Source organism: Emydura macquarii, unplaced genomic scaffold (assembly GCF_026122565.2).
Source record: "Emydura macquarii macquarii isolate MOO-44397 ecotype Brisbane River unplaced genomic scaffold, CSIRO-AGI_Emac_v2 contig_3348, whole genome shotgun sequence".
In the NCBI taxonomy this organism is placed as follows: Eukaryota; Metazoa; Chordata; order Testudines; family Chelidae; genus Emydura; species Emydura macquarii.
In genome coordinates this window covers 1,159,437-1,229,923 of record NW_027133485.1, presented here as the reverse complement: position 1 = coordinate 1,229,923, position 70,487 = coordinate 1,159,437, and the positions used below count along the sequence as shown (strand labels likewise).

The window sequence follows — 70,487 nt, the reverse complement described above, 5'->3', positions numbered from 1 at the left end:
CTTTCCACGAGACTCTAAGACCCAGCATCCATCCCAGGTCCCGAGTGCCCTTTGATGCTCATTTAAAATATACATTTATGCAAAATAAGCTAGTGCTAGTTCTTGGATTCCCAAGTGTCTTTCTAACCTCCAGGGGACTGAGCACGGCCAGGAAATGATCTCACGGAAACCACAGATGGGATTAATCTTAATCTGCTTGCACTGACCTTAAATTCTCTTGAAATGCTGTAGCCTTAAACACAAAACAGTGTATGACTCTGTAGCATGTACCTGACTAGAATTGCTTCCTTCCGCAAGGGCTTATAAGACAGCCCAGTGAAAGCGGGGAGGGTAGATGGCCCTGGAGCCTTCGGGTCTTACTGCTGCTGCTTCACGTGTGCAGGGAGGAGTTGCACTGACCACCCATGTTTCCGCTGGTGCAGAAGCACCAGAGCAGCCAGGTTATCTGTGCGGGGAGGAGTGAGGGCCTGCTCCCATGCTGACTCTGCCCTGGCAAGGATCAGTAACTATCTTGGGCCGGTTTCTTCCACCTTGAAGTTCTTCAGGGAGCCTTGCTGGAGCTTCCAGCCCCGGAGTGTCTCTCAGCGGGCTCCTGCCCCCCCACCCCCAACTGCTTGTGTTTGATTTAGCTGACATGAGAAATGTAACCAAAGTGAGTCAATCTGTTTAAAAGCCCCATTCACTGTAAATATTTGAACTGCTTTATCAGGAGAGATTGATTTTGTCCTCAGAAAAGATGCCCCCATGCCGTTTCTCTGCATGCCGGTCTCTGTTTTGCTGTGGCGCCCATCAGTGCTGCATGCCAGCACCTCTGTCGTATTTGTGCTTCCGCTTTGCAGCTCTGTCCCAGGCAATTGACACGGAAGCTGCCCCTCTGTCTGGAGGCAAAAACCAACAAATTCTTGTTTGTCAGGCAGTTGGGAAAGCGACGACTTTCATGGGCACTGCAGCCTCACTGACTCGCTCAGGAGAGCAGGGATTAATGTTCACCAGGACAATTCTTCAGAGAGCTACGTGGGACACTGCTGAGTCCATAAAATCTGCCATCTTTATCTGCTGACCATACAGGGATGTACTCTGAAAAAATGCTATGAGCCTATAAAAACATGGTCCATCTGCCAATTTATCCTGCGATTTTTCAGCAGCTGCAGGTGTCTCCACACCCACTCCCCAGATTCCATGGAGACAAAGCAGTGCTCCAAGCAGTGGGCAGAAGAAGCTGGTTTATCCATCAGCTGGGCTTATCACTTCTTGACTCAGGTTGGCTCAGGGCTCCTACAGAGTATCTCAGACCTGCTGAAGCCTCTGTTCTTGGGATAAGTTCATTACCCAGGCAACTGAGCAGGAAAACCCACATAGCACATGAAGGTTACTTGGTAGGTCCCAGAAACAAGAGGCTGGAGGAGACTGACTTGGTAAAGCCTCCCTGCCTGTGTGTAATGCGCAGGTAGAAGGGACTAAGAACTGTGTCCTCCTAGTGATGGTGAAACAGCCAAAGGTGCTGTTGTCTCCTGGGAGGATTCTACAATATCCTGAATGCCGCCATTCAACCGCCGGTGAAAGGCTGCGCTGATGGTCACCACATGGCTGGGGAGAAGCCGAGAAGGAGAGAAGCAATGGGGGCGTGGTTGCTCTTGAGACCTCAGTGCAGATACGAGATCATTCCAACTGCTTGCATAGAATTAGGACCCCATTCAGCAAGTCCGTGTACAATCTGGGCATGTTTCGGGTAGAGAAGAGAAGGCCGGGGGAGGCCAGGATAGCAGTCCTCAAATACGTTGTTATAAAGAGGATAGTGATCCATTCTTCTCTCGGTCCGCAGAGGATAGAACATGAAGTAACCAGTTTTCTTTGCAGCAAGGGAGATTTAGGCTGGACATTAGGAAAAAGTAACTCTCAGGATAGGTTGAGCTGGTTGATCTCAACATGAACTGGTTGCCTAGGGAGGTTGTGGAATCCCTGTCACTGGAGGTTTCTAGGAACAGTTTAGACAAACACCTGTCAGGGGAGGTCTAGGTTTCCTTGGTCCTGCCTCAGCGCAAAGGGAGGCACTAGATGACCTCTGAGCCCTCTTCCAGCCCCACATTTCTGATTCTCACTTTAATCACGAGAGAAATCCCATTGATTTGGAAGGAACAATTCCTCCTGACTGTTTGTGGTATAGTATAAAGCCTAATAACGCACAGTTGAACTAGACTGAGCATAGATTTTAGAAAGATAATATTTTAGTGCAAACATGGTCATGACAATGGGACCAATATTGAATATGCAGGAGAATGCAAAAGCACTGCAAGTTTGTGCCTTTCACTTTTCCTGGCTCGTTTTGCAGCCCTGCCTCCACAAAACACTCTTTTCTGGAATTGCAAAGCAGAGTGGCATTTCTCAGCCACATGCGGACCTCTCCACGGCTCCCCTAGAAAAACCTAGTCACGTTGGGCTGGTGTAAAGCAGCGTAACTCCCCGGAGAACAGCAGAGGATCTGGCTCAGAGTTCAGAGTTCTGCAGCTAGAAGAAATGTGGCAATGCTAGACAGGAGACCAGAGGAAAAGAAATAAGGGAAGCAAATGGGAAGCAGACTCATCCTCAGACCCATTCGGAGTCCAAGGGCCCTATTCTTTTTAAGGTCTAATGCCCTTACGCTCCAGCCTGCAGCTGCACGCAGACTCTTCAGGACAGAATTCTGTTCTGCTTTGGTGGAAACAGCGTGATCTGCAAAAGGATAATGAAAAATGTTTTTCATTAACACATCTGACACTCCCATAAAGGCATTATCGGTTGTACTCAAGTGTTAATGAGATTTCACTCTTTCACCATGGGAGATGAGACAGTAATTGGGGCATGTTTCATATTCACTGCTGGAGCTGTTGAATTAATTGACTGAGATTAACCCTTCTGTGTGGAGAAAGTGAATATTTTATTCCTGCTTATGTGGTGGTTTGAAGGAGAACTCAGTTCAGTTTTTGATGATTATCAGATGGCTTGAACGCAGGTGAAAATGAGCAATTCATTTCATGAACAGCACACAGTATTAATTAGACCTCACCGATGTCAACCCATCCCTGGAGCTCTCAGAAAAGGCACAGAGGGTTGAGAGGAACAGAGCTGTAAAGATACCTTCAAACATACCAGCCTTGTTCATTAATACTTAAAATTGCCATAGGAAATGTTAAAGAGTGATTTTTAGTGTGCACAATGTGCACATTAACCACTGAATGTAGGGTTGAGCTGGAATGAGCTTCCATAATACTCTAGAATCTCATGTTGGGTGAAATCCGCCCACTGCCAAAGTCTGTGCACCACCCAAACCCTACTTAATCTCTGCGGAAAGGCCATAAATAGTGTTTAGGTCTCTGCACATGTATGAATTTCACTCCTTTAGTGCAAGAATTCTCATTTGTCTGTCCTTCCAGCTGGAATCCCAAGATAAGGGATGTGTGGATGCTATGAAGTAATCCCACTGGAGGGAATGAAATTCATGTCCCTGGGCTTCAACTTTTGCTGAGAAATCACACCTTCCCATATGGCAAATCACAGCTCAGTAGCCGTGTTAACTGGTGTTCAGGAATAAGCTGACGAGCTTCCGAGGTGGAATGCAATTATGGGAAGAACTATTTCCTATGTAACAAGTGAGGAAGGGAAAAATAAGGTAAGCAAATGTTTTATTTTCATAAGATGATTTAATTGGTGACATCTGAGATAAAAGCACAGCTCTTTCCAAAGTGAAGTTTATTTTCTACCTCAGGATGAAGCAGTGATGTGGGGGTACGCTCTTTGGAGAAGTCCCTTTGAGTCCTTTCCAAGGAGGCTTGTGAATGAAATGTGGAGCAGATTAAACATGTAAATGAGGTACTGATTTATCTCTTTCTTGCATGAGATCTTCTGTGGATGCCCTGAAATTGCTGTATTATTTATAAGCCTTAAACCTTTAAAATTAGATGTGTGGCTTTTCAAACTAAACATCAAAACCTTAATGCTAACCACATTGTTTCAATAAGGAATTATATTGAAAAAAGCAAATGCAAAATGTTTCTGCACTGGCTGGAACCCACATCTCATGTGGTTCACATCCATGCTGGATCCATTTTGCAAGACCGGGTCCTCCTCGTGATGACTTGCAACAATGAACTCAAAATAAACAGACCTGGTTTCATTAAAAAATATTGCCTTGCTATTGAAAAACATCAGTTCCACACACACACCCCTGAGTTTTCTTGGGGAAATAGTGGAGACTTACCCCTTCTGAGCCTTCAGGGAATTTCTGATCAGGGGAAGGGGAGAAGTTGGCTCGTTAAAGGCCAAAAATGCAAAATATGCTATATCAGCATTTGCATGTGGAGTGCTGCTGGAGTCTGTGCTTTCCAGGTGCTATTTACCTATCACAGAGCACCACAGAGCATGTGCAGGGGCAGGGTGGGGAGAGAGAGACACTGTACAATTAAAAACAGTCTTCTGTAAATTCCAACGGGTCCCTTAGACATTGCTCTGGCTCCCCGGTGCTCACTGCTGGATAAAGTACCAAACCGCACAGAAGGCCAGATGACAGGCGCTCGGCTTGGCCAGCTCACTCATTGCCTTTCACAGCTGTCGCTGGTCTCCCAGCAAGCTGAAACGCGCCGGGACTCTGGACGTTGCTGTGTGAATGGCAGTGTATTTCTCAGGCTGGCTGGCCCTTGCTCTCTGGGTCATTGGATAAGGGATTGAGAGGAATCTGCAAACTGGGGCTTCATGTCATTTCCATTTCATTCGAACGAGGAGGAACTGGCCAGAGCAACACAGCCACATCGTTACCTCAAAGGGACATGGTGAGGTCAAAAGTCAGGGGCCACAGGCCGCTCTCCCCTGCAGGGTGAGGAGAGGAGACAGGAGGGTCTGTGCTAACATGCAGGAAGGCGAAGGCCAATGGATGAGGGCACAGATGCTCCTGTCCTCTGTGGGTGTCCTCAGCTCCGTGTGGATCTTGGGCCCTCTGTGGGTGTAGGGCTCCACCAAACGCCTTCCCTGTTGCATACAGTGGGGGGCAACCCGTCCTCATGGGATATCCACAGGGACAGCCCATGGCCCATAGGGACCGTGAACCTACCGTCAACAACCGCTCTGGGGACTCACAAAACAAGCAGTGCTGCGGGGTGGCAAAGGAGAAGCAGAGTGGGACTCAGTCTGCGGAGGCAGGGCCTCCGATCACAGTGAGTGCCGGTCCCTGCCTCTGAGAGCAGACAGACAAAGGGCTGGAGGGGAAAGACGGTGCGGGGGGAGGGGAGGAGGTTAAGGAGTGACTTGGCCAAGGTCCCACAGCAGGAGCATGGCAGAAATGAGGTTAGAGCCCAGCTATTCTGACTGCCAGGCCAGTATTTTCCAGCACACTGTGCTTCCCTTTCCTTGGTCACTGAGGACAGCGGAGATTGTTCACATTCACTCAGATTTTAGCAGCCGGGGGTCGTGTTTATTTTTCATCTCAGTTGGCTCTGAGCAGTTGCTACCACTTAGCAAATAACAACTAATAATAATCTTGTTGACCTTTAACATGGTTTGCGTATTTTGCCTTGGACAATTCATACAGGCCAGTCCGTTTCACATTTACTCCCAGTCTCTTTCCGCCTTGAGTTCTCATGCACTTGCATGACCTGGCAGAGTCTGGGATGCAAGCACTGCCAGTGGAGGAGGAAATCCAAACCAAGCCTGTTTTCACTGAATTAAAATCAAATCACTATATCATTTCTATTAAGTGTTTTAAAATGTTTCCTTTCTCCAACACCTAAACTCCAAGCCAAACCTTCCTGACACTGAAAAGTTCCAGAGGGGCGGCCGTGTTAGTCTGTACACAGCAAAACCAATGAGAGTCCTGTAACCCCTTAAAGACTAACACATTTCTGCAGGTACAAGCTTTTGTGGGTTGCATCTGATGAAGTGGGTGGCAGCCCATGCAGAAATTTTTTAGTCTTAAGGGGCTACAGGACTCTCGTTCTTCCTGACACTGTACGTTCATTAGCAATGTTGGAGTAGCATTACGTGTCTTTTCCGCTTCTCCTGGAGGTCAGAGAGGAGAGCAGTTGTCTAATCATTCTTTTGACACACGCTGTACATCCCTTCAGAGTGGCCTCCACTGATCATTTTTCCACCTGTTTTCTCTGGTTCCTACATCATCCCTCTGGATGATGGCCATCTGGCTCCAACTGGACAGATGTTTTGTGCATTCAGGCCACCTGTGTTCAGATTCAATGTCCAATCGCTCTCCCCCTCTCCGTATAACTTAGAGGAAAACATCAACTGCAACTTCGCAATTCTAATCAAAATTCCGGATGGGAGCAAAGGCAGCCCCGGCAGGAGGAGGGGACAGCCCCTGACTGCCAGCTGCTGGACTGCTCAGTGGCTCAGGGCAGTGGCATTTGGGAAGATCACGTCTATTTATACGTTTCGTCCGTACAAGCAGATCCCTGACAACCTTGTCTGAGCTGATTCCCGCGGGACAGACCCTAACCACCAGCTGCAAGGGCACTGCAGATCCCTTCCTGTGCCTGCTGCCACGGATCCTGCAGAAGCTGTGAGAACCGATGTTTGCTGGAGCCAGGGCAGAGCCCCGTAGTGCCAAAACCTGTGACCAGCTGAGGCTGTGACTGGCCCCTCCACCTCCCGTCCTCTCTGCCCCCACGCTAGCTGCTCCAAGGAGGGCCCGACCGGCACCCCACGGCCAGCACCCGGGTGCATGACCCCCTCGGTATGCCACTGCCGCTGCCCGCGCCGTCCCCACAGCGGGAAATGGGCCTGCAGACCCCCCCCCCACTCCCCGAGGGGCGCTGCTGCTGATGGGGGGCATGGACGGAAATACATGCATTGGCCCCCGGGTGCCGGAGAGTCACGGTACGCCACTGAGAGTACACCAACGATGGAGCTGGGCCCCCAAGATCCATACCCAGCGGGGTTCTCACCACCCCCAGGCCTAGGACCAAGCGAGTGTCGTGCTTCTGTAGCACCTCCCCTTCTGCTCTAATCCCCCCCCCCCCCAGGGCTCCCTGTAGGGGTCCAGGACTCGGCATGCCAGGAGGGAGCAGTGGGGAAGGTCTGGGACAAGCCAAGTGGGAGGAGGAACATGGACCATCCTCCGGCATCCGGCAGCCTCAAGCTGATTTCCTTTCTCACAGCCCAGCTGCCTCCATTCTGGAAGGCACCAAGGGCAGCCGCTGGCTGGAAAAGCCCTGGAAGACTACTAGGGAGCTTGGGTAAGATGGCAGGGAGCTGAACCGGGTTCAGCAGCCCAGGTCTTGGCCTCCAGCAGATCCCCATGATCCAGGTTGGAGCGCCAGGACCCAGCAGAACCGGGGAGAAGCCTGCAGAGCCCCCCTGCCCTGGGGCACGCCCTGGTGGAAAACAGTGACAGCACCAGATGAAGAGCAAGGCAGCAGCCTTGCCCCAGGAGGGAGCCCAGGAAGCTGCACTGCCCAGCGGGGCCCCGGGCTGCCCTCGCATAGCCAGGCCTCCGAAGCAGATTCTATGACCCCTGCAGCTGGTTCTCCAGTGCAAGGGGCCTCGCTGCCCCTCACATCCCCACTTCACCAACAGCGATTCCTAGGAGCCCTGAAGTACCCAGTCCCTGTGTCAGTCTGAGGGGGTCAGGGGCCCTACAGAATGGGGCTGGGTAAACAGGGCCAGGCGCAGGCAGGAGCAGCAGCAGCTTGCCCTGAGTAGCCACGTCTCCCCTCCTGTCCAGACCCAATCCTCCTGCCTTTCTCAGCCCAGATGCCAAAGGATGCTCGTGTGTTTTAAGCCATCCCGTCCGTGTTGTGTGAGTGGTGGTAATTAGAGAACATGGCTGATGTCTGCTGTGCGCACTACATCCTCTGGTCTGTTTGCTTAATTTCAAGGAATTGGCAATTCTTGCCAGCTTTCCCCAAAGCCAGACTGAAGCTGTGCCCCTGGGGATGTGAAAACAACTCCCTTCTGCTCAGAGGTCCTTTGTGTCTTGCGTGCTGCACATTCTGTGTTTGTGAAGCTCCATAACAGCATCCGAAAGAGGAACGGGAATCTCTGAGCCAGCTGTACCAGGATATTCAGCTTCTGGCTCTCTGTGCGACTTGTGTGTTCCTCAAGCTGGGAAAGTAACTGCTTTCTTGTTCACCTGCATGGCCAATGTCCCAGCATCATCATGCCATAAACACGTCTGCAGTGAAATGCAAACCAAACTTCAGAAGGAAAATGCTCCCAGTAGCACTTGGCAGAGTCACATTAGCCAAAGCTCCTGTTCTTTGAATATGCTATTTGTGCTTCCGACAGCAAGAAAATTAGGAAAGAAAATGGAGATGAGAGAGATGCTTGTAAGACAGAGAGACAGGACAAAATGTATCTTTCTTCTGGACTTGTGTGTTCTGAGCACAGCTGATGTCTGCTCTTAGACCTGAGCTGCTAACATCCATCTCCGGAAATTGCTTGAGGTCTAGCTGGAATTTATTAAAAATAAACTGGAGAGAAAAAGAGAAATCTATTGGTGACATGAATGTTCAGTTAAGAAAATCCATTTGTGAGCTCAGAATGTATCGCCTGTCTCCATAGAGCCGTCCGAAGCCCGGCCAGCAAAGTTCTGCTCTAGATACTGATGGTAAAAGAATTTTCGTTCTGTGAGATGGAAATTGCTTTACATTTGGTCGGCTGTGCTGCTCGTCAGCTCAGCACTTCATAACTTACCCGTAAAATAGCTCCGAATAAAAGAAATGAGAAGGGCTGATCCCTTCTCCAGGCCTTTCTCCTGGGCTGTAAACACCTCTCGCCAAGATGTCCAAGCCCTCCTCTCCCAGTGCCCTGCCCAAATCACTAACACATGGATAGCCGGGGATTTGTTTTACCTGGACTGTCCACTGCTGCGGTAATGCAGCTTGGAGCCTGGGCAAAGTGATCGCATGGCTCAGAGAGCTGGGCTCCGACATACTTTCTTCTTAGTTACTTACTGGTTTTGGGCAACACCCCCAGTTTAATCAAATCCCATTATTATATCCCCGGGGCCCTTATTTATCCGCTACATAAACATCACTTCAGACGTCTCTGAATTTCTCAGCTAGTTATTTTCAAATCCAAACCATCCAGCCATGGAATTGGGAAGAGGTGCACTTGGTTCACCCTGGCGAAAAACCAGAGCCCATATAAGGACAAGAAGTACAATAATCTTGTAACTCCGAGGTAACGTTGAAGTGACTATCAGGCACCCAACTCACTTTCATTGCAGAAGAAACCTTCCACCTATTGTGAATTTACTAGAGTGTTAAAAAACCTCCCTGGATTCTAACCACTCGGCTCAGAATGGTGAGAATCCAGTTCAGCTTTTGCTGGGTAGAGAAAACTGTAAGTCCTTGTGCAATACTCTATTTTCTAAATAAACAAATACAGCCAGCTCATTACATTTTTCAAGATCCCTGTTTTCCCAGATATCCCCAAAGCAGTCTTCACTATAAGGACTTGCAAAATCTGCATGTGCAGAGTCACTTCTGAGACACAGTACAATGAAAAACCGTCAGGAATATACAAAAATATTAACAGTAGTCATTTCCCTTTTGTTGTAAATATGTTTTTATACACAGGAGCAGATCATTGGTGTAAATTGGAACCATTCCACTGGCCCCAGTGCCCACTGGAGTTATGCTATTCACGTCAGCTGAGTGCTCGCCCCGTGCTGTGTTCTTTGTCAGTAAATGTCTCCATCATGAAAAGAGCTAGATTGACAGTCCTGGGCACTAGAATCCTTAATGTGTAATCTACAGAGCATATATAGCAGCTGGGGGGGGGGGGAGACATCCCCCCTCTGTCCTGTGAATATGGTGGTTAATGTGGTTAACCAGGTGGGGGACTGTAGGCTAGTCTCTGCGAAGACTCTGCCGAGGCTGTGCACAAGAGGCAATTCCTGTCGGTTGTGATGTGAACCCCCATCCAATGATAAGAGGCCTCAGACAACCCAACTATTTCCCACAGCTGGAAAAAGACATCAGCCTGAGTTTACAAGGGTGAAGAACACTCCGTCCTTTCCGCCAGAGACCTCCGAGCACTGCGTATCACGATCCCTGTCTTAACGGATGGGGTACAGAGCCGTTGAATGACATGCGCAAGGTCCCGCAGTGAATCAGGCACTGAGCTGTGGTCCCCCATTAAATCCAAGAGCCCCCTGCCCTACTCAAGCACCGCACGGCCTCCTGCTGCTCACTTGTGTCTGCAGCTCTCCAGCGTTGAGTAAATGGAATTCAGGTCAACAGCCCTTCCCAACGGCTCCTGGGGACTCTGTTTGACAGCCCTGGAGGGAAACAGCAAAATGAATGCGAGCTGCTTCGGTTCCGGAGCCATTCAGGATGTAGCCTGGACATGCCTATAGAACCATGCTGGAACCCATCACACTCCCCGCAGAGAAGCCTGGTTACATACCGTGATACCCCGACTCTGCATTTTTATAGGGCGTTTCTTTGTCTCTCCCCCCCACCCCGCTGTTATTTATAGTCATGATTTTAATTATCTGCTCTGTGAAGTGGTTTTGGGCTGCAGCTTATATGAAAGACCCTGTAAAAAGTAAAGCTGCATGGTACTAACTAACAAAGGACCCGTCCACATGTGACAGCTGCTAGTCATGGTGCTGAGGGCCGCGTTTGAAGGCCATCATGCACCCCAGGACGTGTGTGCAGCATTCTAACCTGAATAGGAGATGGCAGTGTAGAGGGCTCAGGAACGAAGACAGCGTTAAAACTGAGCAGTTGTTTTGGTTATAAAATCACAAACTAGTCTGAAGGATTCGGCAAGCCATGCACAAGCACACACGCGTATCTGTTTGCTCACCAAAGTCCTGAGCCAGCAAAGCACGTAGGTGTGTATTTAACTTGAAGCATGTGCTTACATCCCCCATGGTTATCAAAGCACGGAGCCCCAAATATGTCCTTATATGCCTTTACTGGCTCCGGGTCCAAGCTTTTAAGCCCCTGGGAAGGTGGAGATTTCTAGGTTTTCAGGCAGGTTTGTCTGTTTTCATCACCTAGCCACAAAGATCAGAGCGGAGTCAGAAAGTGGCTCAAACCAACTCTCACGCCACGGTTTTGCACTGGGAAGAGATATGGGCAGGCGAGTTCTCCTGGGACCTGCCGTCTCAGTGCAGAAGGTGACACAGTGAGTGATGTAGTGTGTCTATATCCTCCTGAGCCCATTTGGTGTTCACCCACTCACAGGGGTTTCGGACCCGCCGGGGCTCCAGAGGAGATGACAATTTCTTTTGGATCCTTTAAAATTGTGGTTTGTTGTTGTCCCTTCTCATCAGTGTGGGAACTCGGCTCATGCAGGAACAAAGGCCCCGGTCAATCCTCTGTCTGAGGACAGAGCAGGAGGCACTGTTTTGATCTGCTCCTTCACTGCCCAGAAGATTTGCATAGTGTCTGATCCACCCCAGATATCTAGTCTGAAGTTAGGCAGCTGCCAGTCACACAGCAGCTCCAGCGCTGGCTTTCTTCATTCTGGGAGCATCCTGCCGCTTCCACAACACAAGCGAGAGTTGAGAGGGGACTTCAGAAAGTGACAGTCTCTTCCCTGGACAACGGAGCTCAATTCTAGCACCACAGTCCCTTCCGCTTTTTGCCTGCCACCCCGGGGTCTCTCTCTTTCTCCACATTCCCATCATTACGTATTTCAATCAGCAGTGTTGAGAAATCAGCAGATCCTGCCCTCACAGACACTCCCTACGTCACTTTTCTTCTAACCAGGCTGCAATTACTCTGGAGTTTCCTGGAGGGTGTCTCTGGGTCCCAGATAAACAGTGTTTTCAAGTGCAAATGCCCAACATTACTGATATTTTAAAGAATAACAAATGTTGGCAACTTTTTAATCTCTCTCTGGATTTTTTGAGCCTTCAGGGTCATGTTTTAAGGCTTTTTTCAACAACAAGGAAGGCTAGAAACATACTTTTTTTTAAAAAAAAAAAAGCTGAGATTTTCACCTGACTCCAGGAGCTGGTACTTCAAGGAAAGAGTTTGCAATGCTGTAATATCAAAAGCTGTATCTCTGTTTTTAAAAGACAGCATGAAATCATACCTTTCCCAATAGCAAAGGTGCACCTTCAGACACCCTTACTCAGGTTAAGTAGGCCCTTACCTTGTAAGTAGGCCCATTGAAGTCAATAAATGTTTTCATGGAGTAAGCATTCGCACCAAGAGTATGGGCACCAGACTCTGACCCAAGCATTTTAACATGTGTGTAGTGAGGAATGTGACACTAATTCCAGATGTTAATTTGTGTGTGTGTCATTTCTCTGCATTATTTGGCTCAGAAAATGTTCCTAAATTGTCCAAAATTCAGATAGTGTCCTTGGGAGCATTTCAATTTCTTCTTTTAGTTTGGTTTGGGTTTTCTGCAGGTCTACAAATGTGTTTGTTTTAATAATGTAGCTTCAGGACAGGTTTAGAAAAGCCAAGTCTCACCAGAGTTTAATATCTCTAATCCAGCAGTACCACAAGCCTGCCGCGTGTTTACTGAGTGTGTCACATCCTTTTCTTATTAAGCGAAAGGTTTGAAGTGATTATAGTTTATTTACAATGAAATTGGACTTAAATGAGAGTTAATTCCTCCCCCTCCTCCCCCATCGGGCCTTTGGCCAATTACCATGTGTCTGCTAAGCTCACACTTCAAGAGCACCATGAGGAGCCGAAGAGCAGATGTTTTTAACAGGGCTTTCCAGAAATAGCTTCTCCGCCTATTGACACATGGGTGCCCATGTCTCCCTGGGGTGGCAGGAGATCAGCTGGGGCTGCTTCGTCCTCTGGAGGAGAACAGCCTGCTCTCCCAGCGGAAGAAGGCTCTACCATCCGTCCTGTTCTTAGTGCAGGATAAGCCTTTCTGTTCTCCTGGTGCCCGTTCCCAGCACGCTGCCCTGGAAAACTTCTCACCCTCCCCACAGAATTTCTGAATTAAGTATCTTGATTAAACAGCTGAGCAATGGGAAAGGCAGCCTGAGTTTAGGCCCCTTAGCAGGCAAAGACAGCTCCTCTGATCCCGGGCTTTCATCTTTGCCCCAGCCTCGCTCATCCAAGCTCCAACGGAACAAAGAGCAGGTTCCCTGGGAGGTGTTGAAGGCTGTTGGAACATTGTCCTGAGCTGCAGGTACAATTCCCCCAGGCTGAGCTCAGTCTTACTTTGCTTCCTGTAGCTCGAGGGAGGGACACGGGCGGGTTTTTAATACATTTTATTTCTGTTCTTTGTTCAGTGTCGTTTACAAATCAGAGCGGAGGCTCCTTTGGGCACTGGGAGCAGAACCCCACCTTTGATGGCCTCCGGAATGGCCCCCATAGATTTATGTACCCAGCATAAAAGCCACACAAGGAAGGGTCAGTCGTTTGCAGCCACTAACCACGTAATGCCAGGGGAGAGCAAGGGAAAGGGGGGAGTGTGACACAAGGAGAGGGAAGAGGGAGCCCGTCCCATGGCGAGCATGGAGCAGCGCATTCCACCGGCTGTCATTTCTAGCCAGTGAACAAGGCTGACAACGACAACAGAAAAGTCTTCTGCCGTTGGACCTCGCCCCTCTAAATACTCGCCCTGCCCAGCCCCTGACGCCTGCCACTCAAGAGCTCATGACACTGGCTCGTCCCCTCACCCAGCCTGCTGTTGACTTTGGCTGTCTCTGTGCCTGGAACCAGAATTGTTACGCCATTGGGGATGGCAAATTGGCAATTGTTGCTTTCTCCATCCTTTATCCTACTGGCCCTGGGGAGCCCCGGTTTCAGGCTTTCATAGAGAGATGTCATTGCCAGACTGGTGGCCACACGGTGTACGGACAGACGGACAGCCTGTCTGCAGCCCCCAAAGGGTGAACTCCCCCTTAGCTGTACGTCATTTTCAGTTGATAAAAATGAAAGGAACCCCACACACTAAGGTGCTAAAGCTCCCCTTAGCATGATTCTGCACCTGAAGGGCTGTGATCCCCCCAGCCAATGCTTTAATCCTGCAGAATTTCATAATTCCCAGCAGCAAAGGCAGCTGAATGGTACAACAGATCCATGCCGGGACCCCAAGTGGGGACGCCCTCTGATGCTGCCTGAATTACTGCCGTAGCAATCAGTGGGGGCCTGGGCTCTCCCCAGCAGGGCAGGAGAGGAAGAAAGACACACAAGCCGTGGGAAGTGAGTAGACTCAGTAAGGTCGAATGAGGGTGGGGGTCGGGCACATGTGTGCTCTTGGAGTACTAATGAAGAGTGCCTCCTTTGCTGTGCTGGAGAGAAGGCCTGCTGAGTGCCGGCGGTGCCCTTTGAAAAGCTCCACAACGGAGTTCCTCGCCAAATGTCAGCGCCTCGGAGCTGGGGGCTCTCCATCTCCAGCCCAGTGGGAGAATTCCCTGGTTTTCATTCCCAACAGTTTGGCTCATGTCGGAGTCAGGCTTTGATGTGCTCTGCGGAGCCCTGTGTGCCGCACACTTTCGCAGCCATGCTGCTCCCACTTTAATTAATGAACGCTTTATTAATTTCCTCCTGTGCTTGTGTTTTACCCTCCTTTTCTCCTGGGCCCCACCACCACGTCTTTCTTGCACTCGCCTGGCAGGGATCCTCCGCGAGAGTCTATATCCTTCTGAAATATATTTAAAGAGGGATTAAAGGAAAATGTCATTCTCAGAAAGTCTGGAAGGTTCCACGAGATTCTACAAAGGTCCGGAACGTTCTAGGAGGCTGGTGACAAATGAATCCACACGTGCGATACCTGACACACTTTACGTCACAGGTTCTTTTGTCGCTAACCACAAAAACGGCCTCCCCGAGCCCGGCGCCCCCCAAGTCACCTGCCCTGACCGCCACTAGCCCCGCCCCGCCACAGGGCGACTGTACATGCGTGTGCGTGTGTATTCATGTGTGTGTGTGCCTGTAACTGTGACCTGGTCGGGATCCGGAGGGTGACGCATGCTGCATTCCTGGGACGTGTGAGGGTTAACAGCAAGCAGAGGGACCAGAGCTAATCCAGCCATTTCTGGTGCTAGCTCTTCGAGCTGATATCCAGGAGACCTGCTGGTGAAAGGCCAGCCTCTTCCCTCCTGCCCCATCTCATCTCCTCCTTCCTCCCACCGGTCCCTGCTGCTGGTGACTGTGTCACCGAAGGCCATAGATTGCTGCCGACCCACTTTTTCCACACTGGCACCGAGCCCCTTCCCTGTTTTCTATTATCGTCTGTGTTTGGCACAGAGGGGATTTTCTCCCCACATCCCTTTGGCACAGACAGGCTCTGAAACCAACAAAGCTATTGTTTGTACTTGCAGGGCAGGGATCATGGTGGAAAGAACAGCATGTTTTCGAACCCAGGAGCCAGGAAGCATCAGGGATGGCTGGCAGCGTGCGGGGGCTGTTCTACTCACTGCAGAACTGTCCCTGGAGTCTGCCCTGACGCACACGAGGGCAGCTGTGAATACTGACCGCGAGCGCCATCAGGGGATCTGCTCTTGCGGGCGTCAGCAGGGCCCAGAAGAAACGGAGCACCCTACTTCTGGGTGAGATGCACCCAGCAGAGCGTGGCAGCCTTTACAGAACCGTGGGCCCTGTGCGTGCTAGTCGCTGCCGGAGAGCCCCCAGAGCCACTTCCAGGCAGGCCAGGAGGTTGTGGTCCTACAAAAGATCCGACATTCAAGAGGGTCACCATTGCCCTTGATGAGCAGACATCCAGGAGGGCCATCCCTGGTCTGCGTAGAGCTCTGGTTCCTGCCACTGCCGTGGCTGTGTTGTTTGAAACCCATTTGTGCCTGGCCTGTCTCGCTGGCAAACGCTGGCGCCCCGTGTGCACTAACCCTGCCTGCTCAGCCTCTTCCACAGTGTACACAGCCCGGGGGTGGGCAGACTGGCTTCTGACACCACTGAGCTCCCCTCATGCCCGCTGACTTCAGGGCAGCGGTAGGAGCTCAGCCAACTCCGGAACAAGTCCTTGGCCTTCAGTGCTCCTGTGCTTTGTAACCAGGAGAGAGGTTCAGAGGCGCTTGCTCCTTCTGCGTCTCCTTTGGGAAAGCTTGTGCCCTCGGCCGCCCTTTCCTTCTATTCCGAGCGGAATGGCGTTGGCGGGACCGCACAGCTCAGCTCCCCCATGACTATAGAAACTGGGCCGAGCAGAATCCTGCCAAAATCCCCTCACTGTGAATCCCCTAAAATGTGCTGAATTATGTAATGCCCTGCAACATGGCTCTGGACAGAAAAGCTGGCTAATAATTGGGGCCTGATGAACAAGATTCAGAGGCTCTTTCCACAATGGGGGTAGAAGTGGAATGGGTGCAACTCAATTGCAAGCCGCGGATGACAGAGGCAGGGGTATTTGTGGGGGAGACACACCGGTAATGGATAGCGATGGCCTCGGGAAACTTAAAACTTACCCGGTTCATAAACAGAAAACAAGGAAAATAAACTTGGGCAGGTGGGAGGAAACCAAGACTCAGGCTGTGGATTTCTGCATGAGTGGAAAATCTGGCTCCCTGCCCCAGATGGTGAGGCCTCAGCTGGACCAGCTGCTGGGGGGCTGTTCTCCTCCCTGGCTGCACTGGGCTGGGCATGATGCTGGAGAGACTCCGACGTCAAACAAGTCACTGTGGCAGAATTTGCAAAGGCCCAAGGTGGGAGCCGGAGTGCAACCTGTCAGGGAAGCAGTGGGCAGAGAGCCCAGGACACTGCTGCTGTCACTGGGCCCCAATGACTCACTCTGATGCCCAGTTAACAGAAGTGCCATTGCCAGCCAGGGTAGGCACTGCCCTGTATCTCCCAGAGCACAGAGGGGCTGTAAACTAGGCTCTCATTGAAACGGACTCAGAGAACCTCTCTTTAACCCTGGGAGCGGCTGCACAGGGCTCACCGTCTCCTGGCCGTGAGGTCAGCTTGAGCAACTGAGTCTCCTCTCCCCAGCACACGGGGGGCTTCTGTAAGAGCCAGGAAAGCTTTGTCTACACTGCAGCCTGTTCCACCAGGGATCAGTGCCTCCGCAGCGCTCACAAACTGGGGCAGGCTGGCCAGGCAGAAGAAGCAGCAGGGAAGGAAGGAAAGCCCCTGCTCGCCATTCCTTAGATGTGACACTTCTCCCTTTCCACAGCTGACCTTGGGCTGGGTGGCTGATTTAGTCTGAACAGCAGCTAACAGGTTTGTAATTTGATTATGGGACTTAATCTGTTTACAAGCAAGGAATCCTGCTCCAGCATCTCCCACTTGGTTTCATTCACAATTCTTCCTGGCCGGTCTCGGCTGAATGGATTGTGTTCAGATTGCTTTGGGAGCGACAATTCTTGATCACACAAGGAGATACTTACAGCACCACTCAGCTACTGAGAGAGGCTTTCATTCATACGCACAACATATTTAGGAAAGAACTAAAAGCCCAGGAAACTTATAGGTAGAAGAATATTAATAATGTTTGAGAAAACTGTTCAGTCTGAAGGGAAATTCAGGGCTACCACATCCTGATGTGTGCATTCTGGCAGCCCCATGTTCATAACATATATAGTGAAGCTAAAATAAATAATATACAGATGCACGAATAAATAGCTGGGTCCTTTCTTTTAACATAATCGGCAACCCAGAGCAATACAAATGTAAGCCTGTTTGTGCAGAACAGGGCCCTGAGGTACCACCCCTCTCTCCCTTCCCCCCCACCGAAAAAACCAAACAAAACTCCACAGACCCACTTCTCCCCCAGGGAGAGGATGAGAGAGAATGAAGCACATGTGGCAGATATTAGTCATGTACTTCATGCACAGCTAGAAGCACGCAGATACTAGATGATGAAAGCAGTGTAAGAACTTATGTAGAATCCAATCGAATCCCTCTGCCAGTCTCCTCTGCCTTCATTATATTTATTCTGCTCCATGTTTGGTAGAAATGAGTTCAGATTGCTAGGTAATCTCTTATGATAGGCATCTATGTGTTATCTCATAACTTTTCTATGGAATAGTCCCTTTTTGCTACATGGATTAATTAATATGTGAGCCCAGATGTTTCATTTGTGCAGTTTCAGCTAACATTTGTAAGAGTTGGTCCCGTTCGAGTTGTAGAAGAATGGGCCGGAGCGCCATCGTGAATCGGCGATAAGACGGGAATCGAAAGCCTTTCCCAGATAGAGCATATGCACTGAAGGATTATCTGTACCATAATTCTCACTCCATGAGGTCAACCCGCTTTCATTACTGTAGCTACTTCCTACAAACCATGCTTAAACGTAACTTCTGTATGAACAACGTAGCCTCTTACCTGACTGCTTGGATTTTAAACCATCAAACCTATTACCCTCCATCTGGGATACCGCAGATTATGCTTTTCTTGTACTCACCAACTTCCAACCAAACTCTGTACCTGCTGATAATCTGTACATTATGCCCAGATGTCCAGAAACTCTCTTGTTTAAACTCTGTACCTGAGCATTTCTTTAAACATTATCTTTAATAAAAAATGTTAAATGTATTCTGTAATGTGTTGTGAGCCAGAAGACGAGTTCCCTCCAGTCTGTATTAGACAGAGATGCTACAGCTCAGTATCAGGCACACACATGGGAGGAGACAGTACTGGAGCAGAGGTGGGTGGTGGAAGGTTAAGACAAAGAAGTGAGTTTTGAGGAAGCATTTTAAGAAGGAACAGAAATGACATGACCCTCCCCCCTGCCCTCCCAAACTCCCACTTCCACTGCCAACAGATGCAGCCTCATTCAAAACTATCAGCTAGCTAACTGTTCCTTGTCAGCCGCAGACAAGGGAAGTTGGAATTAGACTGTTTATGAGCCATAGTGGATCGACTGAAGATATGAAATGGATGCAATGAATTTTCTGGTTACCACAAGCCTGCATTTGCAGTTACAGATGCATGAAACTCAGCAGCTTGTCTACGCTTCAGCATCGCCTCTAAATAGGTTGCACATGTCCCCCTTCCTCCCCTAAACTGCAGCGCTAGGTCTGCAGACAGGAAGCAGGCTCTCGGCACCCTGGCTGTGACAATGGGGACAAAAGAAATGAATGGAAATTGGGAAGTCAGCATCTTGTAAACGTGTACCATGTGTGTCACCCGCAGCAAATGGCCATGGAAGCAGCTTGCGTGTAGGGCACGCCTGTGGTATTTGTGCTGCGACAATTCTTCATTCCTCTGGCACATAAAGAGCAACAACCTCCTCCCTACGGATTAGGCAATTACTGTCGTTCGTTTCAAGTAAAAATCACTGGCTCATAAAAAAAAGGCGTCTGAGAATTGAAAAACACTTCTAAGCAGCCTCAGGAGAGTTGGCTTGGTTTAGGCTGTCCTGGTAGCGCTGGGGCTGGGCAGGGAGCCACTGGTTTGGGGCTTCGTCTCCACGAAATGTACACAGTGAAACTGGATATTTCCCCAGTCCTGCTCCTGAAGAAGGCAGCTGGTAAGCAGCGACAGGCACAGAGACAGAGGCTTTGCCACGCGACCCAGGTGTCAGGCGTCCGATCGACAAAGCCCTCACTATTGGCCAGGATTTTCAAAGCTGAGCTGCTCATCCTCTGTGACCCCTAAACCCCTCGCAGAGTCACTGCTTTCCAGGATACAGTCCCCCATTCTGTAGGTGTGGTTGCCAAGGCTATGTCTACACTGACGGTGGCGGATTTGCCGCTGTCAGATCGATTTATCCGGATCGATTGAGCGGAAGTGGAGACCCTGCTCGATCGACGCTACTAATCCACCTCCGCCAGGTGGAGTAACGCTGCGCTGGTGGGAGCACGTTGCCCATCGGTGCCGTGAACTGAAGACAACCAGAGATAGGCACTCTACTCTGTGTCGCTTGTGTATCTCCTGTTGACTGCTGCCAAATCTGGCAGCAAGTGTAGACATAGTCTAAATGTGTCCCTTTCCATTTGGCTGCATTAAAACACAGTTTGTCTGAATTGGCCCAGATCACCAAGTGACTCAGAGGGCGTACGTGGTATGACTGCCCTGTCCTCATCCGTGCTCTCCATCACCCCCAACCTTTGTGTCGTCTGCAAATTTTAGCAGCAGTGATTTTATATTTACTCCCAGATCATTGATGAAAATGTGAAATAGCATCAGGCCGAGCACTGATCCCTGCAGAACCCCCAGGGATGCCCTTCCCTTTGATGGTGACTCCCCCTTGAGGATTACTGTCTGTGATCTGTCAGTCAGCCAGTTCTTAATCTGTTTAATGTGTGCTTTATTGATACTGTGTAATGTTAATGTTAAACCCAGACTGTCATGCGGTACTAAGTCAAATGCCTTACAAAAGTCTGAGAGACAAGTGGGTATTGGACCAACTTCTGTCAGTGAGAGAGACAAGATTCCAAACTATGCAGAGTGCTGCTTCTTGGATGTGAAGAAGAGCTTGTCTTTTGTCTCTCTGACCAACAGAAGTTGGTCCAATAAAGGATATTCCCTCACCGCTCTTGACATGCTCGGTTTAAGTTTAAACTACATTTGTCTTCTGAGCATTTTTTCCTGGCGTTGTTAGTTTAATGCCCTCTTGGCTGCTCCAGCTGAGGAGTTTAGCTCCCTCCCTGTGAGATGCAGCCCCTGTTCCACTGGAACGTGGCCCAGTGTCCCACAAAACCAAAATCTTCAGCTTCATACCAGTCGTGCAGCCTGTGGTTTCTCTCCAGTATTTCCTGCCCTCTCCCTAGCCAGTGACTCATGTTCCGCCTTCACCTGCTGGATTAAAGGACCCCCCGATGTCAGAGCTCATTGCCCTGTGTGGGTTCTGAGTTGCCCAAGGGTACCTGAGGTACTTCCACTGTGACCAATCACTATCCGGTACCTATACCGGGTGGGTTGTCTCTTTAAGGGCCCTGGGAAGAGGTGGAGGTTCAATGAATAGAACTAGCTGGGTATGGAAGAACTGATTCTCCTGTACAAAGCAGCAGGAAGCTGCAGAGAGGGGGGAATGCTCAGGAAGAGAAAGAGAGACCGGGAGCCAGGAGACTGCAGCAGGGAAAGGCTTGAGGCAGGGACGGGCTGGGAGACGCCCAGCAGGATGACAGGAGCATGGATTCAATGGGTATTGGAGAGCTTTTATTTTCAATAGTTTGTTCTGGGGATAAATCCACCCGGGGAAGAGCTGATGTTGAACTTGAGGAGAGGTTTGTTGGAATTTGATTGAGAGAGCCCTGAAAAGTGGGGAAACCAAGGCAGCGCGGAGGCAGAGCAACCTCAGACCACAAGGGGTGCTCAGAAGGCATCCAGCCTGGTAGGCATTCTTGTTATCCTTACGCAGACACTCAACTCTAGGATGAGATGCAAACCTGAAATGACATTTTAGAAGAGTCTATAGACACCCGCTAAACTTCACGGCTTCAGCTTAAGAACTTCATGAGGTTCTTGGCATTGGCGGAAAGAAAGAGGATAATTGAACCAGAGAGATCTGTGGTGTGGGATGGAGCATCCCATAGTCAGCTAGCTCCACTTGTCTTGTTTCAGCTCTCCCTCGCCTTCCCAGCCTCAGAGTTTCACTTCCTGCTTGGCCAGATTCTTGCTTCTGTAAGCTACATTTTGTCCTGCTCTACCACACATCTCAGGCTGAACTCATCTTCCTACAGCAACAAGGCAAATGGAGAAGTTATTAGGGTGGACTTTATTTTCAACATTACCTGGGTTTTTTTACTTTCCATTGTTTCTTTCTAGGCCTTGGTCTGGAGTCAGAGGGTACAGTATAATGCTGGAAGCATTTATTCCTGAACTCATGTGAGCAGTGGGAGCCTCTGCTGCGCAGCACCTCTGAAAATCAGGCTGTTTTTATTTGGGTTACCCCAATGTGGATTTAGCAACCTCAATATCAGGTCTCCAAGCTTGAAAATCTTAGCCTCTGCCTGTATAAGAAGTTGAAATAATAACACTGACTAAATTCTGAATAACTTGCCCTTGCTACGTTATTTGGTTACTTGCATAAAATATAAACACCCCTGAGAAATCAGTAATAATCTAATGGGACTGTTGAGTGGGGAAACACCTGGGGCCTGATCCTACTTTCTTTGCTTGGGAAAACTACCACTGGCTTCAAGTCAGGTGTGCAGGTGCTTGGCGTCTGCAGGCTACTCTGCGACACCTGTGTCTGCTGGGTCCCCTGCACTGCAAACGGGTGCACTTCTGTTAGGACCAGCCCAAGGCCCATGCATAAAGGCCAGCCAAAGCCCTCAGAAGGGGGATTGCATGGTCATTGTGCTTGTCCTCTGCACCAGGGGAAATTTCACCCAGTCTGAACTGATTTTATTATTTATTTTTCTGTGATAAAAGAGAAGTAAAAGCTGAGGGGACAATGCAGGGAGCCCCCGGATCCAAACAAATTGCTACTATACTTTGGATTATATAAATAATTCACTGACTGAAACCACATGTGAGTGTGCTCTGCTCCTCACCCGGCCATGCTTTGCTGACAATACAGAGGCTTTTGCAACACTTGTTTACTACGGAGTCTGTATAGAGAGTGAAAATAATTTGCTAGGCCTTATGTTTCCACTTTAATTCTTGGTGTATAAAAACCTGTGAATTTGCTAATGAGTGATGAAAATGTACTTTTAAAGCTAGGGTAGCAGGGGTGGGTGAGTTGTTACAAAGGATTACGGAAGGAATGAGGTTTGCTGAAAAATTATTCTGCTGAGAAAAATCCAGAACAGCTGAAAGGCCAGGGCTTTTTTCCGTCCAAGAAAATAAACAAACTGCTGAATCCAAGATCAAATCTATTTCACCTACGAAGCAAGCGCATTTATTCCTCGCTATTGATGTATTTGCTGTGGGTTTTAGTGCCTTACTTAATGTGTTCAAGGTCCCACCATACAGGGAGCAAAGCCTTACAACACACTTTTGGATGGCGCGATCAGCTATGCTGAGCTTACGACCAGATGGCCACTGCACAGCTCCTTGAGTGGTTATATAGTGCAGTACAGAGTTGAGCTTGCATAAAAATTGTTTTTAGCATTTACAGTAAACTGTAGGCCAGGGAAGCCTTCTGGAGTGGGAGGGTTTGCGAATGTTCCTTTTTTGGGGGGTCACAAGTCGTTTTATTCCACCATTTAAGCCCCTGGTTCTTTTTTTCCTCGAAAAGAGAATTCAGGTTTTTAAACACCAGTCATTTCTGGCTGAGGGCAGCCTGTGCAATGCAAGGACCGAGGAACGCAGTGTGAGTGACTCCTCATAATACTAACACCTAATCATGAATTCAGCGCTGCCTAGGCCCTGTGCTGGCCCACTGCATAGGAGCGAGTTTTCCCCCAAATGCTCTGCGACATTCCCTAATCCCAGCATGTGTGGCAGGGAGGCATTGCACAGTGCGCACGCCTGTGTCCGTGGATGGCAGATTCACTGTCGCAGGCTCTGCTGGCAAAGGCAGCACTCACACGTCCCGCCCTGGGGGAAAAGTTTGACTAATCTTTATGGGGGCTCACCCGTCGGTGTCCAGGCCCCTCTATTTCTGCCTTTTGTAGTGAGCGCCCCTCTCCGGGATATCGCACCTACTGGCGGTGACCCAGCAGCATCTTCCAGCTGCAGCACCTAGCAGAATGTGGCCTAAACTGGAGATGAAAATAGATGGCTCAGCTGGCATTGCTGATTTACACCCATGGAGGATCTGGCCCTGTGTCTTTGTGTCAGTCTCAGGCTGTCCCGCTGGGAGCCCCGAGAACGCCCAGCCAGTAACCAAGGAGTGATTCCGCTTTGTTATTGGGACATGCACCACCCGATGTCCGCAGGGAGATCACGCCCCTCCAGAGCAAGGCCGCCTGTGAAAGACCCCTGCGCTGCCTGGTGCCTCCGAACCTGGCGACTGGCAGGGGCTGGGATCAGCAGGGAGACTGCCCACCTCCCCCGCACAGTGCTGGCTGCAGGGCCAGGCTGGCGTTGGCTCGCACTCCGCGGCCGTGTGCAGGGGAGCCCTCAGACAGGCCAAGCCCTGCTTTGCCCAGTGCAGCAGGGGAAGTGCGCTGTTCACAGGACTGCTGCTGCAAGCACACGGCCCCGGTGAGGCTCAGTGTAGACCTGGAGGGATTCTCAGCCACGTTGCTGGGCCCTGGGAATGTTTGTTCCCCTTGTCACTTTCTATCCAGGGGATTTGTAGCTTTTTTCTCCCCACTGTGTGGTGTGACTGAGACGAATATAGGGGCCTTCTTGCTGGGGCATCCTAAGCTCTGACCGGCTTTTAAAGAGCCCAGCAGCAGGGAACCCATCGGAAGAGGTTGGAATAATCTTGCAGCTGATTCTATTGGATGACGCGAAGGGGTGACGGCTAAGTGACAACAGCTGGTTCAGTGACTTCTCAGCTTGCTATAAAGCAGCGCTTCCCGCAGGTTTCACATCGTCTCTGTTTGGGCACCACTGAACTGTGAAAGGAGAAACCTTGTTGTGGTTTCCAAAGGAGCCAGTGTGAATCTGGAGGGGCGTCATGGCAACGCTCTGCATTTTAAACCTGGATCTGTCATTGGCTGCCTGGCCAGCGGGTCCTGGGATAATAGTTGGGCATCTCAGAGAGCAGCACCAACAATGGCCTGGAAGGCGTCTCTGCACACGCTGCCCTCCTAGGCCGAGGGCGAGGGCAAGGGAGCACAATTGCAACCAACAGGCTGGGTGCAGAGATCTAGAGCAGCAGCAGCACTGCAATCAAATGAAAGCCCTGAGAGAAAATGCTGCACCCCCAGCCCTGCTCTCCACTGACCGACAGAAAACAGAAAGTCTGAAATAAGCTGGTCACAAAATTCGGAGCTTTCATACAGTCCAGAAGGGAGCATTCTGAAAGCTCAGCATAGCACAAGCCAGAGAACCTCACCCGGAGATTCCTGCACTGCTGCCCAGAGAGATATGAGTCTCTGTGTGCTCAGAACCAAGCTGGTTTGGATGGGTTATTTTCTAAAGCTAGAGAGACCCTGCACCAGAAAGGAGCCTCCAAAACCGTTCTACCCCAAACTTGCCAGAAGCATGTGGGACTCTAAATGTGTCTGGTCCGATTCTCCCAGCAGAGCCCTCAGGGTCACGAACCCGTGGCTAGGTGGGGGGTGGGCTGAATGGATTTAGGGAGCCCAGCATTCTCACAGCTGGGACTCACTTTCGGTCCTAGTGCCGGCACACCTAGCACAGCTTCCATCACAGCCACACGGGTCGGAGACGGGTTAGGTAAGAATTTGCTTTTTAATAGGATGATACTTTCAATGGGCTCCTTTCCAGCCACACAGAGCAGACACAGAACTACGCCCAGGCTCAGGATTCACCATGTGCATCTCTCGTACGCACTTCCCCACATGGAGCAAGGCAGAGTGTTCATTCAGATGTTGTTTGAGTTTGCATGTTGCCTCAAAGGTAGCAATGTGACAGTGCCCGCCTGAGCCATGCCTGTTAGCTGTCTCGTGACCTGGCCAGCACCACCTGGAGCAGCTCAAAAATCAGAATACAGCCCGCTGCCCCTGCTCTGTTGGAAAGTTGTCAGCAGTGCAGCCTGTAATACATCAAGCACACCTTGTTTACCAGAGACAGGTGTGTTTAAGAGATCCTGGATTATCTTAAGTCTTGCACTTATACAGAAAAGAAAGGTCCGCACATTTGCTGAAAGTTACCAGGGACCTTTGGCTGCCGCCACCCCGGTGGACAATTAAAACCTGATGGGGGAGAGGTGATGAGCTCAGCTGTAAACAGGTATAGACGAAATGGAGTCAGCTGGAACTCAGGTAGAGAGCTGCAGCCTCCACCTCAGAGCGGAGCCTCCCATCAGCGCTTGGCTGGCGAGGACATACTCACATGCACTGGTGCTGAAACGGAGCATGGAACAATTATCGTAAACAGTAAAAGCCGTTTCTCAATGGGATGAGCAGATAGTTTATTCCATGGAATTAGCCAGTGTTTGCTGGGAGGATTTCACTCCTTTACTCCTTTGTCAGGGTGGATTAACTGGTCCCAGACACGTTCCTCACACTTTATGAGCATCATTTACAATGTAGGGTTCAAGCACTGACCTTCCATCAGCCTGTCTGAGACGACTGTGCGCCCAGAGGAATGCATCTCCATCACGCTCTTGCTCTCCAGTCTGGATGCAGCATTCATGATGATGAAGCAGCTGGAAGTTCCAGTGTCAGAGACAATTCCTTCCATCTCTCCCCTGCAGATGTGCTGCAGGGAGCCATAATTCAATCTTTGGTGCCTGATTCCCATCTGCACTTGTCCTTGCAAATCCCTACAGATGCCAGGGCTCAACCCTCTTGTGTCCTACCCAAGTGCCAGGCAGACATTGGGTGCGCAGTATCAGGTTGGTCCTGCAGTTCTCAGGAGCCACTAACCCCATCCCAACTTTAACTGAGAGACAAAGAAGGACAAAATCCCCGCAGTGGGGAAGAAAACTGGCCTTCAGAGCAGCAGCTCCCATGCTGTCCATGCCGCATGCACTGTCCTCTTAGGGCTTCCGCCTCCCTCCTTCTTCTCTTCTAATAAGAGCATCCCTAGCAGTCCCCTGGGACTGCCTGAATGATTTCCACCTCCCGATACTCAGAACAGGCTTCCTTTGCTTGCCAAACTCCCAATGGTTCTGTCTGCAGCCAGAGGCAAATCCCTCGCCCCAGCAACTCTCACACCTACTCCTATAAAATCTATATCTGGTCATTTAGTTTTCCAGCTGCTGTCAGGATCCAACCAAGTTTGCTCACTGCAACTGCCCCAGGCCCTCCGGGGTTTGGGTGTTTGAAATCCAGCCACTCCATTTTTTCTGTCTCACTTTCATTAGTATGGGAGAAATCCCTGTTTCTTTCAGTGTCGCTCTGATTTTCTTTCCATGCGCGGAATTTATTATAATCACTGATTATTGGGGGGGGGCACCTCCTGGCCCCAGTGCGGATTGGTGCCCCCTTGTGCCAGGTGCTGTATGAACACGGAGTGAGAGTCCCCCTGGCCCTGAGTTTTTATCATTCCCAGCACAGGGTCAGATGTGATGTCCTGACTCATGCTGAATGGTGTTTACTCCTTGAGTAGTCCCAGGGTGCCGGGAGGAAGGTGCTACCCAGCAGGAATAAGGGCATGGCAATCTGCCTTTCAGATATCTAATTCCTCTTCCTCCCAGTGCTCCTAGCTTTTTGTTTGCATCATCTTGCAGTGTCTGATCTCCCAAGCCGTCTCGGCACCATTCTGCCTCCATGGCTATGCCAGTCTTGGTGTGTCCAAGAACCTGCTTCAAAATGTAGAACAAGACAGAGCCGCTCTTTGTGTAGGGCTCATGGGCCTGTTGTTCCAATTTAAAGCAGGGAGATGGCAGCCTCAAAGTGCCACAGAGGCTCATTTACTGGAGATATGAGACTCTTAGGAAGCAATCTCTGCGGGACGTTGCTCAAGACATGGAGGTATGAATCCTCACTCCAGCAAGATCATGGACTATCTTTGATGTAGTGTTTCCATCACTGCACAGAGGAGCTGATCTGCAGCAGAACCCAGCCAGAGTCATGCTGATGTAGGTAGAACCATCCCTTTACCAAGGTCTCTGGAGCAATTTGGAATACGAAAGGAAGGACATTTTCAAGGGGATAGAACTTTTCTTTTCTTGCCTTCAAATCTGTCTCCTGACGCTGATGCTCACAGGTCCGAGATGAGTCCACAGTCAGGAACTGCCCACTTCTTTTCCTCTGGCTGGGATCTGAGCACTTCCCAATGTTTGTCGCTGCCCCGTAGAAGAGTTCTCCTTTAGAAGTGCCCGCCTTTCATGCCACATCCATCTATCAGGGCCTTAGCTATGTGACCCTTGTCTCCATGACACAGTGCAACTCAGAGCAGCATTTCCCAGGAATTTGGCTCCTGGACCAATGACCAGAGTGACCTTCCTAAAGGCAGGAGGAGGCATGCCTCCCCGTTCCCTCGTCTGTTGCACAACAGTCCCAGACTCTTGGGCAGAATGCAGGCAGAAGCCATCCGTCAGCATCCCCTGCAGTACAAATGCCTTGTTCAAAGTCCCACCCGCTTTGTTCTCCTCTGCAGCCCCAGGATTTGCTCACATAGAGGAGTGCGCTTCCCTCTGACGGACTGACTCGCAGTACAGCCCAGCAGGCTCAGTGGTGACAAGGACACTAGACCTTTCATGCTTGAGAGACACTTTGCACTCACCAGGAATCTACAAGTTTCTCCAGATCTTCAGCCTCTGAACTTCTGACCTAGATGAGGCTTGGAAAACAAAGGGCACTGCCCTTTCCGTGAGTAACAGATGGCTGGTGAGAACGCGGCAGGGTTGTAAGGCGGTGTCCCTTACAAACGATTCGGCTGAGTTACGACACTGGTATTTATTCAGATTAAATGATTGCTAATATCAAACTAAATTTAGCCAGCAAACTCTCTTACATGCAACCAAGTAACTGCAGGCTGCTAACGACATGCAGACTTGCCTAGTATTTACTACACATGACAGTATTGTCCCAGAAAGGCAGCACATATTTTTCTAATTAATTAATGAACGCTATTCCATTTCAGATGAACAGAGAGGGAGGAGCATCATCTATGCCAGAGGAAGCTCCCCTCCCGTGGGCGTAGGTACTGTCTACACTGACATGCTGCAGCAGCACAGTTGCACCTATATGTGGAAATACTGCAACACGTCGTTAGTATGGTAATTACCCTTACGAGCAGCTGCTGGGGAACCATGCTGGGCATTCTGGTTTCACATGACTATGAAATGTCTCCAGTATCTTACTGACGCCGCGGGGTGTCTAATTGCATCTCCATGTGTTTATATTTTATTGGGGCTTACCCTTGGGCTGGAGACCCGGGGCTAAGGCCAACCCTGATTACAGGGCGATCCCTGCCAGAGGGGAATCAGATCATCCAGATATAAGCTGAAGGAGGAGGTGGTTGAGAGAAGTTCAGGAGATGCCAATGGGAGAAGTAAAGAGAGCCAGAGGGCTGAGCTTCAGCCAGAAAGGGTTGTGAAGTGGTGGCTTCAGATGGAGTAGATAGACAGACAGACGGACAGACAGACAGAGCTCTGGATGTGGCCGAAGAACCGGAGCTGTCTGAACTGTTGATTTTTGACTTTATGTTGAGGACTCATTGAGGTGTTGGGATTCTGTTGTGGCTAAGGATGCTGAGATCTGTGTGAACGTTATGTGGCATTAAACCAGCCCCCAAAAGGGGTGTTGTGAGCTGCAGCGGAGGCTGTCTCGAGTGCCTATGGCCTCGAAGAGGGGCTAATGGAGCAGGGAAGCAACTCCTGGCCATGAGGGGGTGCTAAAGGCTCCTTTAAATACACCCCCATTGGACCTGCCCCGAGGTATGCACAAAACTGAACAAGGCAAAATGAGTTAATCAAGACGAGAGAGAGGGTGGGTGAGCTAATGTCTTTTATGGGACCATTTCCTCACCCGCCTTGTCTCTTAATATCCTGGGAGTGACACAGCTACAGCAACACTGCATGTTAACCAACAACACCAGCGAAGAAACACGGCCTTCCGACTTTTCTGCTAGTAGATGGTAAAATTCCCCCACCCTCACGCCACCCAGGAAGAGCAGGAGAGCTGAGAGGAACGTCACCCAGTTGGGCTGTCACGCACCTTCCACTTGGGGTATCTCTCCACGTGCTGCCCTGCCTCTAGTCCTAGATGCCCGGGTCCCAGGGCTGTTAGCCGAAGCACTGTGGCGGAGTGTCCAGAGAGCGTCTGGGATCCAAAGCAAATAAAGAGCAACACGGGCACTTTGGATTGCAGAGAGCAACCAGCCCAGCTGTTCTGTGAGCTGTACCCCTAACCGGGTCGCCAGGGCAGCTCAACAGAGAGCACATTGCAGAGATCCCATGGAGGCATGGCAGTTCACTCTCCACAGCCCCACTCTGTCCTTGGACACACTGCTGAGCCTGCAAGGTGCTGCTGAGCGGCATGGCCCCAATCCAGCAAAGCGCTGCAGCATGTACTGAACTTCACGCATGAGTGGTGCCATTACAGTCAAGGGGACTCTCTCTGTACCTACAGTTCAGTAAGTAGCTAAGTGCTTTGATGTTTGGGTCCTAGCGCTCAGCAGCTTGCAGGATCAAGCTTTTTGTGCGTGGTGGGGTTTTGACACAGACACTTTTCCACCAGACAGCTCCCATAGCAAAGCTCCTTCCCATCTCTGGCACGCTGGAACCTGTCTGGATTAGTGGCCGGCAGGTACCAGGACGCAATCTCTACTTCCCAGCCCTTCGAGACACCAGCCCCTTGCCCAAAATGAGCCATATTTTAAAAGATACCATTTGTCTTCAATAATTGTCCTTCAATAACTCTCCTCCTCTGGGATAATTCTATTAAATATTTGTTACATGACGGGTTATGAGCAAAACCTCATGTTTCCATTTCATTACCATGCTTTTCGCTCTAAGACAAATACCAACTCATCTTCCGCTTAATATCAGCCTAATGTGCACAATGGTTTGGTATTACTGCTTATAAACTTCATATTGTTCAGCTTAATCAGGTCCAGATTGCAGCTGGGTCAGACACAACCCTGCACCTGAGCTGGGGATGCTCTGTCATTGGCATCCCTCACACCACAGCGGGATAGGGAATTCGGTCAGTCAGTCACACTCACAGTCCCCCTAGAGAGATGCACAGAAATGTCTGACTGCTTAGCCCCAGGGTTTGACTCGAATATCTCGAGTGTATTTTATTTGTAAGGCCAAAACTCCTTTTGTTTGTTTGTTTCTTTGTTTGTTTGGCACACGTCCTAAAAATGTATCTGAGCTGCACAAACAGCTTCCGTCTGATTTTTAAAGAACTCTGCATTCCACACACTTTACTGCAGCGTGAGAACAGCAAAGCAGCTGCCCTGATTGCAAACAGCAATATTCAGAACCTCCAGGCCCTCCTCTAAGTCACTGCCATACCCTGAGCATTACACACGGCGCTCTGCGTGATTTCTTTAGATCGTCTGATAAAAGGAAATGCTTCCTGGGTAACTAGTGCAATTTCTAACCGACTGGCAGGAATTTACCGCAGCTCTCGGAAGGATTCCCCATCAGCTACAAATGGTGAATAAAGCACCTCCGGTGGAGTGTGTTTATCCCCACCAGCCCGTCACGTTCGAAATGTAAAACATGCATTAGACGACCACAGGGCCAAGTTGTCATTCAAGCTGCAGCATTGCACTTCTCAGATCCTTGTAACAAAAGCGAATGGAATAGTTGCCGCACCATGAAAGGGCACCCAGAAGGGCACCTCCTTGTGAGCTGTTTATTTGCAGTGTGAAGCCGATATTCTACTTCTCCTCCTCACTGGCTGCTACGAAGCACTTCCTTTTGGGCCAGAGCCGCACAAGGCACTAGCCACACTCGCAGAAAGGAAACGAGCATCGAAAGGTTCCACAGCAGGGTTCAGAACCGCACCAAGAGTCAGCTCGGGGGGACACTGGCCAGCGCGGTGCAGAGCAGAGCAGAGCAGGCTCTGCCAGAGCAGGTCCCCAGCCTGCAGCCATGAGGAAGGCCGGAAGCTCAGGTGAGTTGTAAATTAACCCACACAGACGTTAGCTGAATTGTAAAGAGGCCAGGCTCGGGTTTGGGCCAGTTCTAGTAGGAACCCAGATCTCACGGTGAGGAGTCTGGTGTAACCCAGACAGATCACACAGAGAGGACAGACAGATTTGTATCTGAGCCAGTTCACCTCTCTGTAGTTCTAACGTCCCCGGTGGGGCATGAGCAAAGGCCCAGCACAGAAGGGCTGCCACGGCTGCACTGCGGAGTGCTGGCCTGTATGCAGCCATCGACGAGGCTCTGAGACCTCCGGAAAGTGGCCGATCCAGAGAAAACCAAACCCTTCCAAGACAAGAGCTGAGCTGAGCTGTAAATCTGCCGGCTGCTGCCATCACGCGCAGGCTGTTTGTTATAGCCCTGCTGGCAGGAAAGGAACAGGTCCCCGTGTCTGTGGATTTCTTTAACAAGTTAGTCCATTGGGAGGGGGACTGGCCTGTCCCTCATGCTCAGAGTCCAGGCAAGACATTCATAGCAAATATCCTTGGACCGCTTAATATGCCAGCGAGTAGCCGAGCCAGGTGCACCGTGCAGGTACCCCTCCTCTGCACTGCAGCTGAGAAACGAACACCCCATGCCCCTGGAATCAAGTCCTGCATCTGCTTGGAGCTTCTATTTCCCCATTGCAGTGTCTGAAGTGGCCCTGGCCTCTGTAGTGACGTGTTTCGTCACCAGTAGCATCAGTGATGTCAGTGTAGACCCCGGAGGAAGGGCTGGTTAGAGGAGGTGAGCTCCCTGAGCAGCAGCAGCAAAACAAAGATGTCCCAGGAGATGGCACAAGGAGGGGAGGCTGTTTGAATGTATTCCTCAGCTGCAGAGAGAAGGGGGCATTTGTCACCCAGTTATAGCAACAGTCAGGTCAGGCACATTGTTACAGCCTTGCTATTCTCTCTCTTGGCTCTGAATCTCCATTGGCCCGAAGAAGGGGGAAAGCAGGGGTTGAGGTTGGTCCTGCTTTAAGCAGGGGTGGGACTAGATGACCTCCTGAGGTCCCTTCCAACCTTAATCTTCTATGATTCTATGAACTCTCCTTCCATGATGTTGAATGGTTTGCACCCCTTCCCCAGACTTTTCTCTCTCCAGCTTGTTACTCCTCAGCAGAAGAGGCTAATTGGGAAGCAAAACAACAATCGGATTTAATGAAATCAAAGCGAGCCAGTGAAATGAGCAATCACATTCCCTGGCAGTGCAGAAACTACTGAATGCAAACCTGCCAGCAAACTGACAGCTCCACGGCTTATGGACTAATCTTGTTAAACGCAACCAAAAAGCCTTTAGACTTGGTGGAGCAGTGTCCAGCTCAAGGAGCTCTGGATTATTCCCCCAGCATGTTTGGGTTCTCTCCAAATCACCAGTCCCTGCACCGCCACGCAGGTCTCTTCAGCACTGCCACCCTTAGCCGGGGAGCTACTCTTAGAGAGAAGATTGCACTGACGAACTCAGGCCCGCTAGCTCCTCTTTGCCTTGACTTAGAACTCTGCAGGATTTGCCTTTTCCTGACACGTCCGCAGCAGAGACGTGACTAATGCAAATGGGAGCTTTGGATTATTCGCTAATTCCTTGTTAGCAGGGCCCATTGTGTCTGTGTCTGGGCGATCAGTCCAGCTCTGTCTGCCACGGACAGCTAGGCTTTGAGCTCCTGCCAGGCATTCAGAAGCACTTCAAATCCTCTTTTCTTTTCCGACTCCTCTCTCTCCTAGACCCACCCACACCCATTTTTGACGTCTGACTCATGGACATATTTATAAAGCACAAACCCCTCTTTGCGGCAAACAGCAACATGTTCACCACTCAGGAACAGGACTGCTTCTTTTTCACCTGCAGAACTAACTCAGGGCAAACACTCCAGCCCGGCCTGTATGGGGGGTTTCCATAAAGAAGCAATTCAATGTGAACAACCGTGAGTTACCCTAGTCCATGTCGTCACAGGAACAACATCCAAGGTGAACTCGTCTCTTGCTTTTGAACCCTCATGCTGGACATTTTTTAGCCAGCTGAAGAGGAAGGATTTTTCCGTGGTTAGGAATGCCAACCTGGGATCCAGGTTCAATTGCTGGCTCTGCCACAGATTCCCTGGGTGACCCTGCCCAAGTCTCTTAGCCTCTCTGTGCTTCAGTTCTCCTCTGTGCAATGGGAAAGATAGCACTGCCCTGCCACACAGGGATGCTGTCAGAATAAATAAATGCAACGCTGTGAAGTGCTCAAATGCTACAGTAATGGGGCCGCTTTAAGCATCACAGATAAATGAATCCTGTTTAACAAGATTTGGATGGTGAGGTCACTTTGTTCTGAGCCAATAAACAACATTTATTTGTGTGGCATAACTAGGAGCTATGGAAAGGCCCAGTAGAACATCCATCCTGTTCCCAGCCAAGGCAGGATTGTTCCCACTGAGCATTCCTGAAAGCGCGTGTGACCCAGGCTGCAGTAACTCCAGGGGACAGCTCTTTCAGCTCCCTTCAGAAGCCATTTCCATAATCTAATCAACATCATTGCTAGGAAGTTTTTCCTAATGTCCAACCCTAAATTTTCCTCTGCTCATTTTGAGCCTATCACTGCCAGTTATTCCTTCCTGAACATTTCTTCCCAACCCCAACACTTGATCCCGTCAGATATTTCCAGGCTTGGCTCAGATCCCAGTCTCTTCTCCCGCCCTACCCTGACTCCTCACCACACTTTGCATTTCTAAGGAGGCATGAGTGACGTACGTATAACTCCAGGGAATATGAAAGTGATGAATGGCACAAAAGGGCCTGAGCAAAGGTTAAAACCAGCAGGGCACTAAGCAAAGCTGGAGAAGGCGCGATCACCAACGGAGTTCATGAGAAGTTTCTTTGGTCCCCCAAGTCTCAGCACGGGACAGGCAGACGAGAATGAGTGATGGAGTTAGAGGTAACACAAAATGGCAGTGCAGAGATTGCAGCAGCCACATCCCACGGCTGTTCCCGTTCGAGTGGGAGGTCGTTGTTCTAATCTGGGGCTGGATTCACTCAGCCAGGCTCCTTTGGTTCTCTGCAGATTTGTCGTGGTGCCAGAGGGGAATGGCATGAAGACATGCTCTGGGGAGCTGAGGAGAAGAGAAATAGACTCGCCTCACCTCTGTCTCTGGGTTGGGATACCAGGTGCCTCCATTCCCCACCCCAACCAGCCACGCTGATGGGTCCTATGAACTTTCCAGTCATTTGTATGTCTCTGATTGCTTTAATCCTTTAACATTTCTCTTATAGCTTGTTTCTTTCTTTGTATAATAAACCTTCAGTTTTAGTTACTAAAGGATTGGCTGGCAGCGTGGTATTTTGGGTAAGAATCAAACTTATACTGATCTGGTGCTGTGGCTGGCCCTTTGGGGTCAGGAGAAACTTTTTTGGTAAAGAGCATAGAGTTTTAAATAACTCTTCTCTTTCCTGGACCTGGTGGCTGATTGGGAGCCAGAGACTGGAATGCAGTAAAGGGGGCTGTGTGTATTTGTGTTTTAGCTTCTTGATAACCAGTGTGGGGAATTAGAAGCACTGTCTGTGGCTGGTTGGGAAGTCTGACTTCAGTGTCATCCACCAGTGCTGGGAGAATCTGCTTTGCTTTTACAGCCTGCCCTGACCTTGGCATTCTCAGGTGGCTGCCCTGGGCACGGACGGGTCACAGCAGCTAGGCAAGGTAGCAGCTTGATGTTCTTGATTTCCTCATCCTCCGAGGGCCTGGAGACTTTCTGGAGCTCATGAAACAGGGAGAGGGAAGAGATCCCTGGTGGACAGAGCTCACAGCCAGGCTCCCTGTCCTGCACTAGCTCACACCACAGAGGAAGGTGAGGCTGGAGCAGTGTGGGGAGGCGTGCTGTCTCTTATGGGATTTGATTTGCTTTGAAATTGAAGACATCTTTCTGTCTCTGTGGCTAGGCAAATGCCGCTTGTGTGGAAAGGCAGTGAAAGGCTGTTAAACTTGCACAGTGGCTGTCAAGGAGCACAAACCTCTGAGGCAGATTTATCCCACTGAGAGTTACTCCTTTCCAAGCCCCCATCACTGATGCATGGGGAATTCATTCTTTCAGAATAACAATAACGGCTTTAATTTATAGGCATTACCCCTCTCCCCTTTGGTTTGCAATAAAACGAAATGTGCCTGGATGGATCCCAGAGCACGGACACAGTCCAGGAAAAAGACAATATGAAGCCTCCCATGCATAAACCAAAGCAGAAATGAAAAGCCATGCCGGATGCCATGGAGGAACTTGTGTGCACATTGTAGGGAGAGGATTCTGTCAGGACCACAGCATATACACAGAGGAATTAGATAAAAACATAAAATACTCTTGCTGGAAGGTTGCAGCACAACACTAATTTGTTCTTTAGAATTCAGAACAATAACATGCAAGAACCCAAAACCAGAGAGAGACAAAGCAGGCTGCTCCCAAAGGCAAAGCAGCTCAACTCACCCCACCTCGTTCTAGGCTGGCTCATTCCAGATTGAATAATGCTCCCCACTCACACACTTTCCCACAGAACCCCTGAGCCTGCAAGCAGGACCCAGAAACTCTCCCCGCTCTTAATGTGATAGCTTACAATTCCAACACCGTCCTCAATACACCACAGATTCCACAGGTGGGAGGCTGGGATGGAGAAGGCCCAGCCCTTCTAGATTAGTAGTTCCAACCCTGCCGATCTCATTATGCCAGAGGCTGGCCCTGTGTTGTTGATGATTTTATAGACTAATATTTATATACTAATAGTAAAGCTCTGGAGTGCGGTCACTGACTATCAGGCAGACAGTGTGGGCAACAGAGAGCTTGTGAGTGAAGTTCCTTTGAATAGCTGTGTTGCTGCATTCTGCACGGTTTCCAATCCAACCACCTGCTCTCCAGGCCAAAATGAGCCTCCCCACCCTGCAAATAATGCAGGCAGGACCCGACAGAGCAGTTTTCACCTCCCTGGAAATAAGGCTATCTTGGAAACTAGGTGGAAGTGCAGCCAGGGAAACCTATTTTCTATTGCTGGCTGTGCCACAGCCTAGCTGAGTGACCTAGGGCAAAGTCATTTAACTTCCTGTGCTTCTGTAACACCAGGATAATAATCCACATTCCCCTACCTTGTGGGGGTGTCACAAGGCTAAAGTGCTGAGAGAACCTTGAATGAAATGGGCTAAAACGGGGCAAACTATTCTGCTATTTACGAAGTATGATTATTCTAAATGCCATCTCCAGTTTGGGTGCACTGGAAGGCTATGCTCTTTCTAACACGTTGGGTGCTGATGGTTTTCAAAGCCTTATACAAGGCAGATGTCAGATTTCTCGTCTAAATTAGGTTTGGAAATATAATTGTTTTTGTTCAAATTGGTGAGAAATTTTGCAAACAAAGGGAGCTAAATTTAAGAGTTAGGAAACTGCCAATAAGTCGGAAACGAAGGCAGAACTGCTAAATATAAAGGGTCCTAGACATCTGGAATGGATTAGAGGGGAAGGCAACCGGGACAAGGAGTTCAAATGAGTTCAAGAGACACCTACTGTAGACTTGTTTCTGCAGGAAGAGAGAGAGGAGTGAAAGGGCCTAAGAGAAAAGCAGGAAGGTGGATTATGATAAAACCTTCCCAGAGCTGGCAGATAAGGTGAGTTAGACTGGAGTACATGTGCTGAGTCTGGTTGAACTGGATGAGCAGCACTGCAGAACGGTCAGTTTGAGCTGGCCTGGTGCAGCAGCAGGGACAGGATGGACTGGATGTGGTTGGCTGGATTGAGCCAGATAGGGCTAGATGGGGCATACCAGCCCAGAAACCCTTTTGTTCCATGAATTCCCCTGTTGGCATGATCTAATTCTCAACTCTGCTGGAGCCTCATCTCAGCTCAGCAGAACAAAAACTTGTTTCCCATTTCCATGTGTTCCCATTCAATTCACATCTATGGGATTAACAGCCTTCCCTCTCCTTGGGACTCAGCAATGAATCAACAGGGCAAATGCTGTAATAAAGTCAAAACCACTAAAGAAACATGAGAGTGAAGCCAGGCAAATGTTCAGTTCCTGTAAAAGGGAGGCGGGTGGTTTGATTTCTGAGTGGATAAAAACTTAAGAAGCCCCTGCAGCCACCTGCGATCACAAAGGAGTTCTGTGTAAGGCCAAGATGAAAGTTTGAGAGAAGAAGTGTGAAAGCCACGGGGGTTTATGAAACTAAACGGCTGCTGGAGCTTGTTACCATACATTTCTGCCCCTAACTAACCCTTCAGCTGCTATTCAAATTCCAAAGCCCTTTGCCGGTTCCTATATGGCTAAATGCCATTGTGGCAAATTCAGCTTTCAAATCTCCTTGGAGCCCAGGATGTTCAGCTCGTCATCATTAGTAATGAGGCCAGAACGCACTGCTTTTCATCTAACCGGTAAAGTCTGGAGCTCTGAGTCGGGCGCTAGACACCTGTGTGCTTGAGTCCCAGCCAATGCTGAAAGTAAGAGGGAGTCACAAGAGGCCGCAGACATGGGGGGACTAAAACTCGAGCAGGTCGCTGATGGGCGCACAATGTGCACTTGTCTTACAACACTGCTGTTCCCAGATCATGACAGCCCCCTTTCAGACCACGTCAGACGCTGGGCCCAGCATGCCGGGGGAGCAAGGTTCTTGGGAAGTTGGTGACACGAATTATTCAACAGAGCAGAGTGAATTCAGGTCAATCCCCTTGTCACCAAAGGTTCATCTTTCAAAAAGGCAAACCCGAAATGTCAAATTGTTCTCCTTGCACCCACCCTGCTTGCCAGGCTGCTGCGTGTGTACCAGCTGCCAAGGCACGAGCGGATCAATAGGCACAGCTGCACTGCAGCCCTTCAGATGTCATTATACACAAAGACGCTCAAGGGAACAGAAATCCGCACTGGAGGGAGCCTGCACGCGCTCGGCCTGCGCTCTGTGGAGGGAGATTAGCGAGACGCGACCCAGGGCCGAAGTTCGCCTCCTGCCGCGGCCAGCAAAGACCCAGGGATGTGGTGGCTGCACCCACGAAATCCTGAGGCAAGGAGACAAGACAGTCGCTCAGCGTTACGAGGCAGGAGCGTGGTGTTTCGAATGTGGGTCTGCACCAGAACGAAGTGGAATCCTGCAGGCCAGGGCAGGAGCCGCAGATTGAGGGAAGGCACTGGGGAGGCTGGTCAGCACAGAGGGCTCACCGCTGAAAGCTTTCTTTGCGCCTCCTCTGTGGGCTGGGAGTCTGGGCCTGTTCCTCTCAGATGAGCACTTAGCAGGGCTGCTACACAGCCCTTGAGCTGGACCGGCCCATAGAGAACCCATTACACCAGTGTCCTGCGCCCTCCTCTGCCTCTCGTTTGCTTCTGGATCTAGGATTCCGGTCCTTCGCCTCAAAGCCCTCAGTGGTCTATGTACCTCTTTAGGATCTTATACTGTGCCCAGCTACATGGGGGCTGGGTCCAGACTACGTCAGACAGCTCCTCTCCATCTGTGACCCACCCAGCCAGGCTCGCTCATCAAGGAAGCAGAAACTAAAAGTGCTAAGGGACATTTTTGGGAATTCTCAGTCCTAGGTGCTAGACTGTGGGGCAGCTTCCCAGAGAAGGAGGTCAAAACGAGCCCTGCTTCGTCCATTGTCAGAACCCAGTGCAAAATCCCCTTTGCAGACACCTCTACCCACAAGAAGAAGGATATAGAAGAGAAAGAAAAAACGTGCAAATGTAACTATCTGAACCTTAGACAAGAGAAGAGTCTATTCCAATGGGCTTGTGTAGTGCTTATCTTATCATTGCATGTCATGCCTGCACACTGCAGTGATTTGTACCTAAGACAGACAGACACACAGAAATTTGGCATAAAGGTTCTGGTTTGGTTCCTATTTCATTCAAACTGGTTCATCCAGCACATTCATTCGGCTGGCAAGCTGGAGTCATCGTCACATCAGTGAGAGTTCAGTGCAGCTTTTAAACATATGTACACCCAAGGGCACTTCTCAGGCACCATGCTGTTACCAGCTGGCAGGTTTTAGAGGGCGTATTGCTTAGTAGTCCCTAAGTTTGCTCTGATGGTGGCAAGACCAAAAGAAAGAACCATGATTAGTGCTCAACAAAGCAGCAATGGGGAAAGCAAGGGGCAGAGGAGAGGAAAATGCACTGGAAGTCAAATTACCCTTAGCAAATCATAGAATCACAGAGTTGGAAGCAACCTCAGGAGGTCATCTAGTCCAACCCCCTGCTCAAAGCAGGACTAGCCTCAGCTAAATCATCCCATCCAGGGCTTTGTCAAGCCACAGCTTAAACCTCTAAAGATGGAGATTCTACCACCTCCCTAGGTAACCCATTCCAGTGCTTCACCACCCTTCTAGTGGAAAACTTTCCCCTGATATCCAACCTAGACCTCCCCCCCTGCAACTTGAGACCGTTGCTCCTTGTTCTATCTGCCACCACTGAGAACAGCCTAGCTCCATCCTACCTGGAACCCCCCTTCAGGTAGTTAAAGGCTGCTATCAAATCCCCCCTCATTCTTCTCTTCTGCAAATCCCCCATGTTTCAAGCACAGCTGTGCGGAGATTGCATCACATTATAAGATGACTCCAAAGTCCCTACGAAAATGTTACGTATATGAAATTACAAACTAGCTGATAAAATCAACTGTTTCTATAAACCCTTTGTGGTAACTGATTTATTGCTTTCCCTGCAAATGAAAAGTAACTATTTTCACATTAAATCCGAGGGGGGCAGAGCTGAAAATCCAAGCATGGGCTTTGTGTTCTCCTTTAACAAGGTAGCTCCAGCTGCTAATCTTGCTTTATTGCATTCCTGAAAGACACAGCTCTGCCCAGCACGTTCTAAGACACATTCTCCAGGAGTAAAAGAGCTCGGATTCACTTTCAGTTATGTCTAGATGTATTTACGCAGGGTGAATTAGTCAGGTGGCCTGTGATGCTGCTATGACTGCATCCAGAGACAGCTGTCATCAGCCAGCCTCTCTCATGAGTCCTGGAGATTCAGCCCCAGTCTAAGTGCCCCCAGAGAATAGAGGTTGTGGTTTTAGGAGCTGTGCTTTAAGGGTTGATCTCCCCAGACAGAGAATCTGGGTGGGGCTCGGGGAAGCTCTGATTATTGCTCTGCACAGCCAGCTGGTAGCGGGCACAGAATAAAGCAGAATTCTTGCAAGCCAAGCACCTCGGGCCCTGAGTGCTGAGAACACCACACAGGAGAGTCCTCATTGCCCAGCAGAAGGGACAGAACTTCTGTCCTCGAGTCCCAAGACAGACCCTCAGATACTGCAGTGATGAGATCGGACAGATACGGGCAGGCCATTCATCTCGTTTAAACTGGCCAGCCTTCTGTGTGGTGGTTTGTCCCCCAGCCAGTACTGAGACAAAGCCAGACGCGGATTTGTCTGCTCGTGGATGGGCGATGCTGTTCTGAGGGGTGTGCTGTGCCCCAGCCCCGACGCTCTTCAAAATGGCATCTTCCGTGCAGTGTGATCCTTCAGGAAGGATCAGGGCTGAACTGGCCCGTGATGACCCAGTGGGCTAACCCCGGGAGAAACAGGGTGCTCCAGGCAGCGCTCTTTAACTAATTAGAAACATAGCCGCTGAGCTGGGGGGAGACCGGGAGACTGCAGTAAAGAGGGCATTGGCCAGGGGAGGGGAGAGCTCTGTCTGGAGAAGGCCTGCAGCTCTTGCGGGCTGGAGGAACCTGTTGAAGGTGCCGGGGGGGAGGGGAGAGCCCTGAATGAGGGCTAAGCATCAACAGTGAGAACTGTCTGGCTCCCTGGGGATGGGAGGCCGTGGGGAGCCCCTGTTAATAAGCTCTAGGAAGAGAACTGGCGTCTGCCTCTAGACCAGAGAGGCCTGCAGTTTGAGCCTGCTCCTGGGAAGGGAGAAAGAAGGCGCAGACTGTGTTGATAAGGAGAGACTGAACCCCAGCGTGGGCAGGCCAGAGCAGCTGAGTCTGGGAAGGCAAGAGGGGCTGCTGGCGATTTACTGACACAAGCTGACGAATAAAACTTTAGTGAGCAGGAAACTGAAGCCTGATCTATTTTGTTGTTAGTTTATTGGTTATTAATGAAGGCAGTTCCTCCTCCCCCCACTCCCACCCCCCAAACAAAAAGTTATTGAATTAAAGTTTGCCTCAGGGCTGATTTACATAGCCAGAGGGGAAACTGAGGCACGGCCTGAAGACAGGACGTGTGACAGCATGTACTGGGCCATTCAAGAGGAAGAGTTGTGGGAAAGCAAGACTTTGGCCAGGTCTACACCTCAGAGATGGATTAACCTCACTCAGGGCTGTGAACAACTTTGCGATGTAGGTAGGCTGACCTCATCCACCCTGCAGACACGGCTAGGTCAATGGAATTCTCTGTCAACCTCGCTACCTCTCGCAAAGGGGTGGATTTACCCCTTCCAACACAGCAGCCAGTGTCTATGCTACTGCAGCCTCGCTGTGGCAGTGCTTGTATGAGAGACATACCCTTTGCGAGGGAATGCTCCTTGTCCCAGAGCGCCCACCAGGTCATGGGGCCTGCATGGCGTGGCAAGGGACACTGACTGGTTAGCTGTTTTCAGCTGCGGCTAAGACTCTCTCCAAAGGACCATTCCCTCCCCTCATAGGATCATGGAAGATGAGGGTTGGAAGGGACCCCAGGAGGTATCTAGTCCAACCCCTGCTCAGAGCAGGACTAGCTTCAGTGCAGGAAGCCCCCAGCACTGCAGAGATTCTCTGATGGATCCTGGCTTAAAAGGAATTAACACATGTGAGGAAAGGCATTCTTCTTAACAGCTGGGGATCTTGGCAGGCTGTCTGAGCTGTAATGTATGGTTCCTGAAATCCATCTCGACCCACAGTTGTATTCAATTAGGGTACTCTGATGTGACGGTGCATCTGGGCCTTCCCAGAGAACTGCAGGCAAATGCCATCAAAGGCATGTCAGCTGTGAGTATTACAGCACAATGAACCAATCACATCAGAAATGCAGGGTGCACCCACCAGCGCCCCATTTGGAGTCAGAGTGAGGTCACGGCCACTTGTGACCCATCAAGATCTCATGGTATTCTTCAGAAGTAGAGCAACGTGGCCAGCCTGATTCACTGATTAATTAGTTAATGGAATTCGTGAGAAAGGCTCCCCCCAAATCAAGACAATAACTAAAACATTATTAGACTCAAAATAAAATGGGGGTGTTTCTGTTTTGTTTTGTTTGCTTTCTGGCTTCTGAGTCCTTAGGTTAAATTCGGGTCACGTTTTCAAGCATTTCTCCATAAACACAGTGCTAGGAAAAAAATGTTAAACGAAGGCTTGCTGTCTAAAGTGCTACATAGCTGCCAGACGTAGCTGCGTGGGGCTAGTTCAGAATGCCATCTGATGACTAGGTAGCATTGTCTATAAGTTTATAGGCTCAATAAGGTTGCTGTTGTTATGCATTGAAAATGGCTTCCTGATTAATGAGCTCTTAACAGCCCTGGTCAAATTCCAGCTTCTTTATATTCTGCCTCCTACAGTTTCAATTAGGCAAAGCAGCCTTCACTTCCTGTCCTAAACTAAGATGCGCAGGTTGCACTCTAGGGGTGAGAGAAACAAACCCGCTATATCCCTAAAGGATCTCACAGAGCTGTTGTGAGGCTCCGTTGATTTAAAAATCCACTGTGAGTAGGATTGTCAAGTGTTTGCACTGGCCTAATTCTGCTCCCGCTAAGGGCTGTGGTACAAGTGCTGTTGCCTGCAGTGGGAACAGGATAGGCCAGTGAGCACTTCTGCAGATCCCGTCCCAGATGTTTTAACATTTCAGTGCAGATTCAGCGACTCACCCAGACACACAGGTATAACTTGGCACTAGGATATGAAGGTGTGACACCACGTTCTATACAGAGGCAAATTTCACAGCTAGCAGGGTCACGTTCCAGAGTCTCTCTGCACCATCAGGACGAGAGTCACAAAGCTTTTTAAAGGACGTGGACACCCGTCGCCATTCATTTTAATGGGAATTTGGCACCCAGTTTTTGGCACCGCAGTCTAAATGTCTATCCACAGCAATTCAATAGCCTCAGCTGAAAAGGGCTAGACAAGGGCAAAGGATTATACTGGCACGTCACTGCACGCAGCACGGATCCCTGGCTCGACTGGTTGGAAACAGATGGCAAGTTCACAGTGGCTTGTGTCTCATTCCTCTTTTGTGAAGCTACACTTAAGAAACTCGTGGTCAATGTGGAGGGGTTTCCAGATTTAATTACATGTAATGATGCAGGCAGTACATAGGCTGCCTGTTTCTGTGAACATCATAATTTATTGTCTCCTGACATATCTGGTGACCAAGGCAAATACCTCAACCTTCATTTCAACAGAAGTCAATTTCTGAATATTGTCTTTGCCAGCTTCATGCCTTTGGTACTGAGAATGAGACCACAAAGCTGTTCTTCATTAGATGGAGCTGCCGGCCTGCTCGGATTCCATCCCTCAAAAACCAGAAGGGCGTCAGCCCATCTTGCTAAACGACATTTCAAGAAACTGATCATCAGTGTCTGTAGTGAGGCCTTGTATGTTTTCCATTGGCCTCTTCCCTCTTCCTGCAATATCAGGCTCTTACACTCCTGGGATTTCGGGCAGGATTTCATGTTTTGCTTTGTCTTCCCCGATGCTGCTTCAGAATTGGAGAATGAAGAGCACAGAGGGCTGCAGGCACTGATGGAAGGGTCTGGATGAGAACTTCCTTCCCAAGCATGACACATAGGAGAGGGGGTGCATTTCATGGACAGGCAGCTGAGAGGAGAGTGACTTCTAAGCCTTGGAGGCACTTGGAAACCTGCTCTTTATTTGTGGACCCTACACAGAAAAGCCAGACTTCCTGGCTGCTATCCTTACTCAGATGGAATAGTGCATGACTCTGCAAATGCGCCCATTGATCTCACTGGGGTTGTCCCCTGGTACCATGTAAGGACAGCAGAATTTGGCCCACAGCATTTGCTTTAGTCATCAAATTGCAGCCCTGCCCCTTAGAAAACCCATCGACAAACTCAAGCACCTCTCCTCTGCCTGGCCTTTGTTTTGCCTCAATCTTGCTGCAGCAAACAGTGCCGGGTGGGCGATGAGCAAAAGCTCCCCTGCTGTAGCTGTAACTCTGCACATTATCTCCAGACAGCAGCTCTTTGGCCAAGGAAGTTCTATTAACGCTGGCTGGGTGCATGTTATTACAACTCAGAAGGTGTTTCTGGGTGACGGTCGAGGGCTGTGACAGCCGTCACACAGCAGGCCCAAGAAGGCCCATAAACCATGTAAGCTTGATGCCAATACACTGATGGGAGTGTCAGCACCAGCTGCTCATATAACCAAGCATTCAAGGCCTTCTGCACACACTCACCTGCATGTGAAAAGGGCCGTTAGAAGCAGAGTCTCTTCTCCTGCTGGTTAGGTCAGGTGTACAAAATGGAGGGATGAGGACTAAGTTGCAGCGTCTCCACTGAAGGAAGGTGCTTCTCCTGGCACACGTGAGAACTGAACTGAGCTTCCCCAGCACCACCCAAACCCTACTTGTTCCCAGAGCGTTTTATGAAATGAGCTGCGTCCCGGCAGCACAATCCCTACGCAAGCCTACGCGCCTAGTTCTGCAATAACTCCTCCACTGCTTCAAACCCATATGGCTGGGGGTAGTGGGAGGGAAGTGACTGAGGACGCCAGGATTATCTCTGGGGATCTTTAATTCCTACTTGGGCAAGGGGGCTTCCATTTGAGATCCGCCTGAAAGGTCAGCACTTCGGGTGACGCATCAACCCATCCCAGGGAACACCGGCAGCATTTGCTACTGAAGCTCTGACAATAGAGAGAGCACAGGGTGTGCTGGGAACACTCAGACACCGGAACCCCAAAGTCTCACAGTACAGCCTCAGTCCTCCGCTGTCCCCTTCCTCAACTCCCCACGCAAGCCCAGGAGAAGCAGGCAGGGCTTCAGGGGAACCTGGATGAGGTGAATCCAAGCAGTCAATGGCTAGTAATTCTTAACCAACGACTATGTCATTGGGTGGGTGGGACACACATGGTCACAAACCAGGTTGATTTGGAATGCAAACCATCCGGAAAGAAAGCTAGGTGCTGCATTTCAGAGGCTGGAGGTGTGGGGATGAGGGAGGGGAGGGGGGGGATAAATTTTAGGAAAGAAGGTGAGATAAAAAGAAACAGAAGGTGCTGGGCTGCCTCGCTGCCAGATAGGCAGGGAAACTTTCATCATCCTCATACTGGGCTGCAGCAGCCCTGTCTGTGTCCCTTGTAGAGAAGCCCTGAAGCGCAAGGAGCCATTGAAACAGGCGAGGGAAGTGAGCGAGTGGCGGGTTTTGCTCAGTGGTGGGCATGCTGTTAGGAAAGTGCCTTTCTTTAGGGGGAAAGAGTGCTTCGCCTGCAGGGCAAGGCGCTCGTCCTACCGAGATTTCCCTGGAACCTGTGCCTAGACAAGCAGTGCTCCTTCAGGCTGCTCTCCCAAACCCACATCTCCACTGCATCAGCTGCTTTATCTTAAAACCAGGCAGGAGGAGGAAAGGTTCTTATCTCACTGCCCTTGGAGGGAGATGAACCACTGCAAGGCTCTGGGATATTTGCCACTTGACTCATTGCACAGCCTCATTCCTGTGTGACATTTTTGCAGGGAATCCACATGCACATGGATTTCAAGCAGACCTGAGCCCGCCCTTCAGCCAATTTACCATCAGTGCGCACAGAGCTGGGCATTACTGTAATAAATAGTGCTGGAGCAGGGATAGAGGCCACCAACCCTGGAAGTCAGCATCCTTCTCTTGAAGGCGGTTAAAGGAGGACAGAGCCTCTGCAGTGAATTCTCTAAGCCAAGACTGTAAGAAGGCGGAGTGAGGAGCCGTCCCTCCCTCGACTTCTACAGCACTTCTTCCCTGCACCTTCCCCTCGCACAGAGGGGGAAAGTGGCACCTTCTTCACCATGAAGCCATCCAAGCATCTCTAACAATTGCCTCGGGCCAAGAAAAACAAGCATGGCCACTCACAAGGCTGCTAGTGCACAAGCAGGACTATCGGCCTCTCCTGTGCCAGCGCAGAAGTCACCATGCGAGCGCCCTCAGTCCAGCTCAGCGAGATGCAGGGTGCTGCATGCCCCAGCCACACCCCTGCTGCTGCTGGGCACAGAGCAGACTTGAGTTACAGCAAAGGCAGGGAGCCAGCTCTTATCTTCCATTCCAATTATAAGTGCAAATAAAATGAACATTCCCAGGCTAACACTGTCAGCAGACAGGAGGCACTTGTACGCTCAGAAACCCACAGCTGCTAAGCCAGCTAAGACTTTCTCATAATAAGCTTCCCTTCTTTGCAATTCCACCTTACGCAGGTCTAGCAGTGCCCTCACGTGGCCAAGTGGCTCCTTGGGCTTGTGAGTCATTTAGCTTTAAAAGCAAAGCACAGAGGCATTTCTCCTCCCGCCTCCCCCCACACACACCCCATTAGCAGGTATAATTCCTATTAATGTCACAGTATCTGGAGCAGGAAACAAGGAGCTTCATCTCTCACTGAATAAACCTTCACAGGGAAGTCCACCTGGTGCTGAGCCGAGGCACCATGCAGCACAGTGACTGGGTCACTGCAATGGCCAGAGGGCAGGTGCCTGTGTTGTATCTGTACAGCTGTCAGCAGCCTTCCGTCCCATTGAGCAAGCGTGATGCAGGGGAGGTTTTTTGCTGCAGAGCTGAGAGCTCTTGGGCTTGGAGTTCACTCTCTCCTGCGCACAGTAAGGCCTATCTCTTTGCTCAGACTGCCTTAAGCAGCGACTGGAGGTGGATTGTGACAATTAAGGCCTGACAGTTTGGAGTCTATGCTGCCCTCTGCATGTGTGGTCACCAGTAAGACAAGGGGAGAACACCCCCTCCTTCGGACATCTCTCGAGGCAATGCTTTCAGTGGGGTTGGAAGCACCCACCCTTGCTCTCTAGTCTGCATTGGGACAGCAGAAATGTGGGAACAAGTCCCAGCAGCTTGTGCCATGCGCTTTTAGAAAGGGGTAACATTAAGGCTTCTGTTCCCTATTCAGCACATGCTACCTCAGCATCTGCTCCAAGGAGGGTGGGATATTTTAGCATGAAGGACATTGGTTCACATACTGCTTTCAAAATCTCTATTACATCAACCCAGCCAGAAGGAAAAGGGAGATCTGTACAGAAAAGGGCAGCACTTTATTATCAACGTCTTTCTGGTGGGGATTGGAGGGGGTTGTAAACAATGCCACAATAGTCCACTTTCTCCCTCCGCCAAAGCCCTTCCCTCTTCTGGCACTAGGTTAGTTCCAACCCCCTGCAAAACTACTTGGAAGAGAGTGCTATGAGCAGGGGACAAAAACTGCTGCAATACCACCCCCTTGTGCAGGAAGATGAAACCATGTTAAAATTTTCACAATAGGATGCTTAGCAATTTTATTTTTAAACAGTTTTTCTCTACTGGGTCCGCGTAGCCTGTACAAGCCCCCACCTTTCACCGCTAGGACAGAGGTCAAGTCCATCTTCAGTTTTTAAGTGACATGACTTTTGTGTTCTCAGCAACTTCTTTCAAGAGAAGACTACATTCCAAACCACCATACTTCGTTTAAATGGGTTTATGTTGCCCATGCCTCCTGTTACTGGCACCAGACACAAATCAGTTTCCAGAAGCACAGCACCCTGGATAAACTCTATGCTACTGAAGACCAAGGTTCTACTAGTAAGGAGACCAAAGGCAAGGGGAGCTCGCTGAGAACAGCATTGACAGTAAGCTTGTTTTACATCTGCCTGGCTGGAGCTACAAAGCACATTTTAATTGCTTATCACTGTCTGTCTTTTAATGGAGAAGTATCTTACTTTTAAATATTAATGACTTTACCTCACAGGATGGACAGTAGCAGTAAAATGGCAGTCCTTGATAAAGGAGTGAGATAGAATTCTTTATATAAGCATGTTTATCTATTAGCTGTTCTACTTAGAGTCATCAATTTGAAATCTAGTCAATTTAGAAAATATTACATGCCATTTCTAGAATTATAGCTGCAACTGCCAGTATTTGCAGCTTTATCACATTTTGAAAATGTTTTTCTTTGGCCAGGCTGGGTAAAGGACATGAACAAGAAGAAAAACTAATTAACTGTGTAGGGGAAAGAGTGACTTTGAATGGAAACATTGCTTCTTTTAAGCATTTTGTCAGCAATCAGGGATGTTTTTCTTTAGCCCTTAGACTGTAGCAATCTTTAGTGTTACATGGAATAGGTAAGTATCACATAAGGAATATTTTTAAGTTGAGGTTTTTGCTCTAACATTTATTTAGCTACCCGGGGTAGAACCACAGCGTGCCATTAATCACACATACTCAGACATTTTTTATTGAAAAATATATTTCCTTTAACGTACAAAAAGTCCATGAAGGTTGCTGCTGTCAGCTCTCCTTGAGCTAAGGAAACTGTCCCACATCTGTCATTTTCCAGCCAAGGCAGCCAAAGGGCTGGGCGCCAGGCTCATCTGACTTTTAACAGACTACTTTGATCATAGCAGAGTGCAAGGGAACCCCTCCCCCATCGGGGCTAGCTCATTCAGCAAATCAAGCTTCTTCATGCGTATCCCGAACAAGGTATTATCCCGGGCACCCAAAAAGAATCGTTCAGCACAAATCCCTTGGCAATTTCTCTCTGCAAGCTGGTTAGTAATGGAACCCCTCACGGAGTCCCCAGAAAGGAGACCTTCAGCAGAATGTCTAAGTTGGGAGGAAAGAAAAGAAGCCATTAATGTTGGGCCAAGTGTTATTTTTATCATAATTCATACACACACAGACCTTCCCAGCTTATTACCATGGACCAAGGACCAGAGGCGAATAACTCCCCAGTAATACAATATCTTAGGAGGACAATCGGATACTGAGCCTATTCAAAGGCCCCAGTTCCAGTCAACTCCAGGTTTGCAGCGACTTCAAGTTGTTGCCATATAATGATTGTTCCATGGGTCTCAGTCCAGTTCCCGGAGGACAAGTGTCCACATACCAAATATCATCCCCCAATGCTGGCACTAAGTGAAGGCGATACACAGTGGCCTTCAGTCTCCAGGGCCAGCCCCTTTCAACAGCATTAAGCTCACACCAAGATGTATAAGAGCTATTATGAAAATACCTGGAACCATGCTTCGACTATCGCGCTCCAAAATCCTCTCCCAGGACTGTGGCAGGGTTTGCATGTCTGGCAAGTTCTCATATCTGATTTGGAGAAGTAGGAGTTTACTCTCCAGGTATCTTTCTGGACAATAAGGATTGAAATGAGGGGGGAAAGAAACACAAGCAAGCTGACTTCTTAGGCAGTGATGCGCTCAGAGAGAGTAGGGCCCCATTGTAGTCCCACAGTTCAATTCCCCCACACCAGGCCATGCTGAGAGAGCTGGATTTGGTCATTCCTTGTCAGAGCACACTAACTATAGTCACCCCAACTCTCTAAGCTTCTTCACCCTCTAAGGACTATATTTTCTAGATTCTTTTTCTTTGAGGAATTAACCTATTAAGATTTCCCCTATTCACCTCATTTCCTTTGGCCAAACAGCAGGACCAGGAGACTGCTCCTGTCCCTACCCCAGGAATCAATCTGCCAAAGCTGTCCATCTAGATCCTTGGTGAGGTTTTATTTGCAACCTTATTGGTCACCAGCTGATGACAACTGAAAAATAAAGAAAGGTAAATCCAGTTCTGCTGACATGAATCAAGACAACAACCTCCTTGACCTGTTTGAACTACAAATGTTCAGCTCTTCTAGTGAAGGATACACATGTCGGTAATATCGCTCAATATCATGCAGCCACTCCAACATGTCAGCCAGTGAGGGGTTAGGAGCAGTACGCTGCACAGAAGCTTCAAAGCCTAGAACATCTGCATGCTGCTCGTATAGCTGGAAAACAGAGCCCACGTAGCCACTAACTGCATCCCGCACTTTCTGTAAGCCAGCTCTGTCAAAACAGAGAGCAATCCACTCAGGGCTGTGTTTTCCAAAAGCTGGCCTCACTCAGTCTGCACCCCAACATGCATTACATGGACAAGTCTAAGTACTTGCTCTTTTACAGAAAAGTGCTTCTCCCTACAGTTTGGTGAGTTCAACAATATGCAGTACTTGTAACCTTAACAGGAACTAGGGAATTTATGCGAGGAAAAGGCAAACCTATGTGACTATATAACTGATAATATATTGAGCATGTTGCTGAAATGATGAACAAATTTCATAATTTAAAGAGACACTGTAATTTGAAATATGAGTAACTCCTCTAAACTATTAGGTATTACACATGCCCACGTCCCCTGATAGTTCTTGTGGTTTTACAACTATATATTCCTCCTATTTAAAAAGGCCCCTCCCACACAAACACACCCCTTCCCAGATTCTGTGAGAAAGACTAAGACAAAATGAGGACAAAGAGTGAAAATAAATATTTCACAACACTGGGCCAGATTCTTAGCTGCTGTAAATCAGCAAAGATCCAACAGAACTCAGTGGGGCTACACTGATTTACACCAGCTGCGACTCTGGCCCAGAGCGTAAAGTAAACACATTGAAAGACAGAGGACAATTGTTTTTGCTCGTTGTTAGGATTGTGTGTGTTCTTAGAACAAGAGGTACAACATTTCCAGGCAGAGGTGTGATGCTTATGTTGACACTCTCTCCTCCCCTTCAGATGTGAATCTGAAAACAGGCTGCACAGAGAAATCCCACCTCTCCCAGCATGTTTGCCTGGGCCTCCATAACGCTACAACTTTCATGGTCTTGACAGAGCAGAAGCCAAGTGCCTCTTACACTTTGCCCCCCAGGTCCTCCAGCAGGATCTCCGCTGCAGAGCGTTGCTTGTATTTTAACTGCTCTGCGAGCTCTGGGAAGGCCCGCAGCGGTGTATGGGCAAAGGGGACCTTCTGGCAGGCCTGCATCTGCTCGGCCAGATTGCTGAGGGAGCTCAGGAGCGGTTTGCAGTCCATCAGTGCCTGCTGCCAAGCCTCTTGCTGCTGCTGGATGGCCCGGAAGCACTTCTGCAGGGACTGATGAAGGGCCGGGACGGCTGGGCTCGCTGACATCCCCTTCTAGGCAGCCCAGAGCTGCAGCCGAGCCGAGAGAGGCTCTGGCGATGGCACCACACAGACCCTGCAATACGCACGCACGGGTATGGGGAGGGGCTGGGGCTGCCCCCCCACATAGGTACAGGGAGGGGCTGCCCCCCGCCTTCCCAGAAAGCAGCAGACGCTACCCAGGCTCCCCGTCCCCCTCCACACAGCGGCGCGGGCTGAGGAGCGCTGGCCGCGGGGGTCGGGCTGCCCCTAGACAGCAGGAATTCGGGGCGCGCTGCTGCGGGGGGGGGAGGGGAAGGGAGCCCTACCCGAGCTATGGGGGGAGGAGGAGGCTCTCCACGCGGGGGCGGGGATCGGGGCCCGGGGGGGGGGGTCAGGCGCGGGTCGGGGATCGGGGCCCGGGGGGGGTCAGGCGGAGCCCAGGGGTCTCCCTTACCTGAGCCTGGACAACGACCACGCGCCTCAGCAGCTGCCCAAATCCTCCTGTCTGCACGAAAGCGCCGCGGGGCATGCTGGGAACGGTTCCTAACACCCCTCGGACCGGAAGTAACCCTGCCTGCTGCGGGCCCCAGCGACGGGCGCGCAGCCAGCCCGCGCGAAGCGGAAGTCACGTGACAGCGGCACCCCCGCCCCGCCCCCGGTGGAGCGCTGGGAACTGTAGTTCTCGCGCATGCGCAGTCTCCCGGCGGAGGGGGCGTGTGCGTCGCCTCGCGTCCCTGATTGGCCGGCCGCTGGGTTTGAATTGCCGTTTGCCTGGCCAGGGTGCGCGCGCAGCGGGACGACACGGCAGCAGCAGCAGCAGCAGCAGCAGCAGCAGCGGCGGCGGCGGCGGCGGCGGCGGCGGCGGGACGGAGCCTCGGCCCAGCGTCCGGACAGGAGCAGCGGTGAGGGGGGGCTCCCCGCGATGGGCCGGCCGCTCCCGCGGGGGGGGAAGGGAACGGGCGGCGGGGTCCCCTGGGGGGGGTCGCGAGGGGAGCGGGGGGACATACCGACGCCCCTTTCTTTCCTCCGTCACGGTATCGCCCCGCAGCAGCCTAAGGCCGGGCCGGGCCGGGGGGGTCCCAACCGCCTTGGTCTACCTCAGTCAGTCAGTCAGACGGGCCGGGCGGCAGCTGTCCCGAGCCGCCCTCGCTCCCGCGGCGCTGATCCGGAGCAGCCCTGTGCGCACACACGACCTGCCCCTGCCCGGCTGGCAGCCCCCTGCCCTCGCCGGTGCGTCGCTGCCCGGCCGTGGCGCTGCGGGCCTGTGCGGCCTGCTCCTGGGGAGCCGCTCCCCGGCGTGGGGCAGGAATGCCGGCGGGTCGGTGTGTTGCTTGCGGTAGGCCCAGGAGCCCTGCTTTCCAAAAAGGGATCGATCCTAGCGATAGATCCTAGAAGAGGAGAGGGGCGGGTGTCCCGTGTCTGACCCCAGCTGTCTGTCTGTCTCTCTTGCCGCAGAGCACCCTCTGACACAATGGCACCTTCCAGGAAGAAAACAGCCAAAGGGACCAGCGTGAACAGTGCAAAAAAGAAAAAGCTGGCTGCCTTTTTGAAGGACTTTGACCGTGAAGGTAACCACTGCACTCCTTCATGCAGTTTGTTCTCTACAAAGGCTTCAAGTCCTGACTTCTTTCCCAAGTTAATTTAATGCTGGTGAAAGTTATTGGAGATTTGACCCCTCTGGAGACTGAAGTCCGGTACAGGCAGGCCAGATACATCACAGAAGCCATAGCTTTGATCCAGAGGGATGACTTTGCAGGATTTGAGAAGGTGGTTTAATTCTTGATGCTCTTGGAATCCTTGCCTGAGGCATCTCTCCAGGGGGGCTAGTTGTGATGAGTACGCTGTGGTGGTGGCGGCGCAGACCTACCAGGAGTTAGACTGAAATAGGAACTCTTTTCAGAGGTCACTCACAGCTGTCAAGAATTAACCATTGGATGCTTGTCAATAGGATATTTAGAGAGACAAGGTGGGTGAGGTAATATCTCTTATTGCATCAACTTCTATTGGTGAGAGACAAATGTATGAGCTTACACGCTTCTTCAGGTCTGGGAAATGTACTCACAGTGTCAGCTAAATACAAGGTGGAAAAGATTGTTTAGCATAAGTAGTTAATACGTATTTCAAGGGACCATTCAATGTAAAGTGTCCCATTAATGCCTCTCCAGTCATTGGAAGAGCAGGGTTAAGTGGGTATAGATTGCTGTAATAATAAGCGATAAATCCAGTGTGTCTATTCAGTCCATGATTGTTAATGTCTACCAAAGTTATGAATTTAAATTCGTAGGCTTGACTTTTGAAGGTGTTGTGCATGTTTCCTTTGAGGATGAGGACAAGGACTGAGAGGTCAGATTGAGTGATCTCTTTGTGAAAAGTGTTCATTCACCCGCAGGTGATGTGGTATTTTTGTCTTTTTATCACTTTTCCGTATGAGTTCATTCAAGAACATAGTTGTTACGGGCATTTAGTGCACTGGATGAGGTACGTCACTTGTGATAGGCATGTGTAGAACCCATGGATTTTTGAAAGGGATGTGGTGAGGGGTGTTCGTCATCGCAGCAGTGGAGATGTCTAGAGGTTTTGCATCTGTTGTTCTGGCACTGTCTGATGCCACTTTGAGTTAATGTGTCTTGGTCGGTGGAAAGTTGGTTTCTGATGATTAAGTTCTTTGAAGGCCAGAAGAGAGGGTTCAGGAAAGATTTCTTTCAGGATGTGATCTCCATCATGCATGGGGTATGAAAAGGTTTTTCAAGAGGTACATCAACTCATCCAGATATTTGCCTAGTTTTACAACAGGCCACATGAAAAGCACTAGCAAAGTCAGTACAAACTAAAATTTCATACAGACAGTGACTTGTTTTATACTGCTCTATATACTACACACTGAAATGTAATTACAATATACTCACAAGGGAGGCTAAAAGCATGTTCACAAGGGAGGCTTTTGCTGATATTTAGAGAAACATAACTTCAAGCCCTGATATGTGTTGTGGAAAAAAGTCACACTGCTACATTTTAGAGTTGGATCGGGTGCAGCTTTAATTGTGACACACACACAATCACATAACCATAGCTATGGGGAATACTATAGCCATAGGGAAAACCCAGGTGGCTATAGGGAAGTCAAGCAGCATGTCTGGATGCTGGGCAAATGTACTTCACCTAGCTATCAGATACAGAGACTTATTTAGGCGTTGCTTAGGTTCATTTACATGTTGATCGTACAGTGGAATTTGATTAACCGTTTATACTTAACAGGAAAGACAATCACAATGCACAGTGGGGCACACCAGATGCCCTCACAGGAATGCCCAATGAGTCACTTGAGTATACAATGTAGTTTTCAGGGACCCTGGCTAACACCCGAAGATGGGTGGTTACACAATACCAGTTCAAATGCTAATTTGTATGGAGTGAATTTCTATGGGGCCGGTAAGACAAAGGGGGGGCAGGTACTGGTACTTATCGAAACAGGTGAAGTCTGTTCATAGGCTTCAAAAAGGCTTAAGGCTCATAACAGACAACTTGCATCTGGGGTGTGGTTCAGAGACCTCTTATGGGGTTTTAGCATCTTTATCATAATTTCAGTTGAGGCATTCTGTTAATGGCTTAGCCTGGGGCTTCTATTTCAGTTTCAGGCTACAACTTCAGGCCAGGCCTTCTATGACCAGTTTCAGACCAAGCATTCTGTTAATCAATTTTATGATTAATTCTTTGATTCCACATATGTAAATCCCTACATAATATTTTTTGTTCTACATAGTCAGTCAAAACACTTTTCTTTTTTTCTTTTAGTACAAATTAGAATTGATCAGCTACAAACAAATGGACAGAATCTTCTCAAGGAATTGGATAATCTCTATGACATAGAAATCCTCAGACTTCCTGTGGCACTGAGAGAGATGAACTGGCTTGACTACTTCGGTATGGTCTATCCACTCCAATATGTGTTGATGAAATAGTTCAGAAAAGTACTAAATTTAGAGCTATACCTGAGTTTATAAGTCATATTCATCCAGTTACTGGACTCTGCTTAGTGACATTTCCTAGCTGCATGATTCTCAGAAATGCCATTTATTTATTTAATTTAATTTAATGTACACCATTTACATTTAGACGTAATTACTGTTTATGTTAATGTCATTGTTCTCTATAATTACATTACAATTTCTTTTGTAACACATGACATTTAAAGTCATTATGTTGGCTAAGTTCATTTGTATGAAAGTGCTTATTTAGAATTTTCTTTTAGATGTCTTAAACTCACTGGCACATGAGACAATGTGAAGTGTGGCACTGGGATAACTCAGTGCAAAATCATGTGTTTAAAATAAATTTTTGGGAACAAGAGAGGGCAAATTGAATCTTATCCATATGGATTCACAGATGACCACAGATTTTTTTTTGTTCAAGAGAAGTCCTGCTTTCCCACTGTTTTCTTTATTTTAAGCTGGTCCTTAACTGTCAAGAAATGCTCGCTGTTTGTTTAATTCTACCCAAGTATTAAAACTTTAATATAACATAAATTATTCTGGTTTATATTGATAAAGAAAAATGTTCTGTCTCTAGCTAAAGGAGGAAGTGAAAAGGCCCTAGAAGAGGCAGCAACGGTAGGTAACGTACATCTAGTGTAACTATTAAGCCAAATAATATACATTTATTTTCTGGTGCTACTCTGTAATGATTTTAGGATACCAATCTTTATTTAAACTATTGCATCATTTTAAAAGTCTTAGCCCAGAACCTGGTGAAAGGATTTAAATACTACATGAGACATATGTAGTCTCTTTTTCTGTTCACACTGCTACTTTCTGCCTAATGTGTCCTCTGGATGTAGTAGAGATTACTGGGAGTGCTAACCTCCTTCAGTTAGTTGGTTTATGGTAAATCTTGCAACTCCTTTCTCCAAAATACATTTCCAGTTTCCCTTGCAGTGCATGTTAATGGCTCTGGAAACACTTCATTGTTATGGCTCCCATCTAATATAGACTTCTCCAGAATCTTTGAGGTCAATCCTACACTGGAAAATTAAGTCAACTCAGCTACATCTCAGGGATGTGAAAAATCCACATTCTTGAGCCATGTAGTTAAGTTGACCTACCTCCAAGTGTAAACAGCACTAGGCTGATGGAAGAATTTTTCCACCAACCTAGCTACTGCCTCTTGGAGATGTGGATTAACTATGCTGATAGGAGAATGCTTCCCTTTGCTGCAGTGAGTGTGTATAATGAAGCTCTGCAGTGGCTCAGCTGCAACATTTCAAATGTACAGAAGTTCTGAGTCTGAAGCGTTTGGTAACTGGGAGACTTGTTCCTGAATGCTGTGACTACCTCTTCGCTTGTCTTACTGAGAGGCTTCTCAAGTTTAAGAAAACTGACCTTGTAATTCAAGTTGAGTCTCTGTAATTGATGGTGGGTGTTTGCCTTTGATTTTTAAAGAAGTGGAGAATGGCAAGTGTCTTGGGATCCTTTCTTTCATGGCCCATATAGCCAAAAGTTTTCAATTTTAACAGTCTTTTTATAGAAAGCTATTTTTCCTGCAACAGAATCTTGGCTTGCCTAGCGGTGATACTAATCAACTAAATAGTCTATTGATTAAGCAACGTTTCCTTACTGTTATCTTCCCCTGCCTTGCCCTGCCTCACTCATTTAGCCATCAGAGAGTCTGCATTTCTTTGTACACCAGAAAACTTCTAAATTGGGATTGAACTGAAATGTCAGAGGGTTGGGAATAGCTGTAGCAGTTGAATAAAGCCCTTCAGTACTAAATGGTGCACAAGTCCTGCAAGCTGTTACCATTTCTAAAATACCAGGGAAGTGTGAATACAGCATAGTGCAAAGCAGCATAGAAGCATTTTTACTGTAAAGCAATTATGGGTTTACACTGCTGTTTGCAGGCAGTTAGGAATGAGTTAGTTCTTTACTAATAATACACATGGTATTGTGATTGCTTTTGGTTTTAGGCCGATTTGGAGTTATCAGAAATAAACAAACTAACAGCAGAAGTTATCCAGACGCCTTTCAAAATGATGAAGAAAGGTCAGTTTATTTACAAGCATTGTTGAATGTTCTGGGTGCAGTCAATAGTGAAATGTTTTTTTTTATTTCCTTATGGATCTTGTCAACTATCTTCCAACTTTCTCATTAACTGACATAAGTAGGTTTCAGAGAAACAATTGTTGCTTCAATCTGTGATGTTATATCTGGAAAGAGAGAGCTTAGATTTACTGACTCTTACATAAGTGGTGTTCACATTTGCCTATGCCTTCTGAAATCCTACTTTCTCTATATAAGTATATACAACCGGTAGTTCAATAACTTGTTTGCCAAACGCACTTCATGAAAGTTTTCTTCTCACCCTAGCTATTCATGAATAATTGAATATGTTTCTAATTTTTTCAATTTGGACATTTTCTCTTTCTAGCTGTAAAATCCAAACAGGATATTGATGCCATTGAAGAGGAAGCAGAACTTAGCTTGCTCCCTGTAGCAAAGAAGAGCAAACTAGAGAGCAAAGCCCTTGAAGAACCTGGGCAAGAACATGAAAACATTAATCCAAAAACAGGGAAGGTAAATAATTGATATTTGGTGATGTCCAGTCAGGAAGTGAGTTGATTGTCAATCGAGGTGATGCTTATAGGCTTACTTGCTGTAGGCTAGCTACCTGTTTTAATGAATGTTATAGGTTTATATCTTTTTATTTTAAATTTGTAAAATATAACTTTAAAACTAGTTTTATTTTGCGAAAATATATGTGTATTTCCCTCTGATGCAACTTAAATCACATGACCATCTGAAAATGTTATCTATATTATTTGTAATATGCAAGGTGACTATAATCGGAAAATTAGAGAGAAATATTTCTCATTTTGGTTTTTTGTGCATTTGAAAAAGCTCTTTGTGTAGTCTCTTTCACTGTTACCCTGCAGAACTGTAGAGGCAATTTTCGCTTGTTTCTTTCTGTGTGAAAGACCATACACTGGGGAGAGAATTTCTTTTAAAAAGGGGAAATGTGTAAAACCACAAACGGTCAGGGGGGACTTCAGGGTAACTTCATATATTTGGTGTCTTTTCAAACCTTCAATGAGAAACTGTAGTTTTAGCTTCATAGCCTGCATCCTATTTATCATGAGATCAGTGTTTGCTTCATGGTTTATTTCTCACACAGGTTTTATACTGCCCCCCATCCCCAAAGTATCTGAGCGCCTTAGATAGATTCTATTATGAGATTGAATACACAACCCAGCCACTTCTGAAAGTGTAAAGAAATGTTTTATATCTCTTCATTTAAATTGTACATTCAACCTCCATCATGTTCTGGGAGCAGGAGTCTGCTTACCCATAACTGCACTGACTATTGGCATGTTAATATCTATGGAAAAGAATTCTCCACAAATCCCTCTGTCTTCCACAGCTCAGCTCTAGGCTGTGATAATGCCAAGATCTCAAAAGGGAAAGGTCTTTCCACAGTTTTGATCACCTGAGAAGGGGACAGTGAGTGAGTCTTGTTCTTCAGTTCTTGTTACCAGTGTTAGTTCAGTTATGGGAACACTTATTCAGAACTGGAGGTGAGCTGTAGTTCGATCATGAAACAGTAAATAATTCACTGAGTTTGTGTGTTTCAGATGAAGACATTAACCAAAAAAACTGCAGCTTCTAAAAGCAGAAGAGCTCCGTCAGCGAGAGTGAGACGCATTAGTAAAAGGTAAGACTGTGGAGTAGTGTGAATCCCTCTTCTTCAATGTGGGGATGGGGAAAGGGAAACCAGAATTGGTATTGCCAACATAGCCATGGGAGGGGTGGATGGATAGAGTAGGGAGTGAGCCGGCTGACAAGGCATACTGTGCTAGAGGAGCTACAAAGGGAAGGCGGGGTAAATGGAGGCACTCTGCAGAGGGCAGTCTCCAGTCTGGTATTATGGTGAGGTGACTGATCAGCTATTCTTTTGTAGGGCGTATGGGGTTTTACGCTTAATCAAGCTGTCATAAAACTTCAGTCATTGCTGCCATGTCAAAAGGCATTATCTGAAATCAGGAGAAACCCGTAGTTTCCGAAGACCCTCACATCATTCTCAGCTTTTCTAACTAATAAAACAGATGTACAGAACTGAGAAGCAGCTGCTAAAATGATCTTTTAAAGTGTCATTTTATCATTGCAACTCTCTTTGAGCAGGTCAAGCAAAAATAACTTTGTTACTCCAGCCCTTGGCCGAGTTGCTGATGCCTGCACACGGGGGCAGACATCCACTGTCACCCCCAGGTTTGATTCCAGGTGAGTGTGCATTAATTTATAGTATCCTGCAAAATGTGTCTATTAAATACCAGCATTAACTTGGTGTCTAGTGTGTCTTGCATTAGTCTTGCAGGAGATATGACAAAATAGTTGCAATGTAGATCAGCATATTACCATTCTGCCCCATGGCAGTGGCTGTCCATATCCAGTGCATGATATAAGAGCCATAATGTAACACTTCACATATTCAAAGTGCTGTGTTAACAGTGATTGACTAACCTTCACAACTCTGAAATATCAAGGATAAGATAACTGAGGAAGAGAGGTGAGATTATTTGACTACTATGTGTCACCAGAAGAGCCAGGATTGAGACTACATAACTCCATATTCATTTGTGCATGGCTTACTATGCTCAGCCATAGACTTTGCAATCAGCAAAATTGTAGTTTAATTGTTTGAACCTCCTCCACACTGTTGAATCAGTCTCCAACTTTTGCAATTTGGGTTCTATATTCGCCAATTCCTCCAGTTCTCATATGACGGTTCTTCACTGGATTGGCATCGCAGCATCTGCCATGGATCATTTGCAACAAATACGGAATCAACATAATCGACAACTAAGTTTAGGATCAATTTGAGCTGCCTAAGCCTAACGTTTTCAAAAGGGGGGGGCTTTTGTTTTTAGTTTTGGGCGCTTTGGTTCTGTAACCCCTGGGGCCTGATTTTTAGAGGTGTGCTCATGGTTCTCAAGTAAAGCTGTAGTCAGTGACAGCTGTGAGGGCTAAGCATTTCTGAAGATTGGGCTGAAAGTATCTGGAGCTGTGCACCTAAAACCAAAGTCTGCTTTTGAAATGTTGGCCGTAATATGTCAAATGGCTTCACCGAATTGACTGTTCTAGTGTAAATATGGACTGTTAAACTGGCTATAACTCCTCACGCCGTAGACTTAAGGTTTGGCTTCAGAATTTTGATTGCCTTAGAGGCAGAAGCGTTTAGTCCCATTGAGGAGGGTAGATGGAGGAAAAGCGAATACCTTTATATCCTGTAACTCTGGGTTCATTCTCTTGGGTTGAACCTACTCGGTGGCCACGCTTTCTTCTTTTTCAAATGTTTAATGTAGGAATCGAGTGTATTACCTTACCCACTCTTCTAAAGGAAATATTTGGTCACTGGATTTATACATCCTGAAATGGAGATGAGAATCCTGGTGGGACCTTCTAGAGCTTTCATTGAAGCCAAGTGGATGAGAAATGAGGAGTTTAAATCAGGTCCTGGTGTAATCAGAATTGTTTGCCAATTCAGTTGGTTTCTGACCAACTCTACTGGTTTGACGCTTGAAGTTGCACATTTTTCTCCGACCTTCTGTTTCCCTTGACAATGAGATGTTTGAAACTTAGTTGGGGGAAATCTCATTAAATGTGCTTCTGATCATTTTAATTGGCTGCAATAAAGTTATTCGATAATAATTTAATAACAATAATGTCTTTTAGGGTATTCAAGACACCAGGTCTACGCACCCCTGCAGCACATGAGCCTGTTTACATAGTCTCTGCAAATGGCAGTCCTCTTGCTGACAGCAATGATGTCCTCATTACAGTCCCTGTTGGAGGAGGGGAGGTAAAGCAGAAAGTTGTTACAAATGTAGGGAAATATTTGAGTGGATTTTGATGTGCACTAAATGAAATTTAAAATAATGACTGGTAGCAATACATGCCATGGTGCAATGCAGAAAAGGTGTGAGATGAGCCTGTGGTCTGACTCTATTTGCAACTAGTCCTGTTTTACCAATAACCCTTGTATGCTGTTCCCTGTACAGTGGGTCCATCACTTGCTGATTCCACCTGCAAATTAATATGTACCAGTCTGACACAGCAGAACCGTGCTGGCCTGTAACACACAGGGTAACTGAGACTTGTGATCTTTTCTGTACAGAACATTCGTTTAGCAGCCAGTGAGTTGACCAGAAAGAATCTTAGTCATCTCAATCCGGAGACCCTGAGAATTATGAAGAATTTATCCGTAAGTCAGTATATAGTTGGCTTTGAATTGAAACTGCTCTGTTGTGGTGCCTGGCATTGTCATTGTCCCTGTGGTTAAGTTAATGGGCCATCAGTTTCCATTAGATTCTGCCAGTCATCTTTCTTAAATTCTTTTTCCCTTGTGTCTGCCTGGATCTTGGCGCGCACAGAAAATCTGGCTTTACAAATGTGGGTCTGCTCAGCTGGTCTGGAAAATACACAGACTTGGGGCTTATGCTTCACTGGGCCCAACCTGTGTACAAACAGTGCTTTCATTGGTGGGGAGAGCTACTGGTAGTACTTAGGGTTTAATTCAAGGGTGAACTTGCCCTTCATTTTTGCTGGATATAGGTGGCTTTGGGATGTAACAGTATGTGTTTACAAGCTTTGTTAATCTTTCTCCTTTTTAGGTTCGTCTTGCACAAGCATGCAGCAGCACCAAGACCCAAAGATGAAACTTCAGGGATATTGATTTTCCGCCATAAATGCGGAACACCAATTTTAGGATTACGACATGCATTCTTACTCTATTGGTTTACTCCTCTACTACATGGTGGAAGTTAGGAACAGATTTTTAGCTTGTAATATTTAAAAGGATTATAATATGTTGACTTTTTTGTACAGAAAAAAGCACTTCAGATTCCTGTTTCAAGATAGCTGTACCTTGACCTTGGATCCATGCAGAGAGGCAAGTCAGGTGGACACAACTGCCCTGGCAATCTGTAAAAGAATGAAGCTGTGGGGTTTATTGGATTACAGGCGTGCTTGACAAAAGTTGTATCTGGGTTTCATTGCACTTCTTGCCAGGCAAGTTTTCTATTTGTTGATGTCATCCTTGCAGGGCACTAGTTACTTGCCTTCTGAGAACTGGAATATGAACCTCTGTTACAAATAACTAATAGGGACTGCTAAATGAAAATGTTGTTGTGGACCAGCTAATGAAGCTGCCACGGGTGATAGGGGTACAACAAATCCTTCTGTTTTGTTCTTCTCACAGCAGCCACTGAACTTGCAATCCTGTTTTCCAGGGAACAATGTACTTGAAGTCTTTTATCGTACATTCTTCAGTTGTTTTTTATTTTAAAAAATAAATACATTGGTGTGTGAAACCTATAATTGTATTGAGTTTTAAAGCTTCTATCTACAAAAACAATCATCTAGGACCTCTGATGCCCTGAGGTATATACACTAACTGATGCAAGTCCCTTTAAAATGGCTGGAGACAGCTAGTGGAGAGCTCCCTCTGCACAAGGAACTCTGCTGCCTACTATATTAGCTCCTGGGGAGGGAGGTGATATTCTAGGGAGAGGTCTGGGATATGGCAGAGTTCCACTATGCTTGGGTCTCTGCTGGCATATTCCATGCAATCTTTTCATGAACTAGAAAAGTTTTACACAATAAATACTGTTTATCAATGGAATAAAATTAATTACATATTAGAAAATTCTTGCTTCACTTAATAGAGCATGGACAGCACTGCAGCATTGGAATGGTCCGTGTCCAGCACCTTGCTCTTCAGCATATCTGATGGAAAAAGCCTGAAGCACTTTGTAACCTTTATGTAGGAATCGTTTAACTGTGACTACAGGAGAAACCTGGCCTGGAACAACGTTGTCTGTTCTGCCTCAGGAACACGTCATACCCCGTTTGCAGAATTCTGAAGATTAACTTCAGGAAGCCAGAATGAAAGTTCAGAAAGTTGAACTTTGCAACAAGAGTTAACACCCTGAAGCTGTCGAAAGTGGAACATGATCACCAAGTTATCTGGGCTTCTGTTCTGTGCCTCATTCCAGAACTACAGGAATAAGGGCTTGTGTCAACCCTTTTCCTCTAATACCTGTTTTTTCCATAGTGTCCTTTCTCCTAATTTGAGGTCTAAATAAATCATAAACTAAGGCAATACTAAAATAGGCAGTTCTTAAAAGTACATGCCCTCTTCCTATTCCGTCCCAGCCATATCATTCCAGTGACACTGTTAGCACATAGCACTTGGCTATAGTTCACAATGTGCAATACCAAAGTTAACTGTCATCCTCTTGTCAAGAAAGGGAATGGGACTATTTGGGGGGGAAAAAAATTCATGAGAAGAAAGTTCATTTGAACTTTTTAGTAGGAAATTTTTCATTTAGATTTTATTTGGATGTAAATTTCAAGATTTTTTTTTTTTTTTTTATTCTGAAAGGGAAACCTTTTGCTTCCCCCCCCCCCCCCCCCCCCCCCCCCCCCCACTGACAGCAATGTTATTTCTTTTCAGTTTTCCTTTATCTGCTGTAACTTTTTTTTTCAAATCCTTTTCCAACTATGGAAAAGTTGCAAAAGGAAAAATGAAATTGTAACTCTGCCACTCTAACTTTCCAAAATTCCCTCAGCTTCGGAGAAGTTAGAATGCAAATGTGTTTGTCTCTTTAACGTTCCAAAATTTCCTCAGCTTCAGAATTACAGAACGTTGTAACAGAGGGAAAGATACCACAGGTCTGGCCCTGGCATCTCAGGTTGTGTATCTGACAACCTACAAGGTTTGGAAGAAAGGCTGGACTTTTTTGTGGCTCTTTAATGGTGACCACCATATTGCAAGGATTTGGAGGAGAAATTATCAGTATTTTAGAGTCACGTCCCTGTCTTGAATAGGACAGTTTACCCTGGGTCATACTTTCCATGCAACTTTGAGGCAGTTGTATTCAAGGGATGCCATCAACTTGAAATTTCTAACTTTTTCATTTGTCAGGAGATTGAAAAATCTGCACAAAGGAAATGTGAAGATGGCTAACAACTGAAAAATGTCAGCAAGCTGGAAAAAATAGGCAAAACATTTTGCCTCCCTCTGTTACAGCAGTGTTATTACGTGAGCCAATGCTGGGTACAAAAACGTAGGTAGAAGTGTGATTTTTGTGTTTCCGGTTGACAGTATTCCTTTTAAACATGTAGATGTAGTCCCTATATTTATATGAAGGACTGCTACCTCTGAAACAACAATGCAAGCACACTCCCTGCTCTACTAAGAATGAACCTGGCCTCAAAGATGAGAAAATGAGAGCACTTCAGGGGGAGCACTGTTTCTCTGCTGACAGACTCTATACAGTTCGGATATGTCTAACCTTCAATTGAAGGTATGAGCATAGTGGGGGCTAGGCATACTTGTGCTAGCTTTAATTAGCGATCGCAGCAAGCAGCAGCGAGACAGCGCTCTCAGCTAGTCACGTGAGTTCACAGGAAGAGTCCAGGGCAGGTTTTGTACAGCCTGTGCTGAGGTCTGTCTTCATTTCTAGCCACGCCAGCTAGATTAAAGCTAGCCCAGGTATACTTCCCTCTGCTTGCAGGTTAGACATACACTAAATCCTTGAGTTCAGTTGTTTAACAGGGTGATGGTTTTGGCAGCCTTCTCTAAATCCAAACTGCAGGTGGCACTATTTGCAAATTATTAAGCCTCAGGGCTTTGTCTCAGCTTTACTACCTTCGCTGAATTCCACTGCCTGGGAAATATGAAAATGATGGTGGCTTAGAATCTAATTGCAGTTTAAATACAGCAGTTTGGAATACAGAAGTCAAAACCTGAAATCTGCCTTAAGTGTGCTTTTCATCTTCAGTGCTTCACCACGTAAAAGCAAATTTGTCCAGCACAGAGCAAACATGTCCCTTATTCCTTTGCCTTCTACGCTGGCTTCCTATCAAATCATGGTTTTAGTTCAACAGCCAGGTCTAGCCTTCAAGGCCTTACTTTGACTTGTGCCTAATTACTTTGGAACCATCAGTCTCTGCCCCACCAGTCAGCTGCAGTGCTGTTGCTTTAGAAGGGTAGCTGTGTTCGTCTGTATACCGGACTCTGGTTAGTGCTGTTGCTGCTGAACAAACCCACGGCCAAATATTCAGGGACGACAGCATTGCACATTTGGTAGAAGGACGAAGCTTACAGGGCAAGACTTAGCTCTGTGCAAGCCCAGTCATGACCCTTGCAGAATACTCTGAAACCAGAAGAAACGACAAGATGAGGGCATGATGCTTTTGGACCTGGATTGCCATTTAATTAAGCATTTGCATTCAGCCAACGTGGTATGGAGGAGGAGCCCATTAGAAATGACAAAAGATTAGGTGCACACATCAAACTAAATGAAGGCAGAATTTGTTCCTGGTTTGCTCTGCTAAATGGTATATCTGTACGTGAATTCATCATGCAAACCCATTGGAGACACACTTGTTAAGGCTATGAGACAGTTTGTGCTTGAAGCCAGATCTCTGATACTTACCTTTGAGCTTTCTAACACTTGAAAGCTGGGTCACTAGCACCCAGCTGGTAGAAAGCATTCGTTGATAGCACTAGTAACTCTTGAGGGAGCAGAGATTAGAATCAGGTGATCAGAAGAAATGATACTAATTGGAATGACTTGTTGCCTCATGATTTATCACAAACAGAGATGAATGCCTTAGCCACCTGGCCTGCCATCCCAGCTCTCCAGTGATGAAACCCGCAGCGTTCTAGTGGCTCATGAGATATTGGACTTTAAAACTGGTACTGATTCCCTAGGACTAGCAATGCTGCTTTGTTCAGTGGAACACAGCTAGTTCTAACCCTCGCAGCAGTGGAACTGAAATCTTGCTATATGTTTCTGATGTTTCTGTGCAATGAAAGGCAGTTGCATCAACCGTGGTGCAGGAATTAACACCACATGTACACCTGCAGCAACAGCCACAGCAAATTTTAACCCCTGGAAACGGGGGCCAGGCAGGGCCTGTGGAACTTAAGCTAATGTCTTATGGTTGCATTTCTAGGTTCCAGATCTAATTTATTTCTGTTTGGGCTGGTTTGTGATTTGTACTGGTCTCTTGGCCCTAGCATAGGATGAACTTCCTCTGTGGGATATGAGGGCATGGTAGCTCCCGTGGGGCTGGGTCGCTACCTCCTGAGAATGGCTTAGTTTGTGTTGTAGTGCAGCAAACAAGGCTGATAATATTCAACTACCTTTTCCAGTTGCTGTCAGTGTGAGTTAATTGTAGCAGACATGAATTAAAGCAACCTGGTAGCCCATAGCTAAAGCGATTCATCACCTGAGTCCCCTTCCCCATGCTGCCTGTGCTATTTGCTCTCTGGAACACGGGTAAGTAGTAGTTCATTTTTCTGCAGTTCTATCACTCATGTAAATTACTAGCAACACTTCTGCCCCCTTTGCACATTACATGGCAGATGCATTTTGTTTAACAAAATAATTACAACTGCCCTTTCCTGTTGAGTGCAGAGATGATTGGGATGTTACGAGGAAGGTGCGTAGTCTTTGTGCTTGTGCATTATATGCATGCCAACCTGGCTAGTGCCAGAATTGCCTTTTCAAACTAAGTTATGGGAAATAAAAAGCAATGCAACAAAATAACGATTCTGTTAAGCTGAAAAAGCATATGCATTCATTGCTGGCAGGAGCTGTTCCATGTGTACCGTGAGGCTGAAAACAGTTGTGTGTTACATGCACAGTTGCTGCTGCCGCTAGACCTGAGCATTTTTCCTTTTGATAGGCATGAATGATTGTATGGACTGTACTGGGTGAAGGGAACACCTCCCACCAGAGGAGGAGGAAAGGCCTGGTGTCTCCTCCCACACGGAGCCCAGAAAGGCATTCTCAGAACAGTTCCTCTGCAAATGTTCATCTTGGAAAACCAAAACCAAATCACTTCCAGGGTTTTGTTCATTGATTTGTGGTTATAGACTTTTAAAGTAGAAAACAGTGGGAGACTTCTCCTTCTCAGAGCTAGTTCCATGGTGGGCTCAGAGACAGCTGCGGCCTCTCCTTGTAGGAGCATGGCAATCCCCTGAAAACAAGCAAGCGTGGGACATGATGTGTTGTTTACCCACTAAAGAGGTGGCTGGGACCAAGCACATGTTTTTAAGGTCCAAGTGGCTGTCCTGGACCATTGCTATTTTAAAACAAGTTTCTCCTTTAACAGTTCAGGCAGAAATAGAGCCTGTGCCCCCCCTAGTTTGTTGGTGACCCAACATGAAGCAAGGCAGCAGTAGTGAGTTGCCTTGTTCCCACAAGGTGCTTGCACATTAGGACAGCAAGAATGTCACAGAAAAGTTCCTCCCCTAGCAGCCTATGGGGAGGCAGCCAGTCCCAGAAAGTCAGCTGTGAAGCTCACCCAGCTCTCAGTACAGAAATTCAGACTTGTGCCAGCTGGGTGCAGCAACAAGCCGTGCTTTAGGGCAGCTTTCTCTTGTAGGCATGCTCCAGCGTCTGCTCTGCTTGCTGCTGGTTTCATTCAGGGTTATCAAACTCCAAAGTTCAGCCCAAATTGATAATGGAAATCTGAAATAATATTAATCTTCAGGGGCATAATGAGCAAAAAAAGGTATCCAGCCAGCTGTCTGTCCCACACTGCACTGACACTGCCCTGCGCACACAGGGATTCTAGCAGATAATGACCCTAGGAGCTGGTTCTAGGCAGTTTGATGGATGTGCGCTATCGAGCAACGTCAAAAATAGCTCCATATACAAAGCAAGCGTTTATCATCGTGGACACCTTGCCGGTGGTCACCAATGGGGTGACACTGTAAGAAATAAATAGATAACAATTCCCTGCCGGCTGATAGAAGGGGTGATCGCTTAGACCCAATCAGAGATGGCTGGAGGCACTCAAGGTGCAGGCAGCACACACACTCCTCCTCCAGCTGACAGGGCTGCTTCCTACCCAAAGTCAAAATTCTGTTTGCCATGTGCCCTGGGTCTGATGGGGGTGGAAGGAGGAGGCGTATCTTCCACCCACAACTGACTGGTCCTACTACAATGAAATGTTACTCAGCAGGGTGGGCGACTCCCCATAGAAATCCCCCTGTCTTTTCTTACATGCGTGGAGCAGCAGTGAACCGGTGAATGTTGGCAGTAAAGAATCACCCCATTATGAATGGCCAGTTAGTGACGAGGGAGTGCTGCCCACTATTCTAGCAGAAAGAGTTTTCAGGTTCTTTCCCACCTTAAGCAGCTATTGTGGCAGCATTTACATTTGGCTCCTGTTTTCCAGCTTTACTTTGCCACCATAAGTGTTTGAGACTTCTGGTCTATAACACGTTATGGGAAACTGATTCTGGAGACTACAATGGCATCCTCACAACCCGTTTGGGGTAACGGATCCAACTCCGTTTGAGTCCATACGTACTCAGCAGCCGTGCTTGGGAAATGGAGTAGGAATGTGTCAGAGGAAGGATGGCGATGTGGCTGGGGTGACCATGCGTCCTTATCCATCACCTTCTAGGCCATCCTATCTGGCCATGCTCCACCTCCGGTTCTAACTTGCTTTCTTACTGTCTCCGGCTTTCCGCAGATTTCACTCTCGGACTCCATATCTGCCTGCTCCCAATGAAGCCTGTGCCAGAGCGTGTCCTTTTATTACTCGCTTTCTCAATTCCCGTGGTGTTCCTGAGAGTCAGGCTCACAACAATGAACAGCTGAGCTCCCTAGGGGCAAAGGGTCCGATGTGCTTGGCTTCTGTCAGGTGGGATGCTGAGTGGCAGTGTCTGGGTAAATGTGCAGCATCCATGCTGCCTAACGGTGCACTAGCTGGGCTCTGCCCTGCCGGCTGAGTCACTCTGTGTCTGCAGCTGGGCTGTGACTGTGACTCCAGGACAGCTGGAGTTTTTGGCTGAATAATGAGCAGCGTTTTTTTAAATGAAAACCAACATTTGTCCCTGTTAGAAGAGGTCTGTTGGGGACCGTGGTGTCTGTGTTCATGGCCTTGTGCCCGGGCAAGCTGGAGCCCCGATTCTGCATTCATTAGAGGCAGAGAATCCATCTGCGGTAAGGAGGGACACTGAATGTTTTTGAGGATCAGCAGGATGACAAAGGGTGTTAGAATAACCTGCCCTAGAGTGTCTGGCCTGCCACAGGGCAGGTCTGGTCCCATTTCACCTCCCCTTATGCTGCAGACCAGTGTCACTTCTCCCTTAGATATTCCACTTCCCCAGCAAGTCTGGAGGAGCTGAGATGGGCTAGTAACACTAGCCAGCCTCTACTTTTTGTTCCTCACCTTGTTCCGGCTGGAGGAGGGTATACTGGTAGCAACAGCTGCTTAGTGGTGGTGACTGATGATTTGCATTGCAGTAATGCCAGAGGTCAGGGCCCCGTTGTGCTGGGCACTGTACACTTCTCTCCACAAGAAGAAGAAGCTGGTTCTTGCCCCAATGAGCTGACACTCTGAACCGGGGACGAGCGACGACCAGTGGATGCGCAAAGAAATAGGGGAGCACGAGGTGAACAGGGGGCTGGGCTCTGCAGAGCTCTTCTTGCCTGGCCTGCTCCCTTGGGTGTCACAGACGCAGAAAGCCATTCACACGCTCTCAGAGAGAGAGGCCCCTGTGTCGCTCAGACACCAGCTGTTTCTGTTCTGCTCCAGCCCAGCACTGGTAGTTATGGGGTGTGTCTGAACCGCACAGCATCCTCCCCGGAAGGATGACATTGTGTCAGGTGCCTGGAGACAAACGTATGCCTCAGCTTGTCCTGCTGTCAAATGCCAGCGACATGAGACTCTGCTACCGCAGCTCTTAGCTGGGTGTAATTCCATCACTCTGGAAAAGAAACTGCTTCACTTCCCTGCCCAGCCCAGCCAGGCCAGAGGCTCAGTTGCCGTGCTGCACTCAGCCCAACACGCCCATGCTGAGCCTGTTTCCACACTAAGTCGTCTGCCTGTAAGGCTGGATCCTGTAAGCTCTCAAGGACTCTAGCCTGGCATCAGTGGGACTGCAGCGCTACAGAAGGTGAAGGCTGTGCTGAAGGGCCGGGCTGAACTGGGTCCCAGTGCTTCCCCCTTACAGTACAGAGATGGAAAGGGGCAGGGATGGGGAGCAGGGCTAGGGATAAAAAGCAAACCCAGTTCCTTGGGCTCAGTGCGCCTGCCTGCCTGGCTGCTGA

The 70,487-nt window shown here is 48.4% G+C and overlaps 2 protein-coding genes across 3 annotated transcripts; one reads left to right on the top strand and one right to left on the bottom strand.

Annotated features, from left to right (window-relative positions):
• Nucleotides 1-47,276: 47,276 nt before the first annotated feature.
• On the bottom strand, nucleotides 47,277-51,993 carry AIRIM (AFG2 interacting ribosome maturation factor). Of its 2 annotated transcripts, XM_067533870.1 has the most exons (5): nucleotides 51,813-51,993; nucleotides 51,114-51,452; nucleotides 50,095-50,274; nucleotides 49,455-49,573; nucleotides 47,277-49,045 (listed from the first exon to the last, which is right to left on the bottom strand). In XM_067533870.1, the coding sequence occupies exons 2-5, from the start codon at nucleotides 51,383-51,385 to the stop codon at nucleotides 49,008-49,010; spliced, it is 609 nt and encodes a 202-aa protein (XP_067389971.1). In that variant the 5' UTR covers nucleotides 51,386-51,452; nucleotides 51,813-51,993; the 3' UTR covers nucleotides 47,277-49,007. The 2 variants fall into 2 exon arrangements, 1 of the variants encoding a protein (XP_067389971.1); XR_010917281.1 differs by lacking the exon at nucleotides 47,277-49,045 and having other exon boundaries at nucleotides 49,455-49,577; nucleotides 49,853-50,274.
• Nucleotides 51,994-52,186: 193 nt separating this feature from the next.
• Nucleotides 52,187-62,721, top strand: CDCA8 (cell division cycle associated 8). The gene is made up of 11 exons (XM_067533859.1): nucleotides 52,187-52,260; nucleotides 52,814-52,926; nucleotides 55,151-55,279; nucleotides 55,925-55,965; nucleotides 57,318-57,393; nucleotides 57,779-57,924; nucleotides 58,980-59,059; nucleotides 59,527-59,625; nucleotides 61,078-61,204; nucleotides 61,520-61,606; nucleotides 62,016-62,721. The coding sequence occupies exons 2-11, from the start codon at nucleotides 52,830-52,832 to the stop codon at nucleotides 62,058-62,060; spliced, it is 927 nt and encodes a 308-aa protein (XP_067389960.1). The 5' UTR covers nucleotides 52,187-52,260; nucleotides 52,814-52,829; the 3' UTR covers nucleotides 62,061-62,721.
• The last annotated feature ends 7,766 nt before the right edge of the window (nucleotides 62,722-70,487 follow it).

Excerpts from the sequence above, each read along its gene's own strand:
- AIRIM (XM_067533870.1), bottom strand. The coding sequence starts at position 51,385 with ATGTCAGCGAGCCCAGCCGTCCCGGCCCTTCATCAGTCCCTGCAGAAG. Across the intron at positions 49,574-50,094 it reads GAGCGATATTACCGACATGT|ATACCTGGAGAGTAAACTCC; the intron begins GTATCCTTCACT and ends TTGTCCAGAAAG. Across the intron at positions 49,046-49,454 it reads TAGTCGAAGCATGGTTCCAG|ACATTCTGCTGAAGGTCTCC; the intron begins GTATTTTCATAA and ends CTCCCAACTTAG.
- CDCA8 (XM_067533859.1), top strand. The coding sequence starts at position 52,830 with ATGGCACCTTCCAGGAAGAAAACAGCCAAAGGGACCAGCGTGAACAGT. Across the intron at positions 55,966-57,317 it reads CCCTAGAAGAGGCAGCAACG|GCCGATTTGGAGTTATCAGA; the intron begins GTAGGTAACGTA and ends TTTTGGTTTTAG. Across the intron at positions 61,607-62,015 it reads GAATTATGAAGAATTTATCC|GTTCGTCTTGCACAAGCATG; the intron begins GTAAGTCAGTAT and ends TCTCCTTTTTAG.